This window comes from Pollachius pollachius (assembly GCF_949987615.1).
Source record: "Pollachius pollachius genome assembly, chromosome: 10".
Lineage (NCBI taxonomy): Eukaryota > Metazoa > Chordata > Actinopteri > Gadiformes > Gadidae > Pollachius > Pollachius pollachius.
In genome coordinates this window covers 13,270,215-13,335,666 of record NC_136943.1, presented here as the reverse complement: position 1 = coordinate 13,335,666, position 65,452 = coordinate 13,270,215, and the positions used below count along the sequence as shown (strand labels likewise).

General features: G+C 42.2%; 3 protein-coding genes across 4 annotated transcripts in view; all 3 read right to left on the bottom strand.

The window, feature by feature from the left end:
- emx3 (empty spiracles homeobox 3) overlaps nucleotides 1-2,798 on the bottom strand; it is a gene marked incomplete at both ends in the record, with an annotated part of 13,776 nt that extends 10,978 nt beyond the window's left edge. Inside the window, one exon of the mRNA XM_079745535.1 lies at nucleotides 2,435-2,798. Within this exon, the coding sequence (XP_079601661.1) occupies nucleotides 2,435-2,798 (364 nt within the window). The remainder of the gene's footprint in view (nucleotides 1-2,434) is intronic.
- Nucleotides 2,799-7,849: 5,051 nt separating this feature from the next.
- On the bottom strand, nucleotides 7,850-25,586 carry ccdc69 (coiled-coil domain containing 69). The gene is made up of 9 exons (XM_079745185.1): nucleotides 25,415-25,586; nucleotides 19,731-19,791; nucleotides 17,131-17,309; nucleotides 15,604-15,691; nucleotides 14,465-14,538; nucleotides 13,031-13,132; nucleotides 12,590-12,709; nucleotides 12,083-12,180; nucleotides 7,850-9,633 (listed from the first exon to the last, which is right to left on the bottom strand). The coding sequence occupies exons 1-9, from the start codon at nucleotides 25,433-25,435 to the stop codon at nucleotides 9,468-9,470; spliced, it is 909 nt and encodes a 302-aa protein (XP_079601311.1). The 5' UTR covers nucleotides 25,436-25,586; the 3' UTR covers nucleotides 7,850-9,467.
- An 8,123-nt stretch (nucleotides 25,587-33,709) lies between these two features.
- Nucleotides 33,710-41,337, bottom strand: LOC307081838 (ganglioside GM2 activator-like). Of its 2 annotated transcripts, none has more exons than XM_079745186.1 (4): nucleotides 41,164-41,337; nucleotides 40,916-41,068; nucleotides 36,945-37,127; nucleotides 33,710-35,776 (listed from the first exon to the last, which is right to left on the bottom strand). In XM_079745186.1, the coding sequence occupies exons 1-4, from the start codon at nucleotides 41,329-41,331 to the stop codon at nucleotides 35,621-35,623; spliced, it is 660 nt and encodes a 219-aa protein (XP_079601312.1). In that variant the 5' UTR covers nucleotides 41,332-41,337; the 3' UTR covers nucleotides 33,710-35,620. The 2 variants fall into 2 exon arrangements, with proteins under 2 accessions (XP_079601312.1, XP_079601313.1); XM_079745187.1 differs by having other exon boundaries at nucleotides 41,170-41,337.
- Between the last annotated feature and the right edge of the window lie 24,115 nt (nucleotides 41,338-65,452).

Here is a 65,452-nt window from a genome sequence, read left to right as displayed (position 1 = left end):
CTCTCCCCTTATATTTGGTTTTTCTTACTTTTTCTCCATCCAATCTCTATATCGTTTTATTTATGAAAAGGAGTAAAAAGATCTGACCAATCAAACCAAAGTGCTGTAAAACTTTAGCAGCGTAAAGGCCTTCTGTGCTTCAGACTGCTGGCTGCACGTGAGTTTACTCAGTTTTACTAGAGAGACACATTACGCAATTGACCTGTAAGCACTGACGTACAAATCAACCAAAAGTACCCCCCCCCCCCCCCCCCCCCCCAATCATGTATGATGCTTGTGTGGTAGTTTTGGCCTCCAGTTTTTGGATGTTCTGGATAAACACTTGTGAGCGAGGCAAGTCATGGTATCTGATATGGAAACATAGGTCTAATCGTTGTTTTTATCTTATTTTATTTTTGTAAAAGACAAACACAAAATATAGTTTTATTCATAAAGTCAATGGAGTAATGTTACCAATATTTGTTTCTAAAGTCCTATTTGTCCTTTTAGCGGACTAAATTACAGTAAAAATCAACAAGATCCACATGTGCTTACATTTCAAAACGAATTAAATATTTTATGCAATTTAAAGTAATGAAATAATATTTGTTTACCCAACCAATACCCGTAATAAATTATAACTTTAAGCCCGAGGCTATAATAATAGTAGGCTAATCTGCTATGGCATTACGCAGATTACAATGATTATATTTATACAGACGCATAATAACATACGAGCGGGAATTTTGTTAAATGTCAATAAACATATATCATTTTTATTTATATGCCTAAATAATAAAATGTCATATTTCATGGTTACACATTAACATTTTTTAGTTTTTCGTTTTATACCATGGCTGTTGTCGTTTGTTTTCGAAATAGATCAAATTTTCCTGCAACTTATAGCCTATTATATATTTCATATTAACGTTCATTGGCATAATGGTAATTCCTTAAAAAACTAACAAATATAAAGTTATTTTTGATTAGGTATATATTTTCTATATCTTTATTAACAAAAATATCGAAAACAATATAGTTTTTTATTTATATTTTCAAAATAATATCAACGCATTGATTTATTTATTTGTGTTCATTATTGTTGTTTATCATCAACGTAAATTGATCACAAATATTCAGTCAAAGGAACTTTGATACGTCGTCTCAAAGTGGAAATAGCTGACTCTATAAGATCAATTTCACTCCTGCTATAAAACACGACCATACAGTTATCCACCTTGTCTGTTGGAGGTCCCACGAGGATAAGAGATCCCCTTGTGCCATTATATATTAACAGACATGTATTCGCCTATCCGCATGTTTCTCGACCCCATGGGTTCGGATCCCCCGGTGTGGAGGTTAGATCCAAGGGGAAAGGGCCCTTTTGTAAAGTCAACCAGAATCAAGTGTCAGTCAGTCGGTTGTTCGGGTTCCCTTCGCATAAACCTCTAACATATGACTCTGTTTAGTTACAGTGCTGGTTGTTAATTGGGCATGGGATATAGGCTAAATGCTGCGTATTATTAAGATTGTCCCACTGTCTAACGAATTACTTTGTTCAGATTTCTTCAAATTATTGAAATATCTTAATTTTTCATTATTTGGAGCCCGATTTACGAGGTATTGTTTGGCCTCTGCAAAAAATAACAAAGCGATACCTTGTTTATTATTAATGTCGGATAGCCTTTCATTTCCGACAAATGAATCTCCGAGGTTCGCGACTCAATCCCCGGGTCAGCGTTGAGACATCAACTGATGAATCCGTTTAACCAATACACAAATAAACCACCTTCAATATAACAAAGAGAACTGGATAAATAAATGGTAGTTGCTGTAATTTAACTTGAGGGACCCATGTCTGGATTTTTATTTGTGTGGGAAATTTGCTTTTCTTGCCATTGAAGGGGCACATTTGCAATTGTCCACCTACATATGCTAATAAACTAAGCCGCAATCAAATAGACGCAACTGTTTTTGTAACTAGTTAGGCAATATTCCTTTTCCCTCAAACCCTGCATCTTATTACTATTTTAAAATAACCTCATTTCGACAATAGCAATCTTTCTCTATACGACTAGAAAGCCCTGCAAAATACCACGCATGTAAACCGTGATCCAGACCCGCTGTTGGAGGCATAATAACATTCAATAACTCTAAAATGTCCTAATACGCATGCATCATATATGCCTTTGAAATTATTATTTCATCAAAACGCCTCATCCACGGGGCAGCCTATTGTTCTGACAAACTAGAGCCAGAAACCCCAACATAAACTTAACTAGAGAACAATAAATACAAATAAATAAAATAAAGACATTAAGGCTTCTTTTTGAAAATAAAAAATGGCAATTTTTTATTGTCACTAAATGAGCTACGGTAAACCACACAATTTCCACCCATAAAACGTCTAATCTATAGTGTTTACTACAACACTGGAGTGGTCCGGTCGGGTTACCTGGGAATCTGTGGCCCAGGAACTTGTTCCTCAGGACCCAAGGGTAGAAGTTGAGCGCCTCTCTCTGATGCGGACTGAAGAAGGTCTGCGAGGGCATCTGCAGCGGGTGCAGCGGCAGGCCTGAGCTCTGCGTGTGCGTCCCCGGATCCTGGAACATCATGTCGGGACTGGAGTAAAGGCTCCTCCCGGAGTTCTGGAAGCAGGTCCCGAAGGGAGCGGAGTGGATGGACTCTGTGAAGCGTAGCGCCGTCGGCCGGATGGGTTCATGTTCCCCGGCCGGAGAAGCGCTGTTGTTGCTCGTCTCCTTGCCCACCAGAGACTCTATGGTGAAACACTTCTTATTGCTGTGCTGAAACATGGTCATCACTCGAGGTGATGTAGACAGAAGTCCGAAGGGATGGGGTTCTTACAGCTGATTATTCTTAGGAAGGCTCGTGGTCAAATAGATGTCCGATTTAGAAGCCTACAACCTTCCCGGGAATTCCATGACGCGGAGTCCTCTCGCGTGCCGAAGTCCGTGCGCCCCTGAAACGGACAACTTTCATCCACACCTTCCACGTGTGATATATGTTGTACTTTTCTCTATGTCCGAGACAACGTAAACAAAATCAGAGACATCAATATCTCACGAGAAGCTCGTGCCACTGGGTTCGCGTAAATCAACCCACTCGCTGAAAGGGGAGACGTGAGCGGAAATCAGGTTTGGATTGGCGACACACACACGCACAAACACAGGCACACACACAGAAGAACGGATGCTCTCTCTCTCGCCCTTGAGAAGCACGTTAGGAGTCCGCTGCTGCTGTCGGAGAGTCCCTGAGCTCTTTGGGCGAGGGCTTGTCACTCAGCGCACTCAATACCTGCCCTCAACCGCCGGTGACAGAGGTGTGGTGAGCATGCGCAGATGCGCGCCCGTGGGTCCGCTGACAGCCATTTTGTTAAGTAAATGACGGCGGATGTAAATGATGATGAGGATGATGATGATGATGATGATGATGATGATGATGATGATGATGATGATGATGCTTCAGCTAAAAATGAGGTCATTCAGAATAATTAATCCAATTGGGTTTAATATAATAATTAGATGAAATAAAGAGATAGAGAGATAGATAGATAGATAGATAAATAGATAGATAAATAGATAGATAGATAGATAGATAGATAGATAGATAGATAGATAGATAGATAGATAGATAGATAGATAGATAGATAGATAGACAGATAGATAGATGGATGGATGGATGGATGGATGAGTGGATCTCGAGTTAACTTTTATGATTTTACTTTGCTAAACTTTTGAGTATTTCTTTCTGATGCATTCATTTTAGATTTCGGATTCAACACTTTTAATTTGAAAATATTTGGCATTTATTTTCTTGTAAAAAGATATGCAATTATTTGCAAGTGCAAATAATTGCAAGTGTATGACATGATAGTCTTCGTGAGAGGTAAGGTAATAAGTCGAGTTCTCTCAATGTTCTGGTCCTAACCTCCTAGTTAATGCTACCGCTAACGCACATGCTACGGCTAATGCTCTCTCTGTCAAAGGGGTACACGGTGTGCTGAATGACACGTCAATTGACACAGAACAAGACAATTGACCCCCAAGGGTCAAAGGTCAGCCGTTGGAGGAAACAAGGGAGCTTGATGAATAGAGGATGCCCACCCCCTTTCTCACTTGAAGTCCTTACTCCCGTGTGAAAAAAGAAGGGGGAGGAGAGGTAGAGAGCGAGGGAGACGGAGGGAGAAAGAGATGGAAATAGAGAGAGAGAGAGAGAGAGAGAGAGAGAGATAGTAAAAGAGGTAGACAAACAGAGATGGGGGGACGAGAGAGAGAGAGAGAGAGAGAGAGAGAGAGAGAAAGACAGAGAAGGCTTGCCTAAATGTCCCGCCTGGGTCAAGAAAAATATATTTCTATTCTATCTATTAGGCACAGCAGAATCCATGTAGTCCTCCCTCCCAAACCAATCATCCCTATTATTCTTTCACTCCCATGTCATTTAGCAGAAGTTTATATCCCAAACAGACATACATGGACTCCAGATATGGCGTCAAGGACCAGCTAGGGGTTTGGGGGCATCTTCCTCGAGGATGCCTACAGGCTAGATTGCGGGTCATGGGGGAATCCAACCCACAACCATTCGGCTGGGAGTCAAACACCCTCACCCACTGGAGTCTTCCCTCCACAATCTGTGAGCTCCTGGTGATTTTCGGGACCCTGAATGCCTGACAAACGACCTGCGCCACCCCTCCCCTCTCCCTCCCGCCTCCTCAACCCTCCTTCTCCCCCCCACAGTGGACAAACGCCTGCCCTTTGGGGGGAGGGAGGGCTACTAATGGCGGCACGGGGTGGCGCTAACGAAAGCAACCAAGCCGCTGGCTTTTCAGGCTGCGCTCTGACGATGAGAACCAAGCGCCCCCTCCCATCCTTCCATCATCTCATCCTCCCTCCGGCCCCCCCCCACCCCCACTGAAGGACTCCTGTGTCCCCTTCGGACCGCATGGCTGGTGTGACGAGGCCCATCCCTACCATGTTAATTAATAGGCCCCTCTCGGTGGAGCGGGGCCGGCTTGGCTTTGATCGGACATGGCTATTAGCCCCAGCTCATTCTGCCGTGGCCGTTTTAAAGCCAGCTCTGAAAGGGAGGGGTGTTGAGGGGTTGGCGTTATTCTGGAGGATGGAGGTGTGAAGGAAAGAGGGGGTACCCCAGCCTGAAGCCAACTAACTGCTGTTAAAGCCTCTTTAAACAGTCAAGGGACAGCTTTCACCTCAACTGGTCTTAAAGAATATGATATACCCCACCCCTACGCCACCCCCTACTTCTTATTATCTTATTACTTCTTATTATAAAAATGAGAACAACTTTTTAGAGCGAGTGACACAATGCAAGATTTACACTTTTTGACTCTGTGTTGCATGAATTTGAGATAATCTTTAATCTTATTTATTTTAGCTAATGAGGAGTTTTAGAAAGAGTACTGCCTCAGCGATTTTTAAATAAATCCAATTAGGAATTTAACCCTAAACATATAGGGATGAAGTGTGTTTCTAGCAATAAAATCAATTCTGGGCCGTGATTGGTTTAGCTTTCACGCAAAGCAATTATTAACGATAGGCTTTTAATGGTGCTTGGTGTGTTTAACGCCGTCTAGTGGTATGTTTAGGTATGAGAGTGAACTCGAAAAAAACAATTGTGATTGATGATGAAATTAAGTGATTTCTATCCAATGAAAACAACTTCAATGACGTCAACCTTCCTTGCTATATTGCTGGACAGAGGGACACACCCACACACCCACGCCCACGCCCACACCCACACACACACAAACAAAGTTCACCTCCGTGAACCTTCACTGTCCTGAATCATCTGTGCTTCCTTTTGATTTTGACTAAATGCAGACAATGCAAAACAGGGAATTAGAATTAAGAAAAAAGGCACACAGAAATCCAGCTTAAACGGATAATGTGCATCATCACAATATTTATATAGAGAACAGTATTAAATGATTAAAAACAATTAAATACAACGATATTGGATTTCAGAAGAACCTGAGGTAAGTGTCTACAGATCTTATAATGATGAAAAATTACCAGCTGTATTTCTGAAGTGTTACACTGATATCCTTCTACCCTTGATCTTCCTGCCTCCCTTCCTCTCAAGGTGTACCGCAGGTGGCTGTGAGGTGTCATGGGAACTCTGTGACACAATAACAGGGGACATGACTTTTAACCCAAGCCATGCAGTAAAGCGGCCCACACACACACACACACACACACACACACACACACACACACACACACACACACACACACACACATGCAAATAGATATACCCGCACACACGCACGCACAAACATACACACACAGACCCACGCACATTGGTGAGAATGGGATAACAGCAGGAGCTTGACCTGCATTGAGCCCAGTATTGTTCCTGCTTGTCAAACAACTACAGACTGACCCCTCTGATGTTTTCCTCTCTTTTTCGCCCTGTATGGGTCTCTGTCAATCACTACTGCACTCACACACTTAAGGTGTTTACATGACAAATCAAATAGGAGTTAGGCTAGTGTGCCTTTAGTACATGGCTGCTAAAAATCCAGGCATCCTTGCATATGAAGAGATTATCTCTTGTTATATTACACACTGTCTGTCACACAGCAGTTTTCTGCACTGCACATATAGATACTGTATATATTGCAGTATACAGCACACTGTACTGGAAACACACACAGTAGAGTGGGCCGAGGCCTTTAAGATTGATTGTTGATCACATTACTCAGTTCTTTGCTAAAAACGTTATGACTTCTTTCGACTTCATTGGGTATTATGCCGTAATTATTTCTTATTTGGCACAGATTGGTTTCTTCTTCTTTCTTTTTTTTTTACCTAAACTTACTCCAGATCCCGTGTCCCGTGGATGAGGCCCAGGTAGACGGCGACTATAGAGTAAACACGGTTTTGTTTTAGTTTTGGGGAAGGTTGAGGTTTACGATCAAAAGGAAATAAATTGAGAGTCGTGGAGACTGGCTGCAAAAGTAGGCCTACAGCATCGATCTATCTGCCCAGCGACTCCGCGAATTTGACGTTCCCAGTGTTACCTTGCTGCCCTCTGGTGGGCGTTTAGGTGTATTGGATAATTAAACCGCAACAACAGCAGGTAAGAGGGGTTATTGAGAGTGACAAGTGGCAAGTGATCTGCTCTGGAATGAATAAACACAAGATCCCATTTGTGAGTTTACGGTTATCTAAAAGGTTGTGTATGTTTGCAGGCCATGATCACAAAAACATCACATAATATCTGCCTGTTTTACAAAAGCTAATTATACTAACATAGCTAATGGTTTATATACATGACTAAATGTAATATATATATATATAAATGAATAAATAAATAAAGGTGGACTACCAAAATTTGTGACGAGAAGACAATTTGAAGTTTGTCATTTGTTAAAATTTAGATGGCAGCTGTCGGTAATGTTTAGTGCACTCTACCAGTTGGTATAGAGGTGGTATAGAGATGGGTTTTTTTTCGTGGTTTTCCCCTTAATGCATTGCTTTCTCCCCAGATACTTACCCTGACTACATATCAAATATACTAACAATCTCAAACATTGCACTCAAACGTTAAATGCAAATGTCAGCCTTTCTGTCCATTCACCTATCAATGATTTAACCATAGATGGAAAAAATGAACCACATTTCAACATAACCGTTTTTAAATGATCAGAAGAAAAAAAAATCGACCTCAAAAGTAATTTGTTACAACCGAAGCAGAGCGGTGGGTTCCAGTCAGTTTCTGTTTGATGTATTTACACTGTTTTGAACGATGGTCTTTCATTCCTAAAAATAGGCATCTTCTTGCTGAACCCGTTCTATACGGCAGTTGAAAACATACACATGCAACTGTGGCAGATGCAAAATCCAATTCAAAGTTTTATTTTGTTTTGTATTTTCAGAGACGAGGACATTTCAAAATGATACAAGTAGAAATCTCTCTTGCACATGATGTGACTGAAATACTGGTAAAAGTGCTAGTGCATAAGGAGAGTAAATGCTAAAACACAGGCAGACGTGGGCTTGTTTGCAACCACAATTACCTTCTGGATTAATAAAGTATTTATGTCACATAAAGAAAAAAATTAACTGTCCTGATCTGAAATGGTACAATAGGAAACGGTTTACATTCACATATCAGCTTCTCTCTTTTGCAAAACGTTTTCACTTAACACAAACCAATGCAGTTGCAAAACACCTGACTATGCGACTGACTATGCAGAACATGGGCACAGGCAGGTCAATTGTTATGTCATTCTTAACAGACACAATAACGGACAAAATAAAACACCATAAGATTAAATCTTACAAAAATAGGCTCAACAAAACACATTTGGCATCATCCTGTTACTCAACGACTTGGAGCTCCCGGCGGTCTCTGGTTTGAATCGGTCGGGCCACATGTGTCCGTTAGGTTGTCCCGTGTCCACGGATCGCGCACGCTGAACCATAACAGGCCTGTAATCCCCCCAACAACGGCGTACCCCCTCATGTATCAAGGCACCGTTTACCAGGCCAAGTTTGGAATACTTAAAAGGCTGATAATTTGACCTAGTAACCCTAGAAAGACCACCGTTGAATTCTCCATCTATCAAGACAGCCTTGCATTGAGTACTTCTCCATGAGAGCGTGGATTGGAAGAGCATGGACTGCAGCAGTAGAGACAAAGGCCTTGTGTGGCGTAATGTAGAAGGACTGCCGGTAAACAGAAGGCCGCTCAAACCGGTCCTTGGACGACGTCTGTGACGGCATATCACTGCCAAAGAACAGAAGAATCAAAGTCATCTTTGCGACTTTTGACAGTGATATGCGGCCATAAACATCTGACATTAAAATAACCGTCCACTGTGTTTTCGATCCACTGAGAAATCCCAGAGAGTTAAAAGGCTCCAGTCGGGCCTCAGTAGACCCCCAGCGTACTCCTTGTGGACTGGGGCTCCACCACGGTTGTGAAACGGTTTGCCGATCTCTCCCCGGAAGTCCTCCAAACACTATTTGTGTCTACTCAGGGAGTGACTAAGAAAGAAGGGACTGTAGACTGTAGACATGGTAACCAGGGGGGTTGTGGGTGGGGGGGGGGAAAGAAGGGACTGTAGCAGTAAATGTTCCGAGACACCGGCGTCCCTGTAATCAAAGTAGCCGGGGGGGGGGGGGGGTTGGGGGGAGAAAGAAGACGCTTAGGTGAGGAACAGTAAACCTTGTTTCAACACCACCGCCTCAGAGTAATGTACACAAAACTAAACGGAGATGAAGGTGTCCTCCAACATCATTGTTTAACCAACATATTGGCCTCGCTATTGGTCTGCGACTGAGGTGATTGGTGGAGTAGCCAGCGTGTCAGAGGCACCATGGCTGGAGACGGTCGGTAGGTTCCAGAAGGTTCTGCAGAAGTTTTGTCTCCGGTGTATGGCTGGGACTCCAGGGGGCTGTGTTTCCACAGTCTCATTTCCAGGAGGGGTTTCCCGTTCACGTTCAGGGCGCCACCTCGGCCAGCATGACGGGCAGGTGCATGCTGGGACAGGTGTCTCGGTGTCGCAGCCGGAACACCAGCTGCTCCTTCTCCTGAGACAGCTTTTGGTTGACCCCCGTCTGCCTCTCCAGCGCCCCCTTCAGCTCATTCTGCTCCTTCGACAGTTGCCTGGGCAAGGCAGGAGAAGAACGACAAACATTTGTCAGGTTTGAGGCATCAAAGTCAGATAAACCCTAACCCAAACACTGAGGGAACTGAGACTCTAGAAATCAGCCCACGCTTACGTTAAAAGGTCCCATGCCATGAAAATGTCACTTTATGAGGTTTTCTAACATTAATATGAGTTCCCCTAGCCTGCCCATGGCCCCCAGGTAGCTAGAAATGGCAGTGGTGCCTCGGCAGTGGGCAGCGGGGCTCCGGCGAGAGAAAATCACGGTCAACCATCCCTTTCTCCTCCATGTCGCCGTTCAGTCTACTTCAGATTGATGTGGAATTGGAAGAACCAGAGACGTCGGAGAACCGACACAGTGGTTTGAGATTCATAATATCGTCTGGAGAGCCACACAGCTTTTGGCCGTGATAACATATATTATATGATATCTATATCTTTGTATAATATCATATTATTTAGATATAGAGCTCCAGGAATCCCGCCGGGGCATCCGGACTGTTCTAGAATATTTACAGAACACGGCCAAAGGCTGTGTGCGCCTCGCCATTGTGATTCATCCACTGTACACACGAGCGCATGGTACCGTGGCCGCAAGCTGCTCAGGGCCACACCCCCACCCTCCACCCTGACCCTCCTCTAAAAAACGGCACGTTTGTGGAAAGCTCATTGTGGGACTGGCTCGTAGTGGCTGTAATTCTGAACCAAGGCTGAATTTCTTGAACGTTGTCAAGTACTGTATTAGGTGCCCACTAACAGCTAAATAAAAACATTCATAAAGTAGCAAGCCATGGGATCTTTAACATTCTGCCAGTTATTTGTAATTCTCATTGTGTATTTTGTAAATATGTGTATTTAAATGTTATACTTTTGCACTGTTTACATTGTTTTTAATCATAACTTCTCTCCTATAGTTCTGCTTTGACAACCACATTTCTCATCTGGGGATAACAAAAGACCATTATAAAAGTGGCCCATATGTGGCCTAGTGGCCCATATGAAACCATGCAGTACCGCACTCTGGATTTCAATTCTTTTAAATCTGAAGAACTCACACACATCTGTTGCTTATAACATAATTCACATTCTTGATGTTTTATGAAAGTATTCAACTTTCAGAAAAAAAATAAATGTAACACTCCAGTAGGGGGCGGCAGTGAGCCATGTCAGGAAGTCAGATTAATGCTTTCAGACCGAGAAGAGATGGCAGTATCTAAAGCGTAGTCAGTTAGCTAGTAATTGGAGTGGACAAATAAGGAAATAACCAAGCTATGAGATAACACCAACTTGTAGGGATTGCGACCCAAATAATTGGCAAGGCAAATAAACTTTAAGTGGGCATCATCCAATAGAATTTTTCCCCAACTTCAAATTGAAGTCTAAGAAAATGTCAAAAGAATATCTGAAATATATTAAACTACTTGTTGGTTCTTTCACATTAACCATCATAATATGAATCACTGTTTTGAAACAACAGGCATTCTGATCTGAAAATGTGATTAGTCGGGTTGGCCTTAAACAGGAACAACACACTGTTGTAACCACCGTCATGCAACATTCACTTATGAATACAAATTTGTCCTCATATTCATTAAAGATGCCTATTAAGGTTAGCATAAAAAGAAAAGCTAGCGATAATTAGCTTTCATCAATTGGATTATAATAATATAATTGAACCGGTTATGTTATTTATGAAACCAATTTGGTTTACTGTTCAAAACATGACACAGGGTCATGTAATGTGGGTTTCTACACCCTAAACTCCTCAACCATCATAATATTTATATTCCGCACGGCACCCATAATACCAGAGACATCTCGCTAGCATACAGAATGACGTTCTCTATTTTAGTTTCCAATTTCAGTTCTCCAAGCTACATAGCAAGACTGCCGGTTTTCAAATGTATCATCTTTGACAATGTTTTGTTTTTGGTAGCCATAAACCCTGTTATATTGTAGCCTGGTAACCAAAATTTCTGCCGGTACGAGATACACCGACCAATCACAACCCTTTATCTAATATGAGACGGGGTAAGTACGATGACGTGCAGAGGAGCACAGCAGTGCCATTTTCTAACAACAACAATCATGGCTGCCGCTGTTGATTTTCTATCAAGACGGTATTTAACAATCTGGACAGTATATTTCCATTAAAAGAATAACCAACGACTGCACTTAAAGCTTTTGTTGAGAAGAAAGATGTATTTTTTGGTTGCTTAGTGCTACGTCGCCCGTTTTATTGCTATGATTGGTAACCATTTCCAATTGCGTCCAGAGGCATTTTGGTCTGAGCGCGTTGGTGACGTCCCTTTGAAATAGAAAAATGAACGGAGAGGTTCCAGACCAATTGCAGTTTACAATTCATATTCCAATTCAATTTGGATGGTCTCAGCATATCGCTCTTCTGTACTATGGTGTGGTCCCCAGTGTGGCCGGACCGGTACATACTGGATGAGGCTCTGGTAGTTGTCCATTCGGACACACAGATCCTCGTTCTGCTGCAGGGTATGGATGATCTGCTCCTCCAGCGACAGGTTCTTCTCTGCCTGTAGGAACACATGTAAACACCCCCAGTTACACCAAGTTGGTACAGTCCACCTAGGTGAGGTGACCGTGGAGTTGGATCTATCCAGCATACATCTGGACACTCCCACGTTTACAGTTATTCTAGGATCAGTTTTCTTATGGTGACTTTTCACCATCAAACCTGTTGGTAAAATAGGGTTCCTTTAACAAAATAATTTATATTATGGAAGGTTGAACATCTGATAGACAAATAAGTTGTAAATAACCCATATCCATGGGTGAATCCATGTAAGTAATACTTGAAGTGAACACACACACACACACACCACACACACACACACACACACACACACACACACACAAACATGCATAAAAATAAACAAGTGCGTGCGCACACACACACACACACACATTTTCCAGTGATCCTACCAAAGTCTGCAGCTGGTAAAGCTTCTTGCACTGATCCTCTACACGCTCACTCTTCATCTCGATGACAAAGAGGAGGGACTCCTGCTCAGACTCCCAAAATGCACCTGGGCTGCCATGGGCCTAATAGGGAGAGAAGAAAGAAACGACTGAGTTTATAGGAGGTAGAAGTAGCTATAGAGAGAGAAGCACAGGAAGAGAGAAAGAGAGATATAGATAGATAGTGGTAGAAAATCATAAATAGAGGGTAACAAATGATTGATTTGACTGTCTATACCCATGACTTGGTTACTTAAAAAAACATAACAGATTCATCAGTGGGTACCACATATTATATACATTTTGAAAGATTTAATAGGATGTCTATATCAGAAACCGTGAAGAAACGTGATAATAACGTTACACACAAGGTGTGGGGTGGGTTAAACAGACAGGGAGGATTACCTGTATATTGCGCAGTAGGTCCTTTTTAAAGGTGGACTCCTGGACCCTTGTCTTCAGCTGGTGGTACACCTGGAGGTCAGCCGTCAGTGCCTCCACCTGGCCCTGCATTCAGCGCAATGCACACGTTGAATCAGAAACACTCGAGGGAAATAGCATTGACTCTAGCCAGGGGCTTTCCAGAGACAACCCCAGAATTGCTGATAAATGTATATTATATATCGTATTGTGCCACGGTCAGGCTGGTCTTTCCTTCACTTGTTTCTCCAGGGGACATAGCTGCCCTGTATCGGGGAGTATAAAATGACAAACACTAGCGTACCCTAATCTGGCCAAAAATAGCCCTTAATATTTTCTTGTACAAAGTCTTGGATCCTCACTGGTTACTCTCTGATGTCCTACTGAAGGACAGATCAATCTGAGGCTGCGGTGGTTGTAGGAGTCGGGTTATAGTGGAAGGCGGGGTACAATGGTCATTCTCATTTAGATTTTTCATAGAATGCCCTGTTGAGCCTTATATTTAAACCACATGCTACGCAAACATAATTTTATAACATTTATAACGAATTCTTAAACCAAGGTGAAATGTATATAGCATTAATAAAAGTACCTGATAGCCTATGCACAATCCTCCAGCTATTTATCTAACAACAGCAAAACTTATCCGAGAACCTTGATTGAGGACGCGGACAATGGACACACGTACTGGTCATGCTACATTTAAAAACTTGTTTTACATAAATAAATGGCTGTAAAGTGGTGCCATGGTTTGGAAAGGTTCGGGAGCCCATTCCAACATTGGCTCCTGAAGGCGGTCCCCTCAATGCAGCCATGGCATCAGTTTATCGCGGTTGGCCTTCATTGGTTGAGAGCTGGCCACAACAGTAAGAGCAAGGGGTCAAGACAAAAAGGGGTCTTTAAAGTAATAATCTCTTAATAAATATCTTCCTGAAATGTTGGGTCCGAAAAGTTTGACGAATCGGCCCCAACAATTTTTGTATTTTTTTCCAGCTTGAGCTGCTTAAATTACAAATAAAAACAGACCTGATCAAACGGAAGATAAGGAAAAAAGTTGTATTGACCTTTACGGATCAAAATCCTTTCCGCAATATTGTCAGAGGCTTCAATGAGCTGTCTCAATGGCTCAAGTGCTCTCGCTCAATACTGGACCATTTACAAAATTTATTGTATCCATATTTTCAAAACTGGTTGTCAGTGGTGTCATTCGCTGGAAAGATCCTACGCGGCTCCCAGTCAGTCAGTCCCAGTCACCGAGCAGTGGTTGTTTGGCCAGAGGGTGGACAACACCAGTCTTCAAGATTGCAGATTTCAATTTTTCAGAAAAGTAAATGCAAGCAAGCGACGGAGGCGTGAATTGTACACAGTGCCACTTTAATCCAAGGTGCAGGAACAGCCAGTGAGGATGAATGGTCTTACCTTGAGGAGGGTCTCTGCTGCCTGGAAGCTCTCTGTGAGGTCGTTCTTCTCCTGCTGCTGCTGCCTCTGCAGCTCTGCAGGAACAACACACAGTGAGAATGTGCACAAACTCCCCCACACACACACACACGTGTTACTTCATCTATAGCAGGGTATTTAGAGAAATGAATATTTCCCCCCCTCCGTTTTCAAAAATAACATTGTGCACACAACATTGTTTTCAAAAAAGTTGTCATTTACATCAACCCGCATAAATACGCCATTGAGCGCCATTATAACTATGCCAAACCAATGGGTGGCAGTGTAGGGAGAAGGATAAAGTCATGCAAGCCAATCAGAATCCTCTGAATCTACAACAACGAATAACACAAGCGACTTCCTGTTCCTTTCAAAACAACAGTTTAATTCATTTTTTGTTTTACAATTTACCGGCTCTCGTTTTGAAGAATAATCCCCGCGTCCTTCGTTTTAATGGGAATCGTCTATACTTTCAACATAAAGTGTACATATTTATAATTTGAAATTCGTCCCTGCCTTTATACCACAGATACTATAGGGTCTATAGCATATAACCGCGTCTTCTGATAACAGTTTAATGTAACAGTAAGCTGACAACATCGCTAATTAACACCGCAACTGCAAATTAACCACACGGAGATAACCAGGGCAACCAGTCAAACAATTTTCTTTTTGCGATCATTCTGCGAGCCATCCGCCGTGTTGATAAACAAATAATCCCTCTATATGGCGCAAGGTTCGTTCGTGTGGACAGACAGCGGGCGCTCACATGACGTTAAGCATTTTCTGGCGCATAATGTGACGCTTGAGAACCTAAAACCCTGTTTTCCCAAGTTGACACGACAACACATGACTGGCGGTATCAGAAATCTCCGGATTTTTTAGAAATAATCGTTTTCTGTGATAAAAACTGCGTTTTCGTGTAAATGAGAGGCCAAACCACGTGGAAATATCTGCGCTTTCCCTTCGTGTAAACGGGGCCTAATTCTTATCCCACAAAAACACATTCAGCATTTAAAGGGGTAAAGGAGGAGTTGCCGCCTGGAAGCAGATTCTCTTCTGATACCAGAGTTCATCTTCAAGGTGCTTCACCGCGGGGAGTTACAGGGAACGTTCTTTACCTTCCACTGCCCTCTCGTGTTCCTCCGTCCGCCGCTTGCTCCTCTGGTCGTGGACAGCGCTCAGGTCGGCGGTGGTTTCTGTGCAGACCTGACGAGGAGAGAAAGGGTTTGCAGATCAGCTTTACAGTACAATCAACCCCCCCAGCCACCCTCCTCAAATCAAGCCATCTGTCCCTGGCCTCGATGGGATTCAACCCGTGAATGTTCCCCCCAGTGTTTCACAACTTTCATAAAAAAGAGCAATGTTGTAGCTCGTCACCCCGAGAGCGGTTGCAAACAAACAGGTTCCACGCCCGGCTGAGATCTCCCCACAAGACGGGTTGCCATGACGCGTAAGAACCACAAACAAACATTGACCTCAGATTCCCCTGAAGGACGGAGTTTTATGTACTCTGGTGAAGACTAGCCTGATTGCATAAATCCTGTTTGCCCGCGGTCTGCCCTCGTATGCTCTTGACAAACACAAGCCCTGTTCTCTCCCCCAGCAGAGCTGCTATTCTGGGAGCAGCTCCTAGATCCACGCGATGGATTAAAACACAGCAAAACAGGGTCTCATCTGACTTTTATGGCCATAAACAGCATAACAGGCTGGGTTTACCAGAACACTTCACCAAGCATTAGAAGCAACCGGACCGGTTAGGCCTCAGAAACAAATAAGAGACTTCAGATGGGAGGATTTCATTTGTTGTTGTAGGACATCTCAACCTAGAATTGCATCTTTTTAGATAAGCTAGCTAGTATAAGTATAGAGCATGCACACTTTTAACCAGGAGGACAGGCAATGTTTCACCCAATTTCTACCCCCCAGCAGGTCACTTTGGGGCTATGAGGTTAATTCTGCACAGCATCATCAATGTATTCAGCCAATCTACACAAGGTTTAGGGGCCACACACACACACACACACACACACACAACGGAAAAGTGTGAGTCGTTTATTACTTTTAACAGCTGCAGAAGGCCTGACGTCATGCCCACCAGAGAGGTTCTCTGGTCAGCCTGTTGAACCGCAAAGGACACGAAGAGACACGTCCGGGGACTCAAACCAAACCCCTTCGTCTCCCATGACCAGCTGGGAGGGTTACGGGGTGTTGGTATGAAGCACGGGTCACGTGACATGGAAGGCCTTTACTGCACAGCTTTTTCATTTGATATTAACACTACATGCCCTACCCATGGCGATGACTGGTAAATGCAGTCCTTTTAAGATTAGCTAATGCAACTACTAACCGCTGGTGCTCACTTGATGTTTGCCCAACCACCAAAGATCAATACACACTCAGTGTCTTTCATGCGTTTTATTTCATAATTCATGTGAATAACTTGCTGTAAAAATGATGATTTCATGCTATGAGTTGCTTAAAAGTAAAAAAAATAAAAAGGAATAACTTGAACTTGAGAACATATGGTCCGGTCCCGCACACTCTCTCACCTCTCCTCTCCCTCCCTACCTCTTTCTCCCTCCAGCTGTCTCTCTCCCATCTCCCCCACTTCCAACTCCCTATCTGACCCCTCACTCCCTCCTCACCTTTTCTGTGAAGTTCTGGATGATCGCGAACAGCTCGTCGTGGGAGTGGTCTTTGAGAAGCTCCGCCCTCTCCTGCGCCCCATTGGCTGAGAGCACTTGCTTCAGAATCCTCAGCTGCCACTCGAACCGCTCCAGCTGCTTTTGGACACACACGTCCACGTTGTCTGACGCGACCTTACCTGTTATCAAGGACGATGCGACAGTCAGACCCTTAACATACACACACACACACACATATATATATATATATATATAGGCCAATACTAAAATATTACACAGACCTAGTTAGTTTCGGGGTCAAAAGAGTGCAGTTGTAGATATACAAAGGGTCATGCGACTTTATGCCATTAAAGCTGAAACTACTCAGTATGACTATCAGCGACTGATATAGTATATTTATTATAGTAACTTTTTCCTAAAAGATAATTTTACTGATTTTAGGACTGTACAAATAGATTTTCTCTCCCGATTACATAGGCCTCAAAACCAACAGAACACCTCTTTTTAGCCACCCCAAACACAACGGCAATAAAGAGGCTGCTACATTATCTTTTATTCTTGTATTTCCTTATTATCTTCCCTTTTCTCTCCCTTCACTTCTTCATTAACAATTTTCAGATGCTCCACTGAAAACGCCCAACAGTAAAGGGCTGCAGTACACAAAGCCGACAAGAAGACACACGTTTCCTGCTGAGAACTTATCATTAAACCTTTCTACCAACCTCAGGGTCTCTTTACGTAGTGTTGACACTCACACACACACACACACTCACAAAGATAGTCACACACTCTTTCTCTCCGTGTTGGGCTGATCTTGCACTACAGTGTTTACACACACAAACAACAACCAAATTTGAAGCAAGTTCAATATAGGGCTTTTGCATGATCTATGAGCCAAATTTGAATGGGTTTGTGACTTGGTCTGTCTGTCTCTGTGTGTGTGTTAGTGTTTGTGTGTACGTGAGAGAGATGACATCCCAATCCAGTTGGGAAAACTGTCTCAAATCCAGGGGCCTCAATGATATGATATTTCTGAGGCACTCATTTACTGATATGAATCCAGGTTACCAAGATGCAAAACATTCTCAGATTACCAGGGAGGCATTTTGGCGCTGGTGTATCCTGACGTTTAAATTCTGTCTCTCCTTCACTTTCTCCAGCCGGCCAGTGGCCGTGCCGCTAGAGCAGGGCAGCAGCTGTAGCCGCCAACGGACATTTATAGATGGGGGGGGGGGGGAATAAATGACCTCCAGGCGGGTCGCTAGCGTACAGTCGCAGCAGCAGAACGCCTGTCAGCGGGTCAGCTGCAGCCAGCCTCACGCTGGAGACACTCTCAGGCCGAATGGGCCCACCGCATACCCTGGGTACAGAGTGATGGAACGAGCAAGGGTGATGTCATATCCTGGTCATGACTGATGTAATTGGTACGAGCGATGTTATATACTAGTTCAGGCTGATGTCATTGGTACGAGCGATGGTAAATACACTAGTTTCCGCTGAGGTCATTAGTACAAGTGATGTCATATCCTATTTTCGACTCGTTTTTCAGTTTCAATTGTTGCGCCATCGCAAAAACAGTTTAAATGTGGAAACTGTATTGTATCCTGGCTCATTCTTCAAGGCGCTTTCACTGTGCAAAGTACACACAGTGCACAGTGGCTCATTGTCTTTCTGCAGCCACATACCAAGAACCCCCTAGACACTAATAGGCCAAAGCCAGGGGTACATCGCCTCAATATGATAATCTAATGAACACTTTTAATCAGTGACCCCCCTTCCCACCCAAGTTTTTTAGTCATGCAGAGGTTTTCTCAGGCTGGGCAGGACATGACACATTGAGATAATGATGTCATCTCTTCTGAAGGTGGGGCCAGGTCTGAAGAGAAAAGAGGAAGTGAAAGACTACAGCGCGAGCCTTGAGGTACTTTCACACAGAGCTCTCAGAGGCCGCTATAAATCAACTCAACTTGGACAGACTGGAAACATGTTTAACCCGCTAAACACACACACACACACACACACACACACACACACACACACACACACACACACACACACACACACACACACACACACACACACACACACACACACACACACACACACACGATAAGGGAGCAGTGCTTAGCGGTGCCCAACACAACAACTAGGTGAATCACACAGGGATAATTGGGGGCTGTGCTCACCATTCCCAGGATGACGTTTAAACCGTACATGTTTATAAATGGGAGGAAGCAGTTTAATGGTATGTTGTCTCCTATGTCATATGACTGTGAGTAATATGACTGCAGCAGATGTGAAACGCAAGTTAAAAGATAAGTTAAATAGATACAACTATCTTGCTCAAGAATGCCTACAGGTGGACTGTTGACATCGGGGGATCGAACCCAGAACCTTTCGGCTGGGAGCTGAATACCCTAACCATTTAACCATCCTGGCCCCATCTACCTAATTGTCATTGCTGAATCATGTTGCATAGAGAAACCTAAATATAAAGATTGCTAAAAACAATAAAAAAAAATACTCAAATATATGCAATGTACACATAAAATACACACACACACACACACACACACACACACACACACACCTATACGTACCACTTCCTCCATCGTTGTATTTCTTTCCCTCCTTATGGCTCTTCTTGCTTCGGCTTTTCTTCTGATAAGAGGAAAGGGGAACGATAAATAGAGGAAGACACATTTCAATAATAATAAAAGCTCCATAAATAAGGGTTAATTGAATACCAGCAGTATGGTCCATTGAACTCATTACTATGCTCTAGCAGCTGGTTTCATCTAAATACATTTTAAGAATCATTTCAGCATTTAATCTCCTTTAAATTAGAAGGTCTTGTTAAAGCTCCAGGATGCAACAGGTAGACTGTGGACATTGTTGGTTCTAATCCCCGTGTCAGCACAAGAGGAAAGATATCGGACAGAGAGGGTCAGAGTTATAGGTTATATTACATGGATGTTACAATGGCTTTTGGATGCATTTCCCATATATCAGAATGGGTACAGGAGTGTAGGAAAGAAGTCTTTGGTACAGGCCTGGCCGTCCACTGGTCAACTGGAACAGTGAGGGGATTATAAATCTGTTGACAGTTACAGGACACTGATCAGCCAGGCTCGCTCCCTCTTCCCCCCTCTATCTCTCTCCGATTAGTCCTGACATTCCTAGGACGAAGCCAGTTACGTTACGTAACTCAGCTGGTACTGGATACATTCAAAGGACTGGTGAGAGAGAGAGAGAGAGAGAGAGAGAGAGAGAGAGAGAGAGAGAGAGAGAGAGAGAGAGAGAGAGAGAGAGAGAGAGAGAGAGAGAGAGAGAGAGAGAGAGAGAGAGAGAGAGAGAGAGAGAGAGAGATAGATAGATAGATAGATAGATAGATAGATAGATAGATATATGCACAAACCTTTCCTTAATTATTGCTTTTCAGTTCCTTCTATAGAATAAATTGGATACAATATAGTTGTGATTAGTTGTTATATGGAGTGTTTTTTTTATTCTAAACCTATACAGAGAGGTTTTGCCAGTTACAGAATGAGGCTGAAGATGGGACATGCATGTCTGGCTGTCTGCTTCTCACAGTGACTGTTTATAATATTAAAACAAATGTCTAAGAGTCCTTCATTACCAAAGCTTATAGACACACACACACACACACACACACACACACACACACACACACACACACACACACACACACACACACACACACACACACACACACACACACACACACACACACACACACACACACAATGCAGCCTCTTTATTTAAACCATCTTTCTTTATTTAAACACAGTGTGACTGACACAATAAATACTAGGGCAACGCAATAAATACTGAAGACAACGCAGACATGAGTGGAACATGTGACGGCCGTTGTGTTCCAGGACATGTGTTCACAACACGGAAACCTAACTGGAAGAAGCGGAGGGTCTGTTTTCATTATCTCTCCCCCTTAGTTTTCATTATCTCCCCCACTCCCCCGCCTAGTTTTTTGTATTTCCCCCTCCCTCTGTGCCTACTTTTCATAACCTCCCTCGCTCTCTCTCTCTGGTTATCATTATCATTCCTCTCCCCCCTAGTTTGCATTATCCCTAAACCCATCGCTCTCCCCCCATTGTTATATTATCGGACCCTCTCTCCCTCCTCTCACTTTCAATCTCTCCCTAATTTTTGTGTCATCCTTTTTATGAAGTTTTTTTTTAATTGTCTCTCTCACTAGTCTTCCATACTCTCTGCCCTCTCACCCCGGTTCTTCATTCTCTCCGAGATCTTTGTCTTATCTAGTCATAAGGGTAATCGAAGCGGACCATCTACTACAGATGCTTATCTATGTCGAGCAAACAATGAGTTGTCCCTACAGTCAGGTGTATGTTAGTGTTGGTCTTATTCTGTTCGCTGTAAGAAAGGTCTCTCACCCAACAGGCTGACACAAAGGCACTTTTCTAAACATTAAACATTTCTTTCAATTTAATCCCTGTGAGAAATAAGAAAATCCTGTTACAACGGCAGGTTTCGCAAGACCTTTTATAATAATCAAAATTCAATTGCATTGCTTTTGTCTGCTATAACAACATTATTGATCGTACAGAAACCCAAGTCTTGATGCCTGAAGCCTCGTACCGTATTGGCAGGCGTGAACATGTTTGTAACATGCGTGCACAAACACACAAGCTCAACTTCCCCATCAAATGTGTCCCTACCACAAATCGTTTGAAGTGTGACAGATAACATTTAACATCCTGCACAAACAAGGGCTGAGAACGTGTTTGACTGCAGGCTCCCAACGTCTTCACCTTTTACCAAGACCCAAAATGCCTTAAGTGTATATCAGTAATTATGCTCAACTTCCGCCAAACCAGTCGGAGAAGCCCCCCTCCCCCGACTAAGATGAACTATGGTTGGCAAACTGAGCGACCGCTGCTCCATTCAACACGTGCCATTCATTGAGGAGCGGAAATTAATCACATAAAAGGACTGAGGTTCACTTCTAACTCGAGAAGCAGATTTGGGAGACATCTCATTAACTCAGGGCCACATAACCCAAACTTCATGGGCAAAAATGTTTCCTCAACCAGACCATTCATGCTGGTAGAGAGACACACAGTAGCAAATCAAAAACAATAGTTTCAACAACAAAAAAATAATACCAAAAAATAAAAACAGAGCAGTGGTCGTTTCAGTTTATCATGCCATTGTGAAGGATCACAGAGACAGTAAAGGATTAAAAGCATGAGCATTAAGATGTCCTAAGGGGCGCAATGGCCTTATAATAATCAAGGCCTTGGACAGGGGAGACTACTAGAACTACTTGTAGGACCCAGTTCTTTTGCTATTCCTGTTGCCTTGGAGACACGTTCACAAAGATCTAGAACATTGCGGCCACTGTCCCAGAATTAGCATTGAATTCATTCCCCAACGAGTTGAACATTGGTCAAAAAAAGAAGAATTTTCCTCACTGGTTTAGTTCAAACTGGTTGATGCAACAACCAAAGAGACGGATTGATCTGAGTCAACATGAACCTACTAGGCTGGCAGACGTGATGGCAACTGATAGCGTGAGATGGAGTGATTACAGGGAACAACACAGAGGAAGTTTGTTCAACTGTATGGCCAGACTGTTAGCCCACTGGCTCCGATATAAACCTTGTCAACCTATCGGCCATATTGGTTAGTTTGGTTGGTCAACCTTCTAGTATCTTACGGGAAAGCATGACAAATGCATTCATTTTGGTTCTGCATTCCAGTTCCCCTCCCCCCTCCTCTGTGTAGCATTGAATATGCATTTAGAATGAGTTGTCATGGTTTCCCCAAGGATAGTAGTAGATTCCCCCTACCCAACTAACCAATATGGCCGCAAGATGAATAAGATCCATTACAGTGAGTCCCAACAAAGATTACTGGCTCCAATATTAGAATGAGTCCCAACAGTTCTCCCACCTCCACTTTAAAATTAACCCCAATGAGATTGATTTTCTGCTGGGGAACGACATCATCTGAGCTACACCAGACCTCAACTCCCCCTCCCCAACCCACTCCTTAGGAGGGCGTGCCGAATACAAGCTTCTAGTGCACGGTTGGGTAAAATCTTAAACCCCCATAAAACACCAAATAGATGGATCCTGAGAAAAACTAAAAGGCTAAAACATATTTGTCATTTAATGGCAATCGGAGAAGAAAGCTGTGTCACCATAAATACGTAGGCCTCTCATACGTTTACTTCTTTTCTGGGGCTTTTTTCTGTTGTTGTTTGGGGCCCCGGTGTGTCTAGGCAGACATGTCTGTCTCTAGTGTCTACCCTGGGTCACGTCTCCTGTTGGCCTTCCAGGTTAACACTTGTCCAGTTGTCTGAGTTGGGGACCCCAGCACTGCCAGCCAACAGCTGGTTTGGTGATCAACACTACGAGTTAACTGCCTGGGGTGTCCCTGTCCCTCTGCGAATTCAAGTTTCAATTTGAATCCCTTTATTGGCATGACAAAAACATAAGACTATTGCAAGAGCATGCCAAAGACATTACAACAACTTGAACTATTTTTTTTATTGAGGTAAATTAAATGAGTGTCTCCCACTCTGTATCTCTCTATTTCCCTCAGTCTGTTCGTGTCCATTTGTCTCCTCATCTGTCCAGCAGGCTCTGTTTCTTCTTAGGGCCCAGATCCACCCCAGATGCCTTCTACATCGACAGTTGAATAATTCTGTGTTTTATTGTTCCTGTAGAGAAACCACTACACATGAGTGTTTTTCTCCTAGAGCGCACAGCAGATTTTCCCTTTGATGCCATTGATTTCCATTGGCGTCTAAAACACGTTAGCAAACATGTTACCATAACTTGTCGGTCCCTTGGGCAAGACGAATGAGTTGCTGCCATGTACCAGACTACACCGCTTTCTCAAAATCTGTGTAACCTTCAGGGCAAAGCAGCGTGGAAGTAAGCTACTAGGAGTCTTTTTAATCATCCATCTCTTAAGTTGTTTTTCAGATCATTAATTTAATATAGGCGATATCTTCAATTATCTGCAAGATGTGTTTTTTTTAAGCCTGACTCTGCTACATTTAACACTATAAAACATATACTTTCTAAATTGTATTTTTTTGCATGTGTTTTCATAAAACATTAAAAGGACATGAAGATTCCAGGGTATATAGAGTCATGGGTTCAAATTCCTATTCTTACTTTTATATGAACTACTACTACTGTTGGTTACCCTACAACTCTGAGGGTCAATAAGAGATCAATATTTGACAACATATGTAAACACTTGATTAACGGCCTACAGTTCAACACAATATGCTTTATTACATTACCATTTTGGTCGGTAATTACAATTGTATGACTATGGGTGACATGGGTTTGTCATATTGCGCAACAAGCCCTCAGAAGCAGACCAGGCTTGGTTGGCACATGTAGATAATGATGGACTTGAACCAAATTGATTTGGTTTCAGGACACTAGGCGATTGTCTCCCTCTTCAATGAAGAGATAGAAACAAGGGGCAATCTGCTAGACACTCATTTCCAAAGCTTTCTCTAGAAAAATACAATATTTACATGATACAACAGAATTGATCATTCCCGAACGACTTGCATAAATTGGGTCAAAAGGGAACTGGCGTTTTTGGAAATGATTACGAATGAGAGAGTTCTTATGTTTTACTGTCCGCGGATGGTACACTTTTAATAGTATGTGACGAAGGAACACGTTTAAGTAGTGACAAGCAGCAATTTAGCAAAAAATAGATATTCCTCTTGACTGAACTACACAGTTCTCACAATATCAATTCTGGTAATAATGATCTTCTAGTTAAAAACAACCAATCGGCCACTTTAACCCTCTCCGCGATCTGACCCGGGGTCATGGAACTCCCAGTTTCAAACTCAGTGAATGACACATAAGATTAGATCAATGTACCTTGGGATTATTGTATACTGTGAAGAGGATGCACGATTGAAACCAGATGTTGAGGTAGGGGAGGCTCAAGTAACTTTTTTTTGTTTTCCCTAATCCATTTCTTTGGACAACTCGTGATGGAGTACGCCTAACATAGTCATAAATCAAATGATCACATCATGGTATAAAAACAAAGGCACAAATTGCATTTTGCGCACGTCTGTGGCCATGCCTCGACTCGACAAAGGCAGGCGGCTAAAAGAAAACAATCCCGTCGCTTTCTAATTAACTTCCTTCATCTGCACCCCAAAACGCGTGCGACTCCAAAACAACTTTAGGCTACTGCCAAACCGAACAACGAGACATGTTCACAGACATACCTTGCTAGGGGCACAACCCATTCCTATTCCTTCTTAGTAGTCTTGTCTTCAAACTTTTCTTCTCATTGACAACTTTGAAACAGCGTCTATCTCTCAACTGCACCGGCAGAAACCTTTCTTGGCCGCACCGCTCCGCGGAACAGATGGGAGGGGCTTGGATAGTCCAAACACTGATTCTCTTGACGGGGTCTAGATCTACAATTTACACTTGATTTGATCACGGATGGTGCTCATGGGTGTATCCGTCTCGCTTTTAGATTGAGATCTGTGCAGTTGCACGCCTATTGTTTAAAGCGCGCGCAGACGCGGACATGCACGAGTAGCAGGATTTAAACTGTTTGCCGTAATGGCCAGAGACGTCGCGCCAAAAACATTTGGTCCTTGGCCATTAGTTATGCAATTTCAATTGCCCTACAGAAGGTTTGATGCGTGAACAATGAACTACGTTCTCTTTTCACCTCGTACGTGGTGGTGGTGGTGGTTGGTGAGGTCCCCCGTTCACTGTAAAGCGTCTTCGAGTGTCTAGAAAAGCGCTATATAAATTCAATCCATTATTATTATTACGTTTGTGAGTGTGTGAATGTCATTGGCACATTTCCAATGCATGTATCAAATGTTTTTGACAATTTAACAAAAAATGCTCTATTTTTTTTATATACATTTTATATATATTATATATTTTTTATGTCTAACTAAAATAACGTAGGAACTTCAATAATATTTAGATATCTGTTTATTTCCATCTTCATCCCTCCAGTAGGTTTAATTCAATTAAAATGAGACCCAAAACAAACCAGCAAATAAAACAACATCAAAGTCAGTTGAATCTATGAATTAGACATTTAGAGAGGCTCTGTTAATTGGTTCCTGGTCTTCCAGGTCTGGGTGGGTGCGTAGTGTGCACATTCTCCCAGCAGAGCAGACTGGGGCCCTGCCCCATGAGAGCCGCCTGTCCTCCTGCATACTCCACATACCTCCACACCAGCAGGAGAAGAGACATCTTAGCCCGGCGCCACAGAAGCCCAAATATTTCTCTTGTTTAAAGAATAACTAATCAGGTTGAGGGGTGGAATTATCACTAATAGGGTCTGGGTAATACTGTCAACACCTGGGGGCATTGTAATGTTTCTCTTGATGATTATGTAGATTTTCCATTTGTTACCGTTTAAGATTATGGCAGTTCCACCTCCGGTTCCTCTTGATGGAGGAAAGACCTCTGAAGGGCTCACAGCAGGCTGTTTGTGTTCACCTCAGCACTGTGTGGAGACAAGCGGAGCACAGCAGTGTGCTGCGGTAAAGGACCGCATCTCTCCTTTTGTGCCTGGTTCTGTTAACCACCCAGGAACAGGTCCCAGAAAAGTCAAGACTAGACAAGGACAAGACCAATAAACAACCTTTCCTTTTTGTTTAATACTTTCTATTGCAGAACTCTTATTGTTCATTTAATATTTGTTCTAAGATAATCAAATGCCTTTATAAGTTTCCACCTAAAAACAACAAAAAAAAGTACTTTCTCTAAATATTTGACGTTGTTTTTGTATTTATTTAATCAAGACCTATATGCAGCGCAGGATCTAGTTTTCATTTATCAGCACAAGCGTTCCTTGGGTCCCCAGTCACTCAGTCACAGGTGTTTTCACCTGTAGTCAGCCCTGTACCTCAGTGTGAGGTACACTGGACCTGTTAGACACCTCCACCTCCTTCTCCCCTTATGTCTTACCCACTACACCAATCCCCCAAAGTGTGTCCGTCAGAGTTGGAGAACAGGTACCCTGCCCTAGAACAGAAAAACATATAAGTGCAGATAACATCACATTTTTACCAGGTGACATCATGGCGCAGTAGGCCACAGGTGCATGGGAGTCTGTGTTTGTGTGGGGCACACTCCCTGTCGTCAACCGCCTCCCACCACACAGTAGTCAAATAAAACTGACAGTTCGGCTGCCGGAGAGAGCGCGCCCGCGCGAGAGAGAGAGGTACACAGAGAGAAAGAGATGAGGTAAAAGAGATGCAGAGAGGGACATTGTGAAGCAAGCATGAGGTTTGTGTGTGAAAGGTAGAGTCTTTGTTTGTGCATACAGTGGGGCAAAAAAGTATTTAGTCAGCCACCAATTGTGCAAGTTCTCCCACTTAAAAAAACGAGAGAGGCCTGTAATTTTCATCATTGGTAAACCTCAGCTATGAGAGACAAAATGAAAAAAAAAAATCCAGAAAATCACATTGTCTGATTTTTTAAGAATTTATTTGCAAATTATGGTTGAAAATAAGTATTTGGTCACCTACATACCAGCAAGATTTCTGGCTGTCACAGACCTGTAACTTCTTCTTTAAGAGGCTCCTCTGTCCTCCACTTGTTACCTGTATTAATGGCACCTGTTTGAACTCCTTATCAGTATAAAAGACACCTGTCCACAACCTCAAACAGTCACACTCCAAACTCCACTATGACCAAGACCAAAGAGCTGTCAAAGGACACCAGAAACACAATTGTAGACCTGCACCAGGCTGGCAAGTCTGAATCTGCAATAGGTAAGCAGCTTGGTGTGAAGAAATCAACTGTGGGAGCAATTATTAGGAAATGGAATACATACAAGACCACTGATAATCTCCCTCGATCTGGGGCTCCACGCAAGATCTCACCCTGTGGGGTCAAAATGATCACAAGAAAGGTGAACAAAAATCCCAGAACCACACGGGGGGACCTAGTGAATGACCTCCAGAGAGCTGGGACCAAAGTAACAAAGGCTACCATCACTAACACACTACGCCGCCAGGGACTCAAATCCTGCAGTGCCAGACGTGTCCCCCTGCTAAAGCCAGTGTATGTCCGGGCCCGTTTGAAGTTTGCTAGAGAGCATTTGGATGATCCAGAAGAGGATTGGGAGAATGTCATATGGTCAGATGAAACCAAAATATAACTTTTTGGTAAAAACTCAACTCGTCGTGTTTGGAGGAGAAAGAATGCTGAGTTGCATCCAAAGAACACCATACCTACAGTGAAGCATGGGGGTGGAAACATCATGCTTTGGGGCTGTTTTTCTGCCAAGGGACCAGGACGTCTGATCCGTATGACGGAAAGAATGAATGGGGCCATGTATCGTGAGATTTTGAGTGAAAACCTCCTTCCATCAGCAAGGGCACTGAAGATGAAACGTGGCTGGGTCTTTCAGCATGACAATGACCCCAAACACACCGCCCGGGCAACGAAGGAGTGGCTTCGTAAGAAGCATTTCAAGGTCCTGGAGTGGCCTAGCCAGTCTCCAGATCTCAACCCCATAGAAAATCTTTGGAGGGAGTTGAAAGTCTGTGTGGCCCAAAAACATCACTGCTCTAGAGGAGATCTGCATGGAGGAATGGGCCAAAATACCGGCAGCAGTGTGTGAAAACCTTGTAAAGACTTACAGAAAACGTTTGACCTCTGTCATTGCCAACAAAGGGCCTGTAACAAAGTATTGAGATGACCTTTGGTTATTGACCAAATACTTATTTTCCACCATAATTTGCAAATAAATTCTTTAAAAATCAGACAATGTGATTTTCTACATTTTTTTTTTTCATTTTGTGTCTCATAGCTGAGGTATACCTATGATGAAAATTACAGGCCTCTCTCATCTTTTTAAGTGGGAGAACTTGCACAATTGGAGGCTGACTAAATACTTTTTTGCCCCACTGTACATATGTGCATGTGTGTGTAGGCAGGCGCATTTATATTTGTTTTGATGGAAAATGGTTAAGGTGATAAGGCCAGTAAGAGATAAGAGATAAGATAGTACTAGAGGACCATAGTGTTGTGTCTGATATCAGCCCCCAGACGGGGCTTACAGATTTAGTCTGCAGTATCCCTGCCCCGGGTTCAACCCTATAACCCTCCCGGGGGAAGTGGAGGACTCGGTAAGCACCAGCCATATCATGTGCTCCCTGCTCCTCTCTCAGACTGCCCAGGACTGTCTGTGGTACACTCTGGTGTTTAAGGAGCTTAAAGCAGCGGGCACTGGCTTTGCTGACCACAGGCCTTTCTGGCTACCTCTACCTGGCTACGAGGTAGGCAGGAAGGTTCTAACTGCCTGAGTAGAGATGCACTCTTATGAGCTCTAAACGCCCCCATAGAGCTGCACTCTAGAGCTCTAAACGCCCTCATAGAGCTGCACTCTTTAGAGCTCTAAACGCCCCCATAGAGCTGCACTCTAGAGCTCTAAACGCCCTCATAGAGCTGCACTCTAGAGCTCTAAACGCCCTCATAGAGCTGCACTCTTATGAGCTCTAAACGCCCCCATAGAGCTGCACTCTAGAGCTCTAAACGCCCCCATAGAGCTGCACTCTTTAGAGCTCTAAACGCCCCCATAGAGCTGCACTCTAGAGCTCTAAACGCCCTCATAGAGCTGCACTCTAGAGCTCTAAACGCCCTCATAGAGCTGCACTCTAGAGCTCTAAACGCCCTCATAGAGCTGCACTCTTTAGAGCTCTAAACGCCCCCATAGAGCTGCACTCTTTAGAGCTCTAAACGCCCTCATAGAGCTGCACTCTTTAGAGCTCTAAACGCCCCCATAGAGCTGCACTCTTTAGAGCTCTAAACGCCCTCATAGAGCTGCACTCTAGAGCTCTAAACGCCCTCATAGAGCTGCACTCTTTAGAGCTCTAAACGCCCTCATAGAGCTGCACTCTTTAGAGCTCTAAACGCCCTCATAGAGCTGCACTCTTTAGAGCTCTAAACGCCCCCATAGAGCTGCACTCTTTAGAGCTCTAAACGCCCCCATAGAGCTGCACTCTTTTGAGCTCTAAACGCCCTCGCTGGGATGCAGCAGCACAAAGCCTGTTAAACATACACGTGAGCAAAAACATGCGACCACACACACACACACGCACACACACACAGGAACACACACACAGACACACGCTCAAATTCATGAAGAACACACATGTAATACATGAGTCTAAGAAAGAAAGATAGACAGGAAGAAGAAAAAAAATACTGTCACATAGACAGACTGTCAGACAGACATAAACAAAAGGAATACAAATTACATCAATAAAACAAACAAAATAATAAACGATAACAATATAAGAAAGAAAGAAATAAGCAAAGACCTGAAAAGCATCAACAACAACAAACACAGACACTGAGCCAGTCCACCACTTCTCTCTGCACTGCTTAAACCATCTAATCGGATTACAGAGAACCTAATCTGATCACAGACAAACTCCCGGCAGCATTGCCGCTCAGTTAAACTCTCAGAAAGTGTTAATCTGCCAGAAGACAAGTGTTTCCTGGATCTTTCTGAGACTAAGAACCACAGTAGCATGACCTCTGACCCTGCAGAAAAACACACAGTTCAGAAAATGCCTATATTGAAAACCTTCATCCAAACGATCATACCCTACAGAATACATATATACAACATCAAGAATAAAGTAATGCAATATGGATATAATATGAAATATATCAGACACAAAATCATACACCACATGCATGTGATATAAAGGTCAACAGAGAGAGACCTGAGAGAGATAAATATTATCAATGCAACATGACTCAAAATAGATCTGAAGTGAATGTGACAGCAGTGGGGGTCTGAAGGTATGAGTAATAAGTACACCCTGTTATTATACTGTATACTGCAGTATAACAGTGGTATAACTGTGGGACTACAGTACATACGTCCGGTACTGGCACTGTGGATTGGCAATAATATGCCTGCTCTGTGATTTGTTTTTACTTGTCCCGTATAATTATCGCTCCAATGTTTACTTCATACCACAGTGAACAACACATTTAGAGGGCATGAGAACTTATCCTTTCCTGTTTCCTTTGACCCGCAGTCCGTCGTCATCATCATCATCATCATCATCATCATCATCATCATCATCATCATCATCATCATCACCATCAACAACAGCAGGTTGTAGTTGGTGGGGCTGATGGGTAACAGCAGGTTGTAGTTGGTGGGGCTGATGGGTAACAGCAGGTTATTGTTGGTGGGGCTGATGGGTAACAGCAGGTTATTGTTGGTGGAGCTGATGGGTAACAGCAGGTTGTAGTTGGTGGGGCTGATGGGTAACAGCAGGTTGTAGTTGGTGGGGCTGATGGGTAACAGCAGGTTATTGTTGGTGGGGCTGATGGGTAACAGCAGGTTATTGTTGGTGGGGCTGATGGGTAACAGCAGGTTGTAGTTGGTGGGGCTGATGGGTAACAGCAGGTTGTAGTTGGTGGGGCTGATGGGTAACAGCAGGTTGTAGTTGGTGGGGCTGATGGGTAACAGCAGGTTGTAGTTGGTGGGGCTGATGGGTAACAGCAGGTTGTAGTTGGTGGGGCTGATGGGTAACAGCAGGTTGTAGTTGGTGGGGCTGATGGGTAACAGCAGGTTATTGTTGGTGGGGCTGATGGGTAACAGCAGGTTGTAGTTGGTGGGGCTGATGGGTAACAGCAGGTTGTAGTTGGTGGGGCTGATGGGTAACAGCAGGTTGTAGTTGGTGGGGCTGATGGGTAACAGCAGGTTGTAGTTGGTGGGGCTGATGGGTAACAGAGAACTTGGCAGCTGCCGTCTTGTGGAAAGTTTTCAACTTTTTTTCTCTCTGCGTTGCTAACAACAACTGGTGTTGCATCTCTCACTGTCTGAGTTATGAAGTGGGCGGGGGGGGGGGGGCCGCAGTTATAAATAGTTGACTTTACAAAACGTAGTGTTTCAGATTCCATCATGCTGCTGCCTTTACATCGTTTGAGGCATGGAGAGATGTGTGTGTGTGTGACAGAGAGAGAGAGAGAAAGAGTGAGAGAGAGAGAGAGAGAGAAGAAGGAAACTGAGTAGAGTGGCTGTGTGAAATTGTGCGTCTAGCTGTTTGGGCGATGTCCATTTCAGTATGTGTGTGTGCGTGTGTGTGTCTGTGTACGTCTGTGTTTAAGTTGAGAGCAAGAATTTGTGTGTGTCAGTGTGCGCGTGTGTGTGTGTTGAGTTGACAGTGACCGATAATCTGTTTGTGTGTGTGTGTGTGTGTGTGTGTGTGTGTGTGTGTGTGTGTGTGGATGTGTGTGTGTGTGTGTGTGTGTGTGTGTGTCTGTGTGAGTGGGAGAGAGAGAAAGTAAGGTGCTGGATGTTAGTGCCTCCTGTAAACACAGGCTGCTCCAGAAATAGCCCCGCTCTATTGTGCAGAAGATTAACCTAAGAATTAGAGGGCTGAAAGGGCAGTTGGCTGGCTGTTTTGTAAACTGTTCTCGCTCTGCAGACAGAGCATGCACCAGTGTTTCAGAGCATGCACCAGTGTTTCACAAAGCTTATCTGTTTGAAAGGGCTCCTATTTTACCATAAGGTGTGATGTTGATTAACCCATTTCCAAATCTACCCTTTAGTGACATTACAAACGACATTGACCATCCATAAATAAATAATCTAGGGCTTGTACATTTCGACTGAAAGCATAGCATTTTAGGTTTTGGTGATTGCGTAGTAATTAATTCGGAAATAATTGATATTATGTGAAGACACATATTTAAAATTATTCAATAGACTACGTTAAGTAATATTCATTGATTTAGGATTCTACATTACTACAACCCTCCTGAGTCCTCTAAATAGGGTGGCGTGTCACCAACCACAATTCCTATGATGCATTCTGGTAAAAGCCCTATAGGGCCCATATAAATCATAAAATAAATCAAAGCCAGGATAGAGAGGATAGGCCGAAAGGTACTGGTTTCAATCCCCCAGTGCCTGCAGCTTAAACTGCATGCGTCCTTGCCAAACCAATACCTCATGTAGATAGTAGTGACATCATTCACTTGGAGACTCTCTGGATAATTAAGTCTGCTAAATAATAACAGATACAGAGCGAAATGGAGTTTGAGATAATTTTCTTCAAGTGTGTAATTTTTGCCGGTTTGCATGCAGTGTTGAGTAAAAAAAAAGCTAAACTTGTATGCTTACATGAAGTGTCGACAGAATAAAAACCTACCTGTGTTATAAACATCTGCTTCAAGACTATAAATATATATATTTCTATATATACACAAACCATAAATCAAGCATGTACACAGGGGCAGGAGGAATTTAAGCACATCTGGAGTTCTGAACCTGGAATCACACCCTGGTAAATCAGGAATGACCAGAATGCGCGCACACACACACACACACACACACACACACACACACACACACACAGAGAGAGAGAGAGAAAAATCAATGTACTTCAGTTTGGATAATTTACTAATCATAAGCATATAGCAGTGAACAGCAGGCGAATATATGTGGTACTACAAAAAAGCACACACACACACACACTGAATATCGTTCAAGGTAGTCCATCTATTGCTAATGTTGTAGAATGACTGCTCCTAGTGGTCATATAGCTTAACAGCATCGGAATAAGATTACCTATGTCACAATGACACATTTCTAGGCAAACTAAAAATAGTTATAGCAGTAACAGATAAAATACTAAATGTGTAGTTAGTGAAGTATTTGGTGAAACAATAACACAAGCTAATTATATATTTAAAGGCCTTAATCACCCTCATCAAGTGTCAGCACAGACAAATTCACAAACATATTGAAAGCTACAAAAATTAGACATGTTTATTGTTAATAAACATATTTAAAAAAAAATTTTTTATTTCATTAACAATGGAAGAAAGAGAAATGTTTTGAATAAATGAACACATCATCTACACTGGCACAGAGCAGGCTTTCCAGAGATCTCAAATATAAAATCAAGGCATTTACAGAGAAATTAAAAAACCCAATTCATTTCATCACATAATTTCATTACATTCATTATCAGTTCTTCTCAATTCCAAGCATGTATCTATAGTTACATGCAGATCTATAGATACATGCAGAATAATTGATATTGGTACACAACTGATCAAGGTCTACTTCCACCAACAACCAAAGCATCAGAATATCAGTTCAAGTTTAAAAAGAGGGATTTTAGAGAGAATAGGGATTAATTATTTAGATCTGTGTGTGTGGGCTTAAATCTTCAAAAATAAAAAAAACCAAACTAGATATTTAACTTTTTATCCAAAGATGATTACAGGCTAAATATATAAAAGTTCCTACAAGTGTTTTGGTTGTATACTAACAACTCCCCATCAACCATATCCATCCAGTGTATATCAATAGGACCATGGCAACCATTTTTGATACTTTTAAAGAAACAAGAATGTTTACTTGACCTGCTCCTTTCATCCCCTACAATGGTAAATGTAATTAATGTTATTAACACCTTTTAAAGTGGGGCAACCGAACAGTTAGATACAACTTCTATAATACCATAAATCCAAGCAAACAGTTCAATCATTGCCCAACAGATGGTAGTAATGCACAATGAAGCATAGAAAAGATCAGACTGTATACAGCCCTAGCCACTATTCCAGCACTAATACTGATAAGGTGCTCTGGAGCAAGGCACTATGGAGCTTTGATGAGGTGTGTATCAGTGCTAATGTATATTTGTGATGCACCAATTATTCTCGTTCTTAAGATGAAAGCATCTTACACAAAAATAAACACCATCTGGAGTATAAGCAACCTGGCTTTTAACTGGTATGGGTATAGGCTACAATGTGGGTGGGAAACTGTTCCAATAAAAACACAGCTTTGCCCTTATAAAAAGTGTGATGTTATAGTAGGCTAGGGATCAACTTAAAGTATAATATACAAGCTCAGACAGCCTTAAGCTTTAATGTTAATGGAGAATGTAACCTGTATATTACTTTTTAAATCTGAGCAGCTTTAGTTTTTCCCTCTGCCTGAGCTAAGCAGCTTACGCCCCTGCTAAAAAAGCTAATATAAAGACCTGTTCAAGTCTATTTTGGGTTCAACATCAAATGCAGCATAAACCATTTTCGCACCAAAGTTGAGTTATCTCATTCCCAATCTAACCAAAAGAGTGTGCAACTCATGCATCCAAAGAGACGTTTTGGTGTCAATGAGCTACAGCTAAAAACAGTATTTCTAACATTATTATTAAACTCTTAACTTTGTTTATTAATGAGTCAGTTTACACTAATCAATGTGTAACCTCACTGTCCCCCGTATCCCTGTGCACATCCTGCATTCTCCTTTTCAATTTTTTTACAAATAGAAAAATCAATCAGTAAAAACAGAACAAAACAAAACATCAACATAAATTGGTTCCAGTATTGAAATAGTCAAAATGTGCTGAGTAAACCAAATCCCCCCCAGGAGGACCGTCCTGGGGACAGCCTTCTTCCTACCCGGAGTGCAGCGACAGCGCCACCTTCAGGCAGCCCAGCTCCTTGTCCTGGGACCCCAGGACGCCCTGAGCTCGGTAGTTGCCGTTGGTCAGCCAGAACGGTAGGTCCGTGTCTGGCAGGTAGAAGTCAGACTCTGGGAGGGAGTAGGTACCCTAGGGGACGGTGTGGGGAGAAACCGATTCATTATTACAGGTCTGAATGGAGTCCATAAAGATACTTTAAAAACAGTGCTAGAACTGTCTCTTGTTTCTGCTTCAAGATGTGTTTGCCTGGGTCTCTCTCAAGCTTGTTGAACACGTGTCCTTTAGGCATGGGGTAGTTTTCAGTTTCACATCTATGCATTAATAAAGTGTATCTCAAAACAACACTATAAATCTTCTGTAGAATTTCATCTAACAGGAAATCTCATAATTCTTAACATTATTTCCATCTCTGATGGAACTATCACATGTATAAATGATAAATTATACAAGTATATAAACCAATATTATCTATCTATTAATTGTTCAGATTCCAGTTGTAGCTATTCTGCCCTCTGTCCAGCTTTTTCAAACCTGGTCTTGCAGATTTTTTTTTAATAGCTACTCAAATATTGATTGAAGGCTTCAATGAGGCATACCTGATTTACATTCTAAAATGGCCATTTTTGAACTGAATGATGTGTCTTTATCTCTGATTTCACTCTGCTGAGTTCAACGCTTTCAGTTCTGCGATTCTCATCGACCAGCCAAGTCTCATGACAACTGAAAACTTGTTAAGAGACAAGGGGTTTCAGTTCCAACAAACATTTCCACATGCAATGAGGCCTTCTTCCACATCGGCAGGGAGACCCACTTCATGTAAAACAAGATCGAAATTCAAATTCTGGTTCATTACCTTTAATGTTTGATACCAAGACTAAAGAGAATAATGTATTGTTAGACTTCATTACCTAAAAAAGGCCATGTCATTTGATCCCAATTAAATGGATATGAGCTGAAAAACTGCATGCCAAAACTCAGGATATACATCAACAATGTAGATAAACACCAATGAAAAACAGCTTTCCAATGCTTATAGGGGATTACTACTGGTTAATAACACATGAACAAATTTCAGTTCAGTACAACAGTACTACACCAGTAGGCCTGTTTTCACTGTGTTCAAATAAATACTCCACCACCTTGCATGGCTGACGCCGCCGTCGGTACGTGAATGTATTCATGAATTGGTAAATGTTGAATTGGTAAAATCTGGTTACAAAAAGCGATATATAAATGCAGTCCATTTACCATTATGAGGCCTACATGCGATCGGTGTGCACTAGCGACACAAACTCACTGCTTTGAAGGGGCAGTGGCAGGGCAGGCCGTAGGTGTGGAGCGGCTCGGGACAGTCCTGGCCCGGGGGGATGAGCTGGTCCAGGAGGGAACAGGCGTCTGGGTAGTGGCAGCTGCCCAACTCGTCCAAACATGGGATCTTCACCCAGAATCCCGCTACCTCCCTCTCCAAGGTCATGTTCACCTGCAAGAGAAGGAGAGGGAGATGATGCAGGAGAAGGAACAGCGAAGAGAGAGGGAAGGAGAGCGAGATGGTAAAAGAGAACGTGGGTGAAGTTGTGTGTGTCTGTGTGTGTGTGTGTGTGTGTGTGTGTGTGTGTGTGTGTGTGTGTGTGTGTGTGTGTGTGTGTGTGTGTGTGTGTGTGTGTGTGTGTGTGTGTGTGTGTGTGTGTGCGCGTGTGTGTATTTCTTTCTTATCCAATCATATCAAAATGATGGGACAGAATAGATAAGACAGCCGGATGCAGCAGAATGAGACAGAAGGACCTAGCAATTTCAGGAGTTCTCTCTTCCCCAACATCATCTAGGGGAAGAGGCCGGTGCACGAATGGAGTCCTGAATGATTTTTCTGCCACTGGTCCTGCACTGCCTGCTTTAAATGTTATGTAGACTCATGGGGTGAGCAGCCACTGTGGCTGAATTTCTTAGCCACAGGACCATGAAAACCATGAATTTCTCCAGACATCTTCCGTTGTAAAGGTGCCTTTTTCCCACCAGTATGTCTGCGTGAACAGTACATTTCTGGTCCTCCTTTACAGGGATCAAGTCTAACTTTTTCATTTAGTGGCAGACTAAATGACATGCTTATCCTGCGCAAATTCTGCTATCATGTCAAAAATACGGTCATTACCGTGTTTTTGCCTTGTTCACTGATCTCCGTAGGTCCTATGCAGTTTTGCAGTGATCCAGCGGTCGCGTTTGCTCAGTGCATCACAGATTGTTTCGACACATCATTTCTGATCGGGGTAGGTCTTTATCGTGACCCGAGGCAAAATATTGCTCACTTATTCATCAATCCCGTCCACACATCCACCAACATGTCGATGTTGGCAGAGCTGTCTTGTTACTGTCCCATACAGAACATAGTTTTGCTATCCCCAGTGACAGACATTGAAGGAAGACTTTTTTTTTTTTTCTTTCTTTCTTTCTTTCTTTCTTTCTTTCTTTCTTTCTTTCTTTCTTTCTTTCTTTCTTTCTTATTTATACATGTTAAATATATACAATAAATTCCAAGGACATGGTCATTAAGAGACTAAACCGAAGCTATGGATTTTTCACCAAATGTTTGAAATATACACACTAATCGACAAATTCTGTAACCACACAAATTCTTTCTGGATTGCGTGGACCTTTACTGAAAAACAACAGAGAATCAAAATAATCCATGTACTTGTGTGACCATATTGCTCCAAACAGCCAAGGGATATAACCATGTGACCCTTCTGTCACAAGTTTAGCCTGCAATGACTCAAGTAACCCTCGAGTGTTTGATAGAAGTTCACCCATACAGACACAGACACACAAGGCACGAGTTCCACATGAGGCTCACAGTAGTAACGGTGTTGATTTTTTACACAACTGAAATGTAATGCAAAAAAGCCCTTCTCACTGCTCTGAAGATGGAGACGGAACAGATACGTTTCTCTGTTCTGCATAATGAAGCATATACTGCAGTACCATGCATTATAAAGAAATTGATGCCTGCCAGACTCCTTGTCCTCACCGTCTGAAGAAGCAAGCACCACGTGTCCATCCTGAAGCAATTGAGTTTGAGTTCGCCACAATCTCTCTGGATGAACATACAAAAGTAATACAGGCATCTGAACCCACAACCAGTACGCTGGATCCTCTCCCTACAAAGATTTTCAAATAACACTTTCCAAGGATGGGAACTGCTAAAGTCGCCATCATGAACCGTTCGCTGTCTACTGGAACTGTTCCTGTTAGCTTCAAAACTGCTGTGATAAAACAGCTACTCAGGAAGCCTGGCTAGACCATGGGCCTCTATGAATTCTCTTTTTTGCATAGGAAATTTCCTTTCATAACGAGACAAACCGGAAGTACTTGAAGGAAAGGTGGTTCAAATTCTAAAAATGCTTAGGAAAGGAGCCTTGATGCTTCATTTAACCCTCCTTTAGCTTAGGTTACTCCTGAGCAACCTTTACGAAAGGAAAGGAGATAGTGGTATCCCATAATCCTTTAGGGTGGCAATCTTTAAAGCAACATGCCACCAACAAAGTTTACCTACTCTACGCGAAGACGGATGAGAGACGCGGGAAAGCAGAAGAAGAGAAGAGAAGAAAATACAATTGATAACAATGGATACCAATTCCAGAAACATATTATTTGAATCAATTAATTAATTTATGGCTGCTTATTAAGCACACAATATACACTGTAAGAAAATAAAATGCTGACTTCACATTTAAGAAACACTACTGGGGGCAATTTCAACATCTACATAAATTTAGCCTCTTTTTTTTCACATGTGAATTGGGATTCAAGTGGCCTAAAATATTCCCGTTGGCCAAGTCCGACCTAAGTGATTCTCATTTTTGGCGACAACCTAATTGAAACCAATATGACAGGAATGCATGGATCGAAAGAGCGCTTGGTGTAATCCCAACTTTGGAAAACTGTAGTTCCACGCTAGAGTTGTAGAGGTCAGCAATACTAGCCGTCGCGCAATGACTTTGGTTAGGAAAAGTGGAGTCTAATTCATTTTAAACAGTACTGTCTTTTCCTATGTTCGAAAGGAAGCACCTTTTCATCTCTCCTTGACCCGATGATGTTTTCAAAAAGGTTAAGGAAAGGAGGCATAAAGGTTAGGAGATTTGACTATTCGTAGAGGCCCCATGAATTAACCAGCAACTGTCGGCCTATATCTAATCTTCCTTTCCTCTCTGAAGAACAAGAAAGGATTGTAGCAAAACAAACCATAGATCACCTGACAAAAAACAACCTTTTCGAACCATTGCAATCTGAGTTCAGGACTTTCTACTCAACTGAAACTGCTGTGACAAGAGTAGTCAATACAAGCTAGCAACGCAATCTCTGTGTTTGTGTTGCTCGACCTCAGTTCTGCCCTCGACACAATTGACCACAGGCTTCTTCTTCATCGTCTTGAACACTATGATGGCATTAACAGTTCTGCCCTTCGCAGGTTTCTTATCTCATAGAGAACAATTTGTTCTCTACAAAGAATCTGAAACCAAAACATTGCATCCTAACTTGTGGCATCCCCCAAGGGTCTGTCCTTCATTGCGGTTCGAAATCGACATGCTACGCATATCCGCAGCTACGGAATCAGCTTCCACAGCTATGCGGACAACACTGAAATTCCTGTTTAATCAAAATGACACCGTTCAGATCCTCAAGGTTGAATCCTGTCCGACTGCATTAAAAGGTAGCTGTCCAAGAACTACCTGCAGCTTAACACAGGGAAGATGGAGTAGATAATCATCGGCTCATGCTCCTAGGATTTTGCAGTGACTGCGACTTGATGCCTGGCATGTTGCTGTGACTATGACAAGATGTCAGGACTACCCTTGAGGTTACTAGCAAGCACCCCATCACCATTTATATCATTCATTTATTTTTACTTTCATTAACTAAATGATTTGAAATGTTTTGCTAGAATGTATGTAATTTATGGCACCCATTGCACTCCTAACCCTCCTGATTAATTCCTTGCTAATTAAGGTAGATGATTCTCTGGGGGGCTAGGGCCAGGGGGTGTCTTAAGGGCTATACAAATACAATATAATTGAATTCAATTTAATAACCGAAGTGGCAATATTTAAATCACAAAAATGCAGACAACCAAGGGACTGCTAAACGTTTTGTTTTGTTCTCGTGAGTTATTCTACTAACGTACTATACTTTCTTCATCGTGACAATTCATCCTTCAACAATAACAAATTAAATAATCTCCAATCATGAATTGCAAAAGCAGCGGACCAGTTTACTTACGGAGAGTGGAGAGGCCAGCGGTACAGAAGTGGAGCCCGAAGCACTGGCGGTGAGGTCACCCGGGACAGCGATGGGGTCTGGCGACAACTCCAACTGCTTCAAAACCGCCGGAGCATCTGGTTGTCCGCAATTCTTCCAATCAAAGGCAACCAGCTGCGCAAACAGACGGTACAATGGTCACACACGCACACACAAAGACACGAACAGCATTTGTACACAATATGACTGTATCACGGTTTCTTCCTTACCATCACCTTAGTCAAGTGCCTTGATTTGTTGTAGGATTTACAATTCACCTGGGTTGAAAGCGCAAGGCATGCCATTACCAAAATAAGTGCACAGCTCTTCATCTTTGCTAAACTGATCTCGGTAAGCGACGAAACTATTAGTGGCTGAAATACTGCAGACGTTCGCATGAGGTATCCACATTAGTTCCGTGTTTACATTGAAGCTCCACCTCCAGCCCTTAGCGCTGCCCCGCGGCCGTTATTTTATCAAAGCTGCTTCCGTTTGCAACGAACATGAGGAGAGGCATTCTTTCTCAGAAATTGTATTAAATTCGTGCAGTATATATTTATTTTATATTTTGCTTTCAGAGTGGCTAAAAGTATTTTTGCTGGTGAGTGGGAAAGGATACCAGTTATTTTTTGGTTTTACTTTTTTCCAGTCGCCTACATAGCAAATGAAGAATATATTATGATGAGTACAGGATATTATTTAAAAAAAAAGGGACTTATCAAGACGTCACACGTTTCTTAATGGCTTTTTTCATTAGGATGACGAATTCAAATCTTGAAAAGTGTTAAGTTTGTAAGAACATGGAGCTTAATAAGCCTGGAAACCAGGAACATCTGTTTTATTTGCTCTGGAAAACGAGTCTGGCTCCCCTCCCGTTCACATAGATTTACAGCAGACATGGCCTGGGTCGTGCCAATCACTGTTTATCTAATATGGGAAGGGTTTCATACGATGACCGTACAGAGAGGCACCCTAATGCACTGTTGACGCATTATCATAAACAACCAAAAGGGCTGCCACTGATGTGTCACATGCTGCATGGTGCATTGCTCTGATTGATTTAGTTATTTCCAATATGTACCAATATGTACCAGAGTCTGGTAATGTCCGGCTAGCGACTGACTATGCTTCAAATCAAGGACGTAGGAACCGGGGGGGACGGAGGGGATGTGTCCCCTCCACTATCGGAGACAGGCGCATTTGTCCCACCTAAAAATTATACCGGATCTGTCAGGTTTCCGATATGTGTCCCCCCGTATGTTAAACTCATTCCTACGCCCCTGCTTCAAACAATAAGAAGCCACCAGGCCTGAAGGATAAAGTGTCTGACTTGGGGTCCAAAGTTTGATGGTTGAAAACCATTTTGTGGTCACTTGACAGTTCTCTGCCCTCTTGATGTGAATCAACCCGTGTTTTGAGCCTATTCCACATTTAACCTTTTGCTGAAACAAATGAGAGCTTTAATTGGTAACTCGTCCGGGCTACTAGCGGTTTGGTGACGTCAACAAGACAATTTTCAACCCACTCGCTCACTTGGATCAGATTCGAGCTGCAGCGCTCAGGCCAAGAATGTTGTGCATCTCTACCACCGGTTTGTAGCAACATTAGAGACATGTAGAGACAATTGCAACCAGCCCACTCCAGCACAAAGTCTCGGTTTTGCTCAGTGTACCCAGGGGTCGGTGGAGTATCAGGAAAGCTGTAGAGAAACACATCAAGTTCAGGCTTGAAGGTAGTCAAGGTTGGGAGGGACTTGATGCTGGAAGGGACCACGTTGTACAGAGCTGATGCTCATCAGGCGAAGGAGTTGAATAATCCAGCTAATATATTCTCCAAGTGACTGACTACAAGGGCCGGTAAACTCAGTTGGTTAGAGTGTGAGGATGCTAACGCCAAGGTAATGGGTTTAACCCCAGAGGGGCCACTGTTGTCCTCAGCGTTATAATGTGATGAACAATTAAGCTTCCTTCAATGGAGCCCATGCTTAAAGTACAAACAATAAGAAACCACAGGGAGAGGACCTTGCCAGAGCCATGTAGAGATTCCAGCAGAGAAGTAGCTCTGCACTGGTCAACAAGCAGCTGAAAAGAAAAATTACATGTAGGCTAGTGGATGTACATATAACCTTATTCACATTTATCACAACTACGAACATGCTGCAGTTACGCAATATCACACTAGCAGTCCTTATGGTAAATCCACTCTTATTTCTTACACTCTTTAGTAACATATGAAGACAAAAAACACAATTCAATTAAATAAAGCCAATGTGTGCAAATTATGCTGTGCAAAAAAACTATTGAATGTACAGCACAGTATTTAACATAATATGGTAAAAGTGAGGGTTTGCAGTATTCCACATAAATTATTTAAATGAGCGGACCGGAATGGTGTTGTATTATAATGATTACATAGTATTCTTCCTCCACAGACATGACCAGGCCAGGCTGACCGGAAACCTGATTGGGACTCACATAATAAGTACAGCTTTGCAGAAGGTCTATGCGACTAAGTATGAACTCCCTTCTGCCCCTTTGGAGCATGGACATGTCCTTGTACTAGCAGGGCCATGTGCTGTGCCACTATTCTTGCCTTGTCCACGTATCAGCAGGGTCATGTGCAAGTAGTATATAGTTGTCGTGGCCAAGAGGTTAAAGCGATGGGCTAGAAATCCATTTTAGATGGACAAAATGACTACATAAAAAAGAAAAGACTACATATTAACAGATGCTTCAAATGGTACGTCCTTGTTAACACCCATTTGGCTATATGAAGAGGAGCTCATTTCACCTGTTTAAAATTGGACAAACAATCAGGATTTTTTTGATGTTCTAACGTTTTACATTTACAGTTGTCGTGGCCGAGTGGTTAAGGCGATGGACTAGAAATCCATTGGGATCTTCCCGCGCAGGTTCGAATCCTGCCGACAACGGTCTATTTTTATTGTACGCTACATCTTTGTGGTAAAGGTGTGTAAACGCTAATTGTTATGCATTTGTATATCACATAGAAACCTTGTGTGTGGTAATATCCAATTGGAAAGAATGATATCTCGATATTTGGTCAGCGTAACTGCAGACGATAATTGGATATACACATCACGGACTATAACAAGTAACTAAACTAGCTTTACCTGACAGACCTTGATATTTTCAGAAATGCCGAAGACGGATAAATTCCAAGGGGATGCACCGGTTTTCCACAGGTAAAAAGACGGGGTGCGGAAAATGGAAGGCTGTCATGACATCTGACCATTCCACCAACCACCCCGTACATATTACATCTTCAGAAAAAAAGAATCCTCTGCGAATGTGGATTAGGTATTAATGATTTATCTTTACTATTTAAGTACAATAAACCTGTGATGGTGGCAGCTGTCATAAAACAGTGTATTTTAGCCATTCCAATAGACCATTTAAATATATAAAAATGAAACTTATTTATATCCAAACCCTCTCTTAATTTTGTAAACCAAATCACTACTCTGTATGGGCAGAATGTTTATGTGGCGACCACGAAATTGGTTGCTTTAATAAAGACTGAACATTTCTGCCGACTGGGGTATCAACTAAAATAGAAAGAGGTCCAGTTAGAGAAAATGTCTTGAAGCAAATGTCCGCAATATCATAATGTCTAACGGTTTAGTGTGATGTATATCTAAGTAACATAGTAGTTGTTGTATCAACATCTGTAATCAATACCTGAATGTCAAATCAAATGAATTCAGTACGATTCAAAACGTTTCGACAATATTTATTGTCACGTAACATATAACTGAACATACAGTAGGCTATATGTACTGAATATGTAATGACTGCAGACATAAATAAATTATAAAATGTGAAAATATATAAAATGTGAAAAATTTACATTCATGTATTCATGACAACAACTTCATCAGTAATGGCTACCTGTATCGCTATCTTTTTCTTTCTGCTGTCTTTTCATGTGTAACTTTTCTCTAACTCGCTTATCTGTCTTCACTGAGTTTGAGTGTTTACCTCCTGGAATGCACAGACTTGATTTGGTGAGCAGTATCACGTGGGATGGCTTGTCTGCATGCAATTGGTCTGTGTGTTTCCTCACCCTCTAAACCTTTACCGTAAAGGCTACAGAAGCTGCGCCGGTTAAAATGGAAGCGCCCCGTCAGGTTTGATATTATAACCCGCTGTAGGTCCGGGCCCGTATGGGAAGGCTTCTTGGTTCACACCCGGACCGGCAAAAGAGCCAATCAGATTCTGCTTTTCATGACGTTCTAAGTGAACCAGAGTTGTCGTTGTACCTACCACTGAATGGACTGCCTAACAGTTCCTAACAAGTCCTAACAAGTCCTAACAGTTCCTAACAAAGTCCTAACAAAGTCCTAACAAATCCTAACAAAGTCCTAATAGTTCCTAACAAAGTCCTAACAAATCCTAACAAAGTCCTAACAAGTCCTAACAAGTCCTAACAGTTCCTAACAAGTCCTAACAAAGTCCTAACAAAGTCCTAACAAAGTCCTAACAAAGTCCTAACAAATCCTAACAAAGTCCTAACAGTTCCTAACAAAGTCCTAACAAAGTCCTAACAAGTCCTAACAAAGTCCTAACAAATCCTAACAAAGTCCTAACAAGTCCTAACAAAGTCCTAACAAAGTCCTAACACAGGCGCCAACGCTCCAAGATGGGGCAAAAGAGCCAATCAGATCCTGAGAAATCTCTGGGTCGACGGACAGTACCCGGATTGGTTAGTGACAGGTGCCATTCAACACCTTCGGGTTGCCGTGCCATGCCGCTGCTGATTGGACTACAGTGTTGTTATCTTCCTCCGAAACTTTTTGATGCTCATTTATCAGGTGTACGTATAGCAATTTACCGAAAGGTTGTTTCGTTCAAGACATCATAAGTGAGTACTAAAATTGACGTATACGTGCTTTAAAGTGTCTTTATTAGTGGTATTTGTGTGTGTGGATATGCGAGTAGTCCGTACGCGTTACACATGCTTTATTACACCGCTCCATAGGCCCTAAACCTAACCCCGGCTTATGCACCCAAGAGGAGCAAAGGGCTTAATAAAGAAATGTATAGGCCCTAGCCTGCTATATAGTTACTGATGATGTTTGATACTGTCAAAACACCCAAACAATGTTAATGGAAGGGATCTCTGCTGTTATCTATCCCGTATATATGCTATGATTAAACAGGGAAATCGCTGCTTCTACTATACTGTACATGCACTATGTCAGGGATATGCATATCCTACTATTTCTGATATCTTGATATATCTTATTTATATATTTTTACTTGAATGGTCCGTGATGCAGTAGTCTAGGCCAGGATATTTACAGCTGTTGCCTAATAATAGCTGTTTTTCATGTCCTTATCTTGTCATGGCAGAGTGGGCGATGGACTAGGAATCTTGCCATGCTGGTTGGAATCCTCCCAACAACATAACATTTGTTAGACGTAATTATGCGACTACATAATAATAATAATAATAATAATAATAAGAGTTTCAAATAGTCTGCTTCAGGATGAATATCGCAAAAAAAGGATACACAAAGAGACATTAAATGTGCACGCTACATGCCACTAAATCCTATAAACTGCACCTTTGAGGAAATATATCTTTAAAATGAAATTATTGCATGAATTAGTCAATTCTCGAAAGACTTGTTTCATTGAAATTACATCCAACCCCTCCCTTCATTTTGTCAACCAAATCATTGCAGTCACTATTCTGTATGGGCAGAATGTTTAAGTGCCACACACAATATTAGTTGCTTTAATAAATATTGAATGTTTCTTGTTGACCTTCTCAGTGTTACGTTTAGAGTTGTCGTGGCCGAGTGGTTAAGGCGATGGACTAGAAATCCATTGGGATTTTCCCGCGCAGGTTCGAATCCTGCCGACAACGGTAATTTTGCTTATGATTATTAATCTCCAGTTCATAAACAGTCCTTGAACAAATCATAACCTACACATTGTTTTGAAATACAGCGTCCATGTAAAAACACACTCTGCATTAAGAAATAAGTACATTTCGGTTTCATTCCCATTTAAATGATATTATATTCCATGTTTCTATTCTTATGTACGTCTTGTGGTGGCCATAGTAAAGACTGAAAGTATCTCTTGACATCATGATATACTTAATATTGAATTGTCATGGCAGAGTGGGCGATGGACAAGGAATCTTGTTATGCTGGTTTGAATCCTCCCAAAAACATTACATTTTTTAGACGTGATTATGCGACTACATAATAATAACGAGAGTTTAAAATAGTCTGCTAGAGGAAGATTATCGCAAATAAAATGTATACACAAAGAGACATTAAATGTGCATGCTACATGCCACTTAATCCTACAAACTGCCCCTTTGAGGAGATATATTTTTCACTGTTAAACTATTGCATGAATAAGACTTGTTTTATTGAAATTATATCCGAACCCTCCCTTCATTTTGTCAACCAAATCATTGCAGTCACTATTCTGTATGGGTAGAATGTTTATGTGGCGCACACAATATTGGTTGCTTTGATAAATATTGAATGTTTTTTGTGACATTCTAAGACTTTTCGTTAGAGTTGTCGTGGCTGAGTGGTTAAGGTGATCGAGTAGAAATGCAATGGGATCTTCCCGCGTATGTTCGAATCCTGCCAACAATGGTAGTACTTTAACAAATCATAAATTAATCATTACGAATGTTTCAAAATAGAATGCGCATGTTAAAACACAATTAATTTGCATTAAGAAATAAGTACATTTCCCATTTAAATGATATTATATTCCATGTTTCTATTCTTATGTACGTCTTGTGGTGGTCATAGTAAAGACTGAAAGTATCTCTTGACATCATGATATACTCAATATTGAATTGTCATGGGAGAGTGGCCGATGGACTAGGAATCTTGCCATGCTGGTTGGAATCCTCCCAACAACATAACATTTGTTAGAAGTGACTAAGCGACTACATAATAATAAGAGTTTCAAATAGTCTGCTTGAGGGTGAATATCGCAAAAAAGGTACACACAAAGAGTCATTAAATGTGCACCCTACATGCCACTAAAACCTATAAACTGCACCTTTGAGGAGATATATCTTTAAAATTAAACTATTGCATGAATTAGTCAATTCTCGAAAGACTTGTGTCATTGAAATTACATCCAAACCCTCCCTTCATTTTGTCAACCAAATCATTGCAGTCACTATTCTGTATGGGCAGAATGTTTAAGTGCCGCACACAATATTGGTTGCTTTAATAAATATTGAATGTTTTTTTTTGACCTTCTCAGCGTGTCGTTTAGAGTTGTCGTGGCCGAGTGGTTAAGGCGATGGACTAGAAATCCATTGGGATCTTCCCGCGCAGGTTCGAATCCTGCCGACAACGGTAATTTTGCTTATGAATATTAATCTCCAGTTCATAAACAGTCCTTGAACAAATCATAACCTACACATTGTTTTGAAATACAGCGTCTATGTAAAAACACACTCTGCATTAAGAAATAAGTACATTTCGGTTTCATTCCCATTTAAATGATATTATATTCCATGTTTCTATTCTTATGTACGTCTTGTGGTGGCCATAGTAAAGACTGAAAGTATCTCTTGACATCATGATATACTAAATATTGAATTGTCATGGCAGAGTGGGCGATGGACAAGGAATCTTGTCATGCTGGTTTGAATCCTCCCAAAAACATTACATTTTTTAGACGTGATTATGCGACTACATAATAATAACGAGAGTTTAAAATAGTCTGCTAGAGGAAGAATATCGCAAATAAAATGTATACACAAAGAGACATTAAATGTGTATGCTACATGCCACTTAATCCTACAAACTGCCCCTTTGAGGAGATATATTTTTCACTGTAAAACTATTGCATGAATAAGACTTTTTTTATTGAAATTATATCCGAACCCTCCCTTAATTTTGTCAACCAAATCATTGCAGTCACTATTCTGTATGGGTAGAATGTTTATGTGGCACACACAATATTGGTTGCTTTGATAAATATTGAATGTTTTTTGTGACATTCTAAGACTTTTCGTTAGAGTTGTCGTGGCTGAGTGGTTAAGGTGATCGAGTAGAAATGCAATGGGATCTTCCCGCGTATGTTCGGATCCTGCCAACAATGGTATTACTTGAACAAATCATAAATTAAACATTACGAATGATTCAAAATAGAACGTGCATGTTAAAACACAATTAATTTGTATTAAGAAATAAGTACATTTCCCATTTAAATGATATTATATTCCATGTTTCTATTCTTATGTACCTCTTGTGGTGGACATAGTAAAGACTGAAAGTATCTCTTGACATCATGATATACTTAATATTGAAATGTCATGGCAGAGTGGGCGATGGACTAGGAATCTTGCCATGCTGGTTGGAATCCTCCCAACAACATAACATTTGTTAGATGTGATTATGCGACTACATAATAATAACAAGAGTTTCAAATAGTCTGCTTGAGGATGAATATCGCAAAAAAGGTACACACAAAGAGTCATTAAATGTGCACCCTACATGCCACTAAATCCTATAAACTGCACCTTTGAGGAGATATATCTTTAAAATTAAACTATTGCATGAATTAGTCAATTCTCGAAAGACTTGTTTCATTGAAATTACATCCAAACCCTCTCTTCATTTTGTCAACCAAATCATTGCAGTCACTATTCTGTATGGGCAGAATGTTTAAGTGCCGCACACAATATTGGTTGCTTTAATAATTATTGAATGTTTTTTTTCAGACCTTCTAAGTGTGACTATCAGAGTTGTCGTGGCCGAGTGGTTAAGGCGATGGACTAGAAATCCATTGGGATCTTCCCGCGCAGGTTCGAATCCTGCCGACAACGGTAATATTGCTTATGAATATTAATCTCCAGTTCATAAAAAGTCCTTGAACAAATCATAACCTACACATTCTTTTGAAATACAGCGTCCATGTAAAAACACACTTTGCATTAAGAAATAAGTACATTTCGTTTTCATTCCCATTTAAATGATATTATATTCCATGTTTCTATTCTTATGTACGTCTTGTGGTGGTCATAGTAAAGACTGAAAGTATCTCTTGACATCATGATATACTGAATATTGAATTGTCATGGCAGAGTGGCCGATGGACTAGGAATCTTGCCATGCTGGTTGGAATCCTCCCAACAACATAACATTTGTTAGAAGTGACTAAGCGACTACATAATAATAAGAGTTTCAAATAGTCTGCTTGAGGGTGAATATCGCAAAAAAGGTACACACAAAGAGTCATTAAATGTGCACCCTACATGCCACTAAAACCTATAAACTGCACCTTTGAGGAGATATATCTTTAAAATTAAACTATTGCATGAATTAGTCAATTCTCGAAAGACTTGTGTGATTGAAATTACATCCAAACCCTCCCTTCATTTTGTCAACCAAATCATTGCAGTCACTATTCTGTATGGGCAGAATGTTTAAGTGCCGCACACAATATTAGTTGCTTTAATAAATATTGAATGTTTTTTTACTGACCGTCTGAGTTTTACGTTTAGAGTTGTCGTGGCCGAGTGGTTAAGGCGATGGACTAGAAATCCATTGGGATCTTCCCGCGTAGGTTCGAATCCTGCCGACAACGGTAATATTGCTTATGAATATTAATCTCCAGTTCATAAACAGTCCTTGAACAAATCATAACCTACACATTGTTTCCAAATACAGTGTCCATGTAAAAACACACTTTGCATTAAGAAATAAGTACATTGCCATTTAAATGATATTATATACCATGTTTCTATTCTTATGTACGTCTTGTGGTGGCCATAGTTAAGACTGAAAGTATCTCTTGACTTTAAGCTATCCTTAATATTGAATTGTCATGGCAGAGTGGGCGATGGACAAGGAATCTTGTCATGCTGGTTTGAATCCTCCCAAAAACATAACATTTGTAAGACGTGATTATGCGACTACATAATAATAACAAGAGTTTAAAATAGTCTGCTAGAGGAAGAATATCGCAAATAAAATGTATACACAAAGAGACATTAAATGTGCATGCTACATGCCACTTAATCCTACAAACTGCCCCTTTGAGGAGATATATTTTTCACTGTAAAACTATTGCATGAATAAGACTTGTTTTATTGAAATTATATCCGAACCCTCCCTTAATTTTGTCAAACAAATCTTTGCAGTCACTATTCTGTATGGGTAGAATGTTTATGTGGCGCACACAATATTGGTTGCTTTGATAAATATTGAATGTTTTTTGTGACATTCTAAGACTTTTCTTTAGAGTTGTCGTGGCTGAATGGTTAAGGTGATCGAGTAGAAATGCAATGGGATCTTCCCGCGTATGTTCGAATCCTGCCAACAATGGTATTACTTGAACAAATCATAAATTAAACATTACGAATGTTTCAGAACAGAACGTGCATGTTAAAACACAATTAATTTGCATTAAGAAATAAGTACATTTCCCATTTAAATGATATTATATTCCATGTTTCTATTCTTATGTACCTCTTGTGGTGGACATAGTAAAGACTGAAAGTATCTCTTGACATCATGATATACTTAATATTGAATTGTCATGGCAGAGTGGGCGATGGACTAGGAATCTTGCCATGCTGGTTGGAATCCTCCCAACAACATAACATTTGTTAGACGTGATTATGCGACTACATAATAATAACAAGAGTTTCAAATAGTCTGCTTGAGGATGAATATCGCAAAAAAGGTACACACAAAGAGTCATTAAATGTGCACCCTACATGCCACTAAATCCTATAAACTGCACCTTTGAGGAGATATATCTTTAAAATTAAACTATTGCATGAATTAGTCAATTCTCGAAAGACTTGTTTCATTGAAATTACATCCAAACCCTCCCTTCATTTTGTCAACCAAATCATTGCAGTCACTATTCTGTGTGGGCAGAATGTTTAAGTGCCGCACACAATATTGGTTGCTTTAATAATTATTTAATTTGTTTTTTTCTGACCTTCTAAGTGTCAATTTCAGAGTTGTCGTGGCCGAGTGGTTAAGGCGATGGACTAGAAATCCATTGGGATCTTCCCGCGCAGGTTCGAATCCTGCCGACAACGGTAATATTGCTTATGAATATTAATCTCCAGGTCATAAACAGTCCTTGAACAAATCATAACCTACACATTGTTTCCAAATACAGCGTCCATGTAAAAACAAACTTTGCATTAAGAAATAAGTACATTCCCATTTAAATGATATTATATTCCATGTTTCTATTCTTATGTACGTCTTGTGGTGGCCATAGTAAAGACTGAAAGTATCTCTTGACATCATGATATACTTAATATTGAAATGTCATGGCAGAGTGGGCGATGGACTAGGAATTTTGCCATGCTGGTTGGAATCCTCCCAGCAACATAACATTTGTTAGAAGTGACTAAGCGACTACATAATAATAACGAGAGTTTCAAATAGTCTGCTTGAGGATGAATATTGCAAAAAAAGTATACACAAAGAGTCATTAAATGTGCACCCTACATGCCACTAAATCCTATAAACTGCACCTTTGAGGAGATATATCTTTACAATGAAACTATTGCATGAAGTGATCAATTCTCGAAAGACTTGTTTTATTGAAATTACATCCAAACCCTCCCTTCATTTTGTCAACCAAATCATTGCAGTCACTATTCTGTATGGGCAGAATGTTTAAGTGCCGCACACAATATTGGTTGCTTTAATAAATATTGAATGTTTTTTCTGACGTTCTAAGTGTTATGTTTAGAGTTGTACCTGCCACTGAATGGACTGCCTAACAGTTCCTAACAAGTCCTAACAAAGTCCTAACAAGTCCTAACAAGTCCTAACAGTTTCTAACAAAGTCCTAACAAGTCCTAACAAAGTCCTAACAAATCCTAACAAAGTCCTAACAAGTCCTAACAAAGTCCTAACAAAGTCCTAACAAGTCCTAACAAGTCCTAACAAATCCTAACAAAGTCCTAACAAGTCCTAACAAAGTCCTAACAAGTCCTAACAAAGTCCTAACAAGTCCTAACAAAGTCCTACCAAAGTCCTAACAAGTCCTAACAGTTCCTAACAAAGTCCTAACAAAGTCCTAACAAGTCCTAACAAAGTCCTAACAAATCCTAACAAAGTCCTAACCAGGGCCGCTGACAGGTTTGGCTGGGCCCGGGACAAAATTCTCTCAATGGGCCCCCCCCCCCCAAAAAAAAAACGACACACACCTCTACTTTCTCAGTCCCTACCCTACCCTTAAATGACGGAAATTCAAAAAAATACTCATTACTCAACAAACAATTTATTTGAACATTTTAACATTAACTTTGTTTGCAACTATTTAGGTGCGAAATGCCATGCGCCGGACTTTTGTGGTGGCAAAGTCATCAATGAGGTCATTGAAGTCCAGCTTCTTTGCAAGCTTGGGCTCTATGGAAAGCATTGCCAGCCCGTTGAGCCTCTCCTGTGACATCTTTGAGCGCAAGTAGTTTTTTATTAGCTTCAATTTGCTGAAGGCTCGCTCACCTCCAGCCACAGTCACAGGCATGGACAGGAAGATCCTGAGCAAAATGCAGAGGTCCCCATAAATGCTCTGAAGCCCCATTTCGTATATGGCATTCAAAAGATCCAGGGATCCAAGATTTTCTTTGAATGTTGCACTGTATATTTTTTTAATGTGCAGGATTTGGTCTTGAATGGACTCCGTCAGGTCACTCTTGTACTTTTCAGTGAGATTTTTGCAGGCTTCCTTGATGCTGTCCTCCGGCATCTCCCTGAACTTCCAGAGGACACAGAACTCACTGCAGATCTGCTGCATGGACTGAAATCTTGTTTCTAAGTGGGACATTATACTGTCCATTGCAGCATTAAACACTTTGTCCCGAAAGAGGTCCTCTGGGCTTTGCACCTCTGTCTCTGTCTGTTGCTCATCAAAAAAGCGTTTCCTCTTTCGAGTCTTCACTTCAATCTTGGCACTGATGCCCATGTCAGTGGCAACAGCAGTGGCCTCTTTCAAAAAATTGTTCCAAGAGGAACGCTATAATGCAATCTCCCCCTCCAACTCTTTTATATTAGCTGCTTGGACATCCAATGAGATTGTTGAGGACTGACTTATAATGTTCCTGTCCTCGATACATTGTAGCACCTTCGTCCAAAATGTGAGGAGCAAGACAGCATTAAAGGATTGAAAGTAGGTTTTCAGCCCATGTGCCTCAGCTTTTGTGTCATTGCTCAGGTTTCCTGTTGAAATTAGTGTGTCAAGTGCCTGTATCACACTTGGCAAATGTTTTGCCACTGGGCGCACAGCTTCAATCCGAGCACTCCATCGCGTGTCTGATAAGAGGTGAAGACAACATCCCAAAACTTTTTTGAGGATTCCCCACCGTTGAGGACTTCCACTGAACAGTTTGTACAGCTGATTTACAAAGCCAAAGAAAAGATCAACTTCTGGGCAAGCTCTGGCAGCATGGACACCAACCAAGTTTAAGGTGTGAGATGCACATGGGGAGAATCTGGCCAAGGGGTTCTTATCTAGTATGCGCGCTTGCACCCCTTTCACCTTTCCAGCCATGTTTGCACCATTGTCATAGCACTGACCCCTACAATCAGCCAGGTCTATTCCATGCTGGTCAAGTGCTTCCTCCATCATGTTGGCTATTTCCTCTCCTGTTTTTTTGGAAAAATCTTTGAACTGAAGGAAACGCTCATTAATATCCCATGCATTTTCAGTGGAGGTTTGACTGACATACCTCAGTAACAATACATTTTGCTCCACATTAGAGATGTCTGGGGTTGCATCACACATAATTGAATAAAATGAGGTCTCTTGCCTTTCCTTCAAAATAGCCTTCAGGACACGTTGTGCACAAAGTTCAATGAACTCGTTTTGGCTGTCAGGTGAGAGGTAATGTGCTTGCAGCCTTTTGCCCTGTAGCCGCTGCTGTCTGATGTTTTCCACATGATCCTTTAGGACAGCGTCATACCTCGATAATAGCTCAATTAAGCCCATGAAATTACCATTATCTGGTTCATCAATTTTGTTTGAGCTGCCCCTGAATGACATATTTCTGAAGGCCAAGTACAGGGTCACATCCAGCAGTCACTTCAGTAGTGCTTTGTTTTTTTCAATTTCTGTGTCCAGCAATTTCTGTTGTTCACTATCAATTCCAGCTGTATGCAAGACAGAATGTTGCAGGTTTTTCCATTTCCAATAGCAATGTTTGTGTGCCACATTTCTTTCATGTTCTGGGAATCTTTCATATAATTTTTTGTATTTGACTTTGGAAATCTGCATCCCATTTGTAGAATTTAGTGCACTTGTTGACCTTTTCTCTACTTCATGAGAGAAAAGTAAACATGGAAGGCAAAATAAGGCTTTATTCGTCCTGCTATAGAGAATCCAGTCCCTATCGTTTTTTTCCCGTCCATTGTGAGAGGAAGAATATGTTAAATAGTGGGGAAATGCCCTGCCTTCTGCATCTGCTGGCAACTCTTTTGCCATCTCTGAAAATGGGATTCTTTTCGCCATTGCACGCACAACGGTTACTCTGTCAGCATCTTCCATTTTTGCTGGCCATAATGCAGGGTCATGGTAATCAGGTGAATGAGCCCCTCTTCCTTCGCTGTGACTTTGTCTCTCACTGGTAACCTCTGACTCTTCCTCTACTCTGGGGGATGGATCCACTCCTCCTGAATCACTGTGTCTTTCTCTCTCTCTCCCTTCACTCTCCTCCCCTTCTCTCTCACTGGTAGCCTGTTCTTCCTCTATCTCACTGGTAGCCTGTTCTTCCTCTCTCTCATCCTCTTTGGTAGCCTGTTCTTCCTCTCTCTCATCCTGTTTGGTAGCCTGTTCTTCTTCTCTCTCATCCTCTCTAGCCTCTCCTATAAAGGTGAACATATTTCGATAAAAAGGGCTATATCTAAATTAACAGGGGTCAAAATGAACCATTTAAAAAAGAACAAATTGAAAACCCCTTAATTTGACGATTTAACACAGAAAAGAATAGACTGATCAACTTGGCTAACTCTATCCCAAAGACTACAGAAGTTTAAAAATCTAAGGTTTTTTTTTTTGTTCCCAAAATTGTCAAACGCCGAAACTCAACCACAGAATTCCCTTGTGCAGCTCCCAAACACATGACGTCGGGATGACAAGCCCATTTATTACGGATTAACCAAAAGGATTATTTACAACTTTAATTGGATAGGCTATGGATATGGACTGAGTGAAGTTATGGCTTTCAGAATCATACCACAATAAAACTCACGCTATTGTATTCACTTAGAGCTCATTAACTGCACATTTCATCGACCATTTTTCACTTGACCAAGGGGAATCATGTCAAGGGTACTTTTATTTATCGCCAGACCCGCGTTATGTCCGCTGAACTTCCAGAGAATGTTTGGGGAACAAGGCGGAGCCCATTCATCAGGCGAGTTTCAAGTTAACGGCAATCAGAAACTAAGTTACAGGCTACCCCAAAACGTCACGTTTATAACCCATTCGTTACATCCAACTATATCTAAATGGCAATTTCACATGTTGCCATGCCACTGGCTTATTTTAAACCATGAGCCGCGTTACACTGGCTGTAATTCAGCTGACTGGGAATGATTCTCAAATCAATTCAGCCTGATTGGAGTGCGCAGCGCGTGCCTGCCTGAAACATTTGATTTGGACATGGGCCTATTTGCGGGGTAATGTGCATATTCTAAGATTCAATTAGATATAGGCGTATGAAACACAGTGTAATAAAGCCTTTGTGGTTATCAGATTATTCAATGCCCCCTGTCTGTCTGATATTGATCTCCGTGTGACTTGCTCATGTGGTGCTGCGCTAATATGTTTGACACGCCGCCTGTGCCTGTGTTACTTGACGACGGGGCTGGAAAAAGTTGGCCGTGTCTTACCTGGCTGTGCTGCACAGCTGCCTTTACTGGTACCTGCAGCATCACCTGAGTCTTTTCTGAAATATTTATAAAGAGATCCCCTCAGGCTTTCGGCTTCTTCCCCTCTTTTTCGCCTTTCTTTTTTTTTCAGGGCTCCTGACTTGTGCATGTTGAATCAACTCGCGCACTGACCACTAATGGAATGATGTCGTCTTTTTTCTTCTCCAAAGACCAAACCATTTTGGCAAAGGGGTGATAGGGGGTTATTGGCCGTTTTTTCAAGGGCAATGAAGGCAAACAATCTAGGAGTCATTAATTGAATGCAAATAAAGCACTTTTCTTCTCTAAATCAACACATTTTGAAGTATACATACAATAATTAATCCCAACTTCATGGGGGTCCAGTTATAGGCCCCCCCCATTCCAGGGCCAGTCCAGGGCCCGGGACAACGTACCCGTTTGTCCCCCCCTGTCGGCGGGCCTGGTCCTAACAAGTCCTAACAAAGTCCTAACAAGTCCTAACAAAGTCCTAACACAGGCGCCAACGCTCCAAGATGGGACAAAAGAGCCAATCAGATCCTGAGAAATCTCTGGGTCGACGGACAGTACCCGGATTGGTTAGTGACAGGTGCCATTCAACACCTTCGGGTTGCCGTGCCATGCCGCTGCTGATTGGACTACAGTGTTGTTATCTTCCTCCGAAACTTTTGATGCTCATTTATCAGGTGTACGTATAGCAATTTAAAAAAGGTTGTTTCGTTCAAGACATCATAAGTGAGTACTAAAATTAACGTATACGTGCTTTAAAGTGTCTTTATTAGTGGTATTTGTGTGTGTGGATATGCGAGTAGTCCGTACGCGTTACACATGCTTTATTACACCGCTCCATAGGCCCTAAACCTAACCCCGGCCTATGCACCCAAGAGGAGCAAAGGGCTTAATAAAGAAATGTATAGGCCCTAGCCTGCTATATAGTTACTGATGATGTTTGATACTGTCAAAACACCCAAACAATGTTAATGGAATCCCGTATATATGCTATGATTAAACAGGGAAATCGCTGCTTCTACTATACTGTACATGCACATGTCAGGGGTATGCATATCCTACTATTTCTGATATCTTGATATATCTTATTTATATATTTTTACTTGAATGGTCCGTGATGCAGTAGTCTAGGCCAGGATATTTACAGCTGTTGCCTAATAATAGCTGTTTTTCATGTCTTTATCTTTAGAAATGACGAAGACTGGGAAACCAGACTCACACTAGGCAGGTGTGATGACCCTGTATCAGAAATGGAAATTAACTTTTTTGCCCACCAGCCACTGTGGCAGGTAGATTTAAAAATCTACCAGCCACTCATCTTTTTAACCAGCCACTTTTTATATGCTATATATATTTGTTTTATATATGCGGACATTTTAAACAATATAATAGTAACAATAGATAAGAAAAGTGTTTTTCATACACATCATTTTTCCATCAGAAGTGATTTTTGCTGTAAGTAGGTGCTACCAAGGAACTGAGTTGAAAATGTTACACTCTTACCGCATATGATAAACAATACACAGGTATCTTCCATGTTAAGTCATGTTTATTTCAAAGGTGTTACGATGACAAGTTTGGGGATAATTCATCTATACAAAGTATTTTCAATCAAAAACAAATTGACATATTAACAATAAAACAACATGGCTACACCATCATAAGTCAATAGGAACATTTGTTTTTCAGTGCACTGGCCTTTAATTTCTTCAATTCAACCAGATGTATAATGAAATCTGCCCCTATAATGCAACAGATGTATCCTCTCGGTATAGGAAGACTCATACTCTGCCTATGCATTCGAAATTAAACATTTGAAAACAGACCATGAAGAAACAAGAACAAGAAACAATGACTTAATAAGTGCAAGACACATTGAAAAACGTCAGAATACATACATATATATATATATATATATATATAGGAACTCGTTAGCGTATCTGTTTGTATACGTTCGCTATGCAGCCCTGCTATTGCGCATTCACAGACTGGCTTTTGTCAAAGGAATACCCGGACAATGATGGATTTAATATGGACACAAACGACTAAACATTGGATATTTGTATTGATTTATATGCACGTTATGGGATGAATTGATAAGCTCCTGTAAGGGCTACGATGGCACAGTTGACAGCTGATTTGGAACGGAACAACAGCAAAGTAAGGAACCCCGACTTTTTTACTGTTCAATTATTAATGTTGTTTTTGAGTATTGGAATACTCGCTCGGAATATCCAACGAGTATTCTAAGTCTGTAAAATGGTATTCGGGACAGCCCTACGTCTTAGCACACACACTTGACATCTGTTTAGACCAGACTGACAGAAAGCAGCTGTTTGCCAAATAAGTGATCAGAGCTCTAAGGTTACCCAACATGCTAGTTTTTCGACAGCAACAAACTATTGCATCAGGCCTAATAGAAAATAAAAAATTAACTTACGTGCAGTGCCATTCGAAGTCTTGAAATGGCCTTCCCTTTTTAGAAATTGCGTGTGCATTTCGAAATAGTACAGCCATTCTATCAAGCTGGGCTGTTTTGAGGCTAACGAGCGTCCTCATCGCTGTCGTGGTTTCGGGCGCTGATTTTCCCTTGGAAATTTTCAAAACGTGAAGGTGACTTTTTGAGGACTCGTGGTCCTTCACGGCTTCCAATTTTAGGTTTTGTGTCCCACTCACAAAACTATTGGACCTGTGGCCATCCGAAGCATGTTTACGTCAGAGAGCACAGAACATTGTCTGGCTCGTCCCGTCAAACACCAGACGGTCATGGTGTTGCCCACTGTCCGATGTTCGCCATCTCGTATTAAAAATATACCGAATGTTGATACCGGCATATTATCTCTATGGTTACCGGTATATTATCCCGGATGTTGACAGTCGCAGTTCAGCAAAAGAGGCGTAGAAGAAGAAGGGGGCCGGATGTTGACAGTAATGGTTGTGGAACTGTGCAGCGCCGTTTGACGAATGTATTAAATATGCAAATTTGAACGGACCTGACTGGAAAGTATTACCCGACACAGTTGCGGGTGAAGTGACACAATTCACCCGCCACCATACAAATCCACCCGCAAATGGCGTGTGGCGGGTGTTAATTTCCATCCCTGCCCTGTATGCTCAGGGGAAATATAAAATTTCAACAGGCCAGAGACCGGGAAGCAGGAGGAGGGCGGTAATACAGCGGATTAATGCTTGTCCCTTGACCCCCGTGTTCAATCAAACCCCCCGCAAATTTGATATTTTTGGGAAAAAGATCGACTGTAAGTGCGGTTATCATGAGGTAGGTGGTATAATACAACAATCGGGTCATATAGAATAATTCATTTGTTTCAGATTTGACATCAGACATCCCATGAGTTGTAACATCCCAGAACATTCCCAGTCTGACTTTTCAATACAATAATCTGGTGTTTTAAGGGTAATAAATTGACAGTAGAATTGTTGTATAAAAGGAATATATACTTATATACTCGGCCTCCGGCCTTGTGGCTACGGCCAAACAACACCCGGTGGTATATCCATTATTCATTATCCATTATCCATATTGCTTAAACATTTAATCTGTGATACAAATGTACTGGGAAAAGGTTGTATTTGATATGTCAGTGTCTAACAGTGTGAGTACATAATTATTTGGATCTAGACTACTGTCAGGCTTAAGGGAAATGTACTGTAAATGTAAACCCAGTTTTGTTCTCCCCAGTCACCAGAGAAGGCTGGGACAGCATCAGCCAGTTCAGGTCAGCTGAGTGCCAGCACAAGTGCAGCAGCTGTAGGTCAGAAAAACCCAGCTCTCTGAAGGACGAGCGAGGGGAAGACTGTCACGGTGCTCGCTGTGTACTCGGGAGGTGATGGGTGAGGACTACACGCAGCACCTGTCAGACTACCACGTCCAGGAGCGATGTGTGCAGTGTGGCGCAACGGCCTGGGGACTTGTTGGATTGTCGGAGCACATAGAGAGTGCTCACCTTTTGAGCTGTCCAACAGAACCCATAGATGTTCCGGCTCCAACAGAACAATCCACAACACCGGCGCCACAACCCACCAGTTGTTCCCGTCCCTGCTCCTGCCCCTCCCATAGCCCAAGAGACATCACCGGCGGCACCACAACAACACACACTAACTCTGCGGCCTCCTCAAGTGAACTTGCTGAGTTTTCTGCCGAAGCAGTTCTTAAAAGTTATCAATCAGGCTGACCGGGAGTGGATCGCACAAATTCTTTATGACAGAACAGGACAGCTTAAGCAAAAGCTCATACAGAACTGGTACCATCCTCCAAGCCCCACTAGATCCACCTCACCTCCAGATCCACTCCACTATTTTAGGCAGCGGATGTTCCTGTGGGCTCCAGTGAGGATGTGGGGCATCCCTCATAAACGCACATTATGTAACAGGAAGATGCACCACTCTGGCATTTACAGGAAAGTGAGAGAGGTGATAGATGTGGACTCCAGACACTATCTGGTTATGGAGACTACCCATGGTGCAGTAAATGCATGATCCCTGTCTGCCCTTGGAGTAGTGAGATCTTGCAGCAGCTGGATCCCTCCCACCGTAACAAGTTTCCTGCTGTCCTAACAACACAGCAGGCACTGGACAGGAAGTGTGTCACAATGTCGCGACCACGCACGGTAGGGAACAGCTCCAGCTACTCAAAACAGGTCTCGCAGGAGGGGCACAGCGAGGAGTGGGCAAGGCGGACTATCGACTACCTCACTGATTGTGAGGTCCATAAAAAGTTGTGTGTCCTCACCCAGTCCAAACCTGTATACCAACAGCTACCCACCTTCAGTCGTCTGCCCCTGGCTCAGTGGTTTGAAACCGTCTCCACAAATGAGGTTCTTGGCCACCTAGATGAGTTGAAAGGTGTTATAACCTCAACTTATGGCAGAATCTTAAAGCTGGACTCCACCAAGAAGGTAAAAGTTAACTCATGTAAATTTGCTTTCATTTGTGTTTATTAGTATGTCCAATGATTTGCTAATGTCTTCTGTAGATCACTAAAAAGCTTGCAGGTGGCATTGAGAACACGGCCACGTGGATGAGCAACATCGACAATGAACTTGGCCAAGTTCTGAACTCAGTGCTGACCACTGGTGAGGGGGCTGGCCTTGATGACCTGTGCCAAGGCGTTGTCCGGAGGTACAGGGATGCTGGTGAGCCAGAGCCAGATGCCATATATGTGGACAGGGACTGCTGCAGTGAGTCAGGTGTGTTGCCTTCAATTTATGCTGTGATGTTTCTTATGAATTTGTTGTTTGATGAATAGTTTTAGCAGTATATTAATGCAATTGGTAATTGGCTAACTGGAAACAATCTGAATTACATGTATTTATGGCATGTTGATTATTATGGGGAGAGCCCAGTTCTCATTTTGTTTCGTCCATGGACCTTCACATTGAACCTGGATGTCTTTCACTTCATGAGGCGTTTCACCAATGGCCTGACCACTGAGCACCTTCCACTATATGGCACATTCTGCTCAAAACTTTCTAGCTGCATTTTTGAATGGGACAAATCAGACATTGAAAACCTGAAACAGGCCAAGAGGGCAGAGCTGGTGAAAAAACACCCGGGTCACATTCCTACTCACAGCCAGGTATTAGCGAGCATCACCTCCAGCGAACTGGCTAAGCACTGCCGCAGGAAAACTCGAGGGGTTGAGGAGACTCGCGCCCTCATTCAACGACTGTTGGACTCCATGTGGGACCTCACGGACACCAGGGTTAGCTCTCATCAACCAAGAGAGCATGTCTCGTGTGTGGGAGGTGCAGCAGAAGCACCTTCCCTGCATCCAAGATCCACCTGGTGTACAGTTGTACATCAACACCGGATCAAAGTTAGAGAAGGGGGGTAAAGCACTTGACGTCCTGAGATGTGGCAGAGGGTCCTCCTCTCTCTCTCTCTCTCTCTCTCTCTCTCTCTCTCTCTCTCTCTCTCTCTCTCTCTCTCTCAATAAGCATCAATGCTGTTTCATCCCAGGCAAGTTGAAACGCTTAACATTTTTAATATTTTGTTAATGAATGCTCTGCATTAAGATGTGATTAAGCAGTTTATTAAGTATTAAAATTTGTATTTATTATTACACTTATGTCCCTGTTGAAATATCTTTTGAATGTTATGTCTCCCTTGTGTCTTAAAGTCTTAATAGTAAAGTCCAAACAGCAGCCTGAATATCGCTGCGACAATCAGCAGCCTGGATGTCACTGTCCAACCAGTAGCCCCGCCCCCTTGGGGCGATATCAGTCAGATTGAAAATAGCCCCAGGCGCTCTCATAGACTTACATGTTGAGACTCTTTTTTCCAAAATTGGACCGATACAATGCATTTCTATGGGCTCCGGGGGGGCTTGCCCTAACGTGAATTCGTCATACACACTGATGCGTGCTCGGACGTACAGCGCGCGCGTCCGGCGGAGACCGCTGAATCATCATGGCTGGCAACTGCAACTCCATCGTTTCCCTGAGGGAATTACCGTTCAGTCCTCGAAGCAATGCGGATAAATTGGCTGTTAAAGAATTGGGACCACCCAGACCAAATTTAAACATAAAGCAGGTGTCAACAAAAGCGGGGAAAACATACAGTCGTGGATTTTCCCGGAGCTGGTACGAGCGGAAAACATGGCTAGCAGGTTGTGAAGTGGCTAACGCTCTGTTTTGCTACCCCTGTGTGCTAACGGATGCAAACACTGACACCGCCTGGACAAAGACTGGTTTTACTGATATGCACCACCTCTCAGAAAAGGTGAAGAAACACGAAGCATCGAAGATGCATATGGGCAGCTGCCTAAAACTGTCGGCATTTGGGAGAGTGAACATTGCCACACAGCTGGATGAGAGCTACAGGATAGCCGTGCGCCACAACGATGAGGTGAGCAAGAACCGGCACATCCTAGGCCGCCTTATCGACTGTGTGAAATTCTGTGGCGTGTTTGAGTTAGCTCTGCGAGGCAAGGATGAGAGTGAGGGGTCCAGCAACCCGGGGATTTTTCGTGGACTGGTTGATTTAGTGGCGTCGCTGGACGAGGTGTTTGAGGAGCACTTAAGAACGGCCACAGTCTTTAAGGGCACATCAAAGACGGTGCAGAATGAGCTGCTGGATGCATGGCATCTGTCATCAGAGAGCGTATCGTGGAGGAGGTGAGATCAGCAAGATTCGTGGCAATCCAAGCAGATGAAACCACTGACGTCTCTACACAGACTCAGTTGGTGCTGGTGCTGAGATACGTAGATGGAAAACACGCTGTGCAAGAACGGTTCTTTGAATTTGTCCCCATCTTGTCTGCAACGGCCAGCTCCATTGTCGATGCAATTTTGGAGCGACTGAACAGCGTTTTCACTGATGATAAGTGTAAACTCATTGCGCAAGCCTACGACGGTGCCAGTGTGATGAGAGGAGAGAGAGCTGGTGTGCAGCAAAAGGTACGAGAAGAGTACAAAAATGCCCATTATTTGCATTGTTACGCACACCAACTGAATTTGATCATGCAGCAGGCCACTTCACACATCTCAGCAGTGAGAGTTTTTTTCTCTGACCTTGGTGGGATTTCCAGTTTTTTTACCCGGTCACCCAAACGCACAGCCCTTCTCGACCAGATTGTTGCACGAAGGCTGCCTAGAGCATCATCCACAAGATGGAACTTCAACAGCAGGATCGTGAGCACTGTCTATGAGAACCTGGGCGACCTCATAGAGTGTTTTGAGACCATCAGGTCAGACAGCACCTTTGACAGCACCACGGTGAGGGAGGCGTCTGGCTTCCTGAGGATGCTGCAGGATGAAGATTTTGTCTTTTTCCTGCAGCAGTTTCATCAAATCATGCCTCATGTTGACATGATGTACCAACAGCTGCAGAAGAGAGACATTGACATGGTGTTCATCAAACGTGCCCTGCAGAACTTCACCAGCAGTATTCAGGCCATCAGGTAAGATAAATTTTTTTTAAAGATAGTAATTATTGATAATGACACTGACATACTGTCTCATTCATATTCTAACACTTTTGATCTGTCTCCCTTCAGGGACCAAAGCTCCTCTCAACAGCAGCAGCAAGAAGCCCCAGGTACCACAAGATCAAGGAGAGCCTTGGGAGAACAAGAGAAGCAGAGGCTGTCAAAAGAGGTATCTGCATTCATTACTGACCAATGATGTAGGCATACTCAAGTGTTGGAACCAAGTGATAAAGTCACAGCCTCTGTTTTTACAGTTGGATTCAGTAATTACTCACCCATTACTTGTCCATTATACGCACACAAGGATACAGTAATAAGTCTGCATGAATAACAAAATAAATACTTTGGAACTGTGAGACAGTAGATACAGTAGATCATGGCCACATTCATGCCATCACTAGTAGATTTTTTTTTCTTTTTTTTTTTAACAATTGTGTGTTACTGACTATACATTTTTATAATTTTAACAGATCTGTGACACAATCCTGGGCCATGCCAAAGCCAGGTTCTCCTTCACCAGCCACCTTGTGAGTGCCGTGCTGCTAGAGGCAGAGCTGTTTGACCGGCATCGGACAACATTCCCTGAAGAGGCTCTGAATACCACCGTGAGGGCATACCCCATGCTACACAAGGAGAGGCTCAGGACTGAGCTTTCTCT

What these genes read in the sequence shown, in the direction of transcription:
- ccdc69 (XM_079745185.1), bottom strand. Translation starts at nt 25,435, where the DNA reads ATGGGTTGTGCCCCTAGCAAG. An exon ending in TGGGTTGTGCCCCTAGCAAG is followed by an intron (nt 19,792 to 25,414) that starts GTATGTCTGTGA and finishes TCCTCTTATCAG; the next exon opens with AAGAAAAGCCGAAGCAAGAA. An exon ending in AACTACCAGAGCCTCATCCA is followed by an intron (nt 9,634 to 12,082) that starts GTATGTACCGGT and finishes TGCCTTGCCCAG; the next exon opens with GCAACTGTCGAAGGAGCAGA.
- LOC307081838 (XM_079745186.1), bottom strand. Translation starts at nt 41,331, where the DNA reads ATGCGAACGTCTGCAGTATTTCAGCCACTAATAGTTTCGTCGCTTACC. An exon ending in GGCACTTGACTAAGGTGATG is followed by an intron (nt 41,069 to 41,163) that starts GTAAGGAAGAAA and finishes CTGTTTGCGCAG; the next exon opens with CTGGTTGCCTTTGATTGGAA. An exon ending in GCCACTGCCCCTTCAAAGCA is followed by an intron (nt 35,777 to 36,944) that starts GTGAGTTTGTGT and finishes ACCGTCCCCTAG; the next exon opens with GGTACCTACTCCCTCCCAGA.